Source organism: Rutidosis leptorrhynchoides, chromosome 4, assembly GCF_046630445.1.
Source record: "Rutidosis leptorrhynchoides isolate AG116_Rl617_1_P2 chromosome 4, CSIRO_AGI_Rlap_v1, whole genome shotgun sequence".
In the NCBI taxonomy this organism is placed as follows: Eukaryota; Viridiplantae; Streptophyta; class Magnoliopsida; order Asterales; family Asteraceae; genus Rutidosis; species Rutidosis leptorrhynchoides.
In genome coordinates this window covers 211,250,063-211,322,151 of record NC_092336.1, presented here as the reverse complement: position 1 = coordinate 211,322,151, position 72,089 = coordinate 211,250,063, and positions in this window count along the sequence as shown.

Sequence of the window (72,089 nt, the reverse complement as noted above, 5' to 3'; positions counted from 1 at the left end):
CCTATTGAATTCTATTTATAATAGATTTTTGAATTATTAAAGTGAATTATTAAAGTATGAATTATTAAAGTGAATTATTAAAGTATGAATTATTAAAGTGAATTATTAAAGTATGAATTATTAAATTGAATTATTAAAGTATGAATTATTAAAGTGAATTATTAAAGTATGAATTATTAAAGTGAATTATTAAAGTATGAATTATTAAAGTGAATTATTAAAGTATGAATTATTAAAGTGAATTATTAAAGTATGAATTATTAAAGTAAATTATTAAAGTTAAAGTAAAGTAAAAATAAAGTAAGGGTAAAGTTAAAGTATAGTAAAAGTATAAAAACTATGTATGTATAATACGTGTATAAATATATATAATATTAATTTAAATCGTTATATATATTTAATGAAATAAAATATAAATATCGTTATATTTATTATACTGGTTATGTAATGAGTTGTCAAAAGTGATTCTAGATATTTATAAAAGTTATATACGTTTTAATAATAAAGTTCTTTTTAAACTGAAAACGTTTTTGTACGTTTGAAAATAGATTAATAGAATATTATGGAAACCAATTCTCCACTAGCTTTTGTCTAACTTTCGTAAATGACACTTTTTATTTTTATTTATAAATAGCTTTACAAATTATTCCGAATATCGTTAAGAGGAATAGATTTCTCAAATCATAGTGGACCTCTCAACAGAGACGTGTAATCATAATTCAATGTTTCTGATAATTCAATCATTTAATATATTTTTTTTAATTTCGTCGATAATCATATTGAAACAAATACGTTCATATAAAGCATTATACTTTTAAATACTTTGTTGACATTTTCAATTTATAACATATACACATATACATACATATTCATATATGTTCATTTAATGGTTCGTGAATCATTGGAATTTGGTCGAGGTTTAAATGAATGTATAAACATAGTTTAAAATCCTTGAGATTTAACTTAACAAACATTGCTTATCGTGTCAGAATAATATAAAGATAAAGTTTAAATTTAGTCGGAAATTTCCGGGTCGTCACAGTACCTACCCGTTAAAGAAATTTCGTCCCCGAAATTTGATAGAGGTCGTTATGGCTAACAATGAGAATGTTATTATGACGATTATGAAGTTTTATCATGTCTAAGAAGTATGGATAAAATAATTCGATTACTCAAAGCGTACGAGGGAAGTTATCGTAAATGAAGGAAATAAGATTATAGTGATTCGTCATATCTTTTGACGTCATCACAATTGATCTCCGAATTTAAAAAAAAATCTTTGTAATCTATGTTGGATTTAATGCTTCGGTGATTAAGGAGATTATGATTCTCTTCGAATTAATACGATAATCTATCTTGATTTCTCTGTCGAGTATTTCACTATAAATCCACCTCCTTCGTTTCCTTACAACTCACACCTTCTATTCTTTCTCCCTCAACTCATATTTTAAAGTATTTGTCAATATGCTTCATTCAGTACCGATTCTCGATATACTCCTCACTTTCATATCTGTCGTTCTTCTTTTTCATCTGCCTCCGGAAGAATCTATTTACTTCTACTATACTCTCGGTTTTATAGTGTTTTTAGTTCTTCCGTGTCTTTATATTGCTATATGCATCGATATATACGGTTTATAATTTTTGGGTGGTTGTTGGGTTTTATATCTTCCCTTATATTTCAAAGCCCCTGCTTTTGTCTTCTATAATCATTGACATCCAAGTTAATGCTCCCTTCTATTTGCTGCGATTTATACTCCAATTTCTATTTTGGAGTTTTGTCCTTTCGTTTCTTCTTCTTGCGATTAAGCAACGTTTGTAATGGTTCAGTATTCGCAGATATGAATTTCAGAATGAACATAGTTAATGTTCTAAGAAGGAAATGGTAATGGCACGATCTTGATTTGTTAATTTACCAGAATACCCTGAAAAGACCGAATCATCAAGAAAATATATTCTTGATATTTTTAGAGATTAAATAGAATACAAGAGTCGTGTAACATGGAACATGATGACGACATGGTCGGTGAATCGTCATGTCCCATTAGAAACTCAGCATGACTTACTCTAATATAATCACGTTGATCAAGTGTCATTATATTATACTAACTCATGCTTCAGTTCCCAACACTACTTCAAAACATTCATAATTTAAACTCGAAAGTTTATAGAATATAGAAACTAATAGTTTCTTATATGATGTAACACTGATAGCGCAAAGAGATAAATGACTTCAGATAAGATTAGTTGTGAAAATATCTTCAGAAATATCGCGGATATTTATAATGAAAGATATGATAATATCTTAGAATTTCTAATATTGATGGATGATGATGAAGATTTGTCTGTAAAGGTTTAGAATAAAGAGTAAGGTATTCGTTAATGACTTTAGCAGGCACTGAATTATTTGGATTCTTTGAAGGCAGATTTAGTCTTTGTAATTTGTCCATAGCCTCCTTCATAGTCTGTTCAATCCGTTTTCTAGTTCCAAACCTTCTCTTTTTCTCAGCTTTACCACCTTACTATTCTTTGTCATCAAACTTTTTACTGTTAAGATCGTTTACAGTTTTTGATGCTTCATCAGCATTTCAAGAACTAGTTTGCAGTTCAAAATATTTTTCAGAACTTCACATTCAAAGTATGTAAGTCCAGGAGATAGACGTTTTACGTACACATATAACTGTTGGCGTAGACATGCTGCGAGATTTCAAAATACTGGTTACTGTTTTCCGATGATTCGTATGACAATTCTCGTTACATAATGCGAATGAGTAAATGATGTGATTTCAATAAATATAATGATTTTTCGAAAAGTCAAAGATAATTGAAGTTGTTGGTAAGTTTATTGCTAAGGTGGCGAGATATGAAAGGTCCCCAGTAACGATGACGAAAGGGCAACGTATCTATCGAGGTTATAATAAGACTAGTCCGACTGAAAAGTCGAAGTTGACTTGCTGGAGCTGTGACAAAACTGTCTACTTTGAAAAGGAATTGAAAAGTCATTTTAGCTAATAAAGGCCAAAGGGTCTGACACGGATACGCGTCGAACTATGACTTTGGCTTCGAGAGCTTTTTAGGTACATAAATGTGGGTAATATGTGGTTGGATCATCATCTCGATTGTTCATTGTTTAAAGTGTCTTCGAAAACTTCGGAGAGTTTGAACACAGTTTGTAATCGTTAATATACATAAGATGTTCTAACACGGTTTTGAAGTCAAAGTATAGCTTTGAAAGATGTAGGAATCTAAGAGTGATGTCTTCTGTTAAATCATGACTTGGATTTTGATTTGTCAAAATCAGAATGCGTAATCAAATTTGGGTGAGAATGGTTGTTTTGATTTCTATACAAGAATGTATATTGTTGTGAGGTTTTGGGAGTATAGTTGATGATTTGCTTAATCAGATTCGAAAAATGTAATATATTAATTGTGAATTTATATATCTCTTGGGTATTACCTACCCGTTAAAAAAAATTTCACAATTAATATTTTGTACAACAGAATTTTATTACAGTCTTAATGAAAATATATATGTGCATATTTTCTTCAGATGTAACATAGATTTAATGAGTTAATATTAAATTAAACTCATTTGATTTACGGTTGAAACTAGAACTGAATAATCCCTAAAGACTTTAGAAATTACATAACTTTTACGGAGTATTTATTCAATAAAATTGAAATTATGAATTAATACTTCGTTATTTGTTGGTGTTTGTAACCCTTGCACCATATTCTCTAAAGCCACTACTCGAGCGCGAAGCTCGTTGACTTCTTCTATTACACCGGGGTGATTGTCGGTTCGGACGAGCGGATAAATAAAATCTAGAATTTGATGTAGTATATAATCGTGACGAGATACTCTGAAAATGAGAGAGAAAATGGTGTTTCGGACCGGTTCGCCGGTAAGTGCTTCAGGTTCATCGCTAAGAGGGCAATGTGGTAGATGGAAGGGATCACCTTCTTCTTGTCTCCAATTATTGAGGAGGCTACGAACCTATCCCCAATTCATTCATAATAGATGATGGCTAATTGGTTGATCCATTCCGGTCACACTGCTTTCGGAGCTTGAGTGGGATTTCATATCGGAATTCGAGGGACTTGAACTAATGACGAATTCCATTTCGTTCGATTGAATAAAGAATTTTTCGATATGAAATGATTTTTCGACTATCGGGTGGTATTCTAATTACATAGAATATCTATATATATAGCGCAAAAGATTTCGTAGATTACGGAGGAAATTACGGGATATGTCAGGCAAAGTTTACAGTAACAGATACGCTAAGATATGAATTTTGTCTATACACTATTCATGCAATCAATGCAGTAAGACGTGTCTAGACTAAGAATGATAAGTAGGCAATTTTCGACAAAAATGATAAGCAAAACTTTTGACATGCAGACACGGTCGAAGTCCAGGCTCATTAATGCATCCTAACGACTATCAGTTAGACACACTAATGCAGACCTGGTTCGCTAAGACCACCGCTCTGATACCAACTGAAAGGACCCGTTCATATACATTATAAACGATTCACAATAGTTGATTACATCGCGAGGTATTTTACCTCTATATGATACATTTTACTAACATTGCATTCGTTTTTAAAAGACAAACTTTCTTTACAACGAAAGTTGACGGCATGCACACCATTTCATAATACATCCAACTATAATTGACATAATAATAATCTTGATGAACTCAATGACTCGAATGCAACGTTTTTCAAAATATACCATGAATGACTCCAAGTAATATCCTTAAAATGAGCTAATGCACAGCGGAAGATTTCTTTAATACCTGAGAATAAATATGCTTTAAAGTGTCAACCAAAAGGTTGGTGAGTTCATAGGTTTATCATAACAATCATTTCAATATATTAATAGACTACAAGATTTCCGTTTATAAATATATGTACACTCGCAAGTGTATAAAAGTATTCTATAAGTTGTAGGCACCCGGTAACAAGCCTTAACGTTCATGTTTTACCCTCTGAAGTACACCAGATCAGGTGTGTTTAAAATAACCTCGAAGTACTAAAGCATCCCATAGTCAGGATGGGGTTTGTCAGGCCCAATAGATCTATCTTTAGGATTCGCGCCTACCGTACATAGACAAGTAGTTTAATATTACCAAGCTAAGGGTATATTTCTGGTTTAAACCCACGTAGAATTAGTTTTAGTACTTATGCCTATTTCGTAAAACATTTATAAAAAACAGCGCATGTATTCTCAGTCCCAAAAATATATATAAAAGGGAGCAAATGATACTCACCATACTGTATTTCGTAGTAAAAATACATATAACGTCATTTAACAAGTGCAAGGTTGGCCTCGGATTCACGAACCTATATTAATTATATATATTTATATGTTGGTCAATATTTGTCTAACAATTTTTGGTCAAGTCATAGTGTACCACAATCCTAATGCTCGAGACTAATATGCAAAAGTCAACAAAAGTCAACGTAACCCAAAATGACTTCTAAAATTTATACGTGTTTATTATATAACTTAACTATAGTCATTTTATATGTTTAAATATATTTATTAGATTTTATAATAATAAAAGTCATTTATTAATAAAAATTTATATTAACGTTTATATATGATAAAATATACTTTTATATATCTTAAGTAGTAAAATTTATAAAGTTCACTTAATATCTTAAAACTATAGTGGTAAGTATTATTAATGTAATTATATTACGCGTGGTGAAAAATATCTTTGTATCCCCTATTTATTTGATAAAATAATATTGATCATAATAATAATAAGTAAAAGTTGTATTATTTTGTAATAATAATTATTATTATTCTATAAAAAAATAACAATATTTATATTTACTAAAAATGTTATTATGATAAAATGATAATACTAACATAATAGTAATAATGATATTTTATAATAACAATGATATTTCTATTAAAATAATAACGACGATAGTAATAATAATCATTTTAACAATAATACTAAAATTCAGTTGACTATAACTTCAAATCCGTTCATCGAAACCATTCGATATCTAAATGAAAAGTTCTTAATTTTTCGCTAGCTTTCCAATGACATGCATATCATATACCCTATCTCAGTAGCATATGTATCTAATTCAGGATTCAACAAACCTATCTAAGGACAATATCGAATGTACAAGCATGCATAATCCTATATACTCGAGCACTAGTCAGGGATACACTATTGATATATAAAAGTTAAGTTATGAGTGCTCACGTATCAATATTGAGATTCAATATTGCAGGAAAGTACGTAGACGCAACGGAGATAATAAACACTAGATTGACCTCACGAGCATACCCATGAACCATACCCATCACCTCCATAGCTATAACCCATAATTTCCTTAGCTTCGACTCATTCAAAAAACTATTTTGAAATCACTCGGACATCACTCCGTCGTAATATTTTATGTATACTAATAATATCTTGAAATAATATAGAGCAAATATATATATATATATATATATATATATATATATATATATATATATATATATATATATATATATATATATATATATATATATATATATATATATATATATATAAATCGATTGAGAGAGTTTAGAGAAATATATTTTCAAGTTTCTATGAAATAATGAAACCTATTGAATTCTATTTATAATAGATTTTTGAATTATTAAAGTGAATTATTAAAGTATGAATTATTAAAGTGAATTATTAAAGTATGAATTATTAAAGTAAATTATTAAAGTGAATTATTAAAGTATGAATTATTAAAGTGAATTATTAAAGTATGAATTATTAAAGTGAATTATTAAAGTATGAATTATTAAAGTGAATTATTAAAGTATGAATTATTAAAGTGAATTATTAAAGTATGAATTATTAAAGTGAATTATTAAAGTTAAAGTAAAGTAAAAGTAAAGTAAGGGTAAAGTTAAAGTATAGTAAAAGTATAAAAACTATGTATGTATAATACGTGTATAAATATATATAATATTAATTTAAATCGTTATATATATTTAATGAAATAAAATATAAATATCGTTATATTTATTATACTGGTTAAGTAATGAGTTGTCAAAAGTGATTCTAGATATTTATAAAAGTTATATACGTTTTAATAATAAAGTTCTTTTTAAACTGAAAACGTTTTTGTACGTTTGAAAATAGATTAATAGAATATTATGGAAACCAATTCTCCACTAGCTTTTGTCTAACTTTCGTAAATGACACTTTTTATTTTTATTTATAAATAGCTTTACAAATTATTCTGAATATCGTTAAGAGGAATAGATTTCTCAAATCATAGTGGACCTCTCAACAGAGACTTGTAATCATAATTCAATGTTTCTGATAATTCAATCATTTAATATATTTTTTTTTTAATTTCGTCGATAATCATATTGAAACAAATACGTTCATATAAAGCATTATACTTTTAAATACTTTGTTGACATTTTCAATTTATAACATATACACATATACATACATATTCATATATGTTCATTTAATGGTTCGTGAATCATTGGAATTTGGTCGAGGTTTAAATGAATGTATAAACATAGTTTAAAATCCTTGAGATTTAACTTAACAAACATTGCTTATCGTGTCAGAATAATATAAAGATAAAGTTTAAATTTAGTCGGAAATTTCTGGGTCGTCACAACACGTATACAAGGTTTCGACATATCATATTGACCCATCTATATATTTATCTTGGAACAACCATAGACACTCTATATGCAAATGACGGAGTTAGCTATACAAGGTTGAGGTTGATTCCAAAATATATATATAGTTTGAGTTGTGATCAATACTGAGACCGGTACACGGGTCACGATACGTATTAATTAATTTGAATGTTATATATTAAACTATATATGAACTATTGGACTATTGGACTACTAACTTTGGACAATTAAAATGAATTAAAATATTGATTATAATATATGAAACTAAATAATTCTTCAAGTTTGCCACTTGATTTCATCTTAAACCTCATTTGCATCTTGACGATTGCAATATGCGATTCAAACCTTTCAAAATTCTTGAAAACACCTCGATCGAGAGGATGAACCAGCCGCACTTCATCTACGGAAGAAAAGATTGATGCACCTGAAAACACTCGTAACCTGAGTGAACGTTTATCACGTAGCTGTATTAATTTCTTCGACGTTGTTACTACTGAAAATAACTTTGCAATCCCTTTTCAAAGTAGCCAATTTTGTCACAGCTCCAGCAAGTTAACCTCGACTTTTCATTCAAAACAACCATATTGTAACTTTGATATATATATATACGTGCTTATTTATTGTTACCAGAGAACCTTTTATATTTCACCATACTACCATCAGCGTTTAATCATCTCAAAATGCAATTCTCCTGAAAACACCTCGGTTTGATAACCGATGACCCATATCCGTTAACTTTGAAAATGCTGACGAAGCAGCATGTAGTAAATGGTCTTAATGGCCAAAAGTGATAATAAAAGAATGGAGTGTTGGGAACGCTCGATAGAAAATTTGGTAATGAAAAACAGAATTCAGCTAACCATGAAGGAGACCAAGAACAAATACAAGGACCAAACCCTATATTCAAAGAATCCAGGTAATTCTGGATCCAATGAAATCTTTAGAGAATATCTTACTCCGAAGTCATGTTAAAATCTTGGGGAAAATCTTTCTTCATCAACCTTCGAACTTAGAAATTCCAAAATATCATCATAAATATCTTCGATATTTCTGAGGATATTTTCATAAATATTCTTGTCCGAAATTATCTACCTCTTCGTGTTTTCTGTATTCCATTATATTGGAAACTTCTGTAAAATCTAAGTATAAATTATGAATGAATTGTGGAGAAGTGTTGGGAATTGATGCATGAGTTAGTATAATATAATGCGCTTGGCCAACGTGATTATATTACAGTAAATCATGCTGATTTTCTAATGGAACGTGATGATTCACAGATCATACTCTCATCATGTGCCATGTTACACGACTCTTTCATTCTACTTAATTTCTAAGCATATCACGGAAATATTTCCTTGATATTTCTGTTCCCTCGTAATTCCAACAAATTGTTAATAAATCATGTTATTGCATTTTCTTTCTGATTAGAAGATTTTCTTTAAATTCCATGAATTCCGAAAATCAACCATGACTATGTCAAAAGTTAAGACGAACCTTAATTTTATCATTTCGCTCTTTTGCGATAGCTTCATTCGCACGCTTCACATAATCGAATCGTTTTATCTATATTAATCAATAATGATAAAACTCTATTTATCAACTTATATTCGTCATGAAAAACATTCTTATTGTTAACCATGACGACCTCGATCAAATTTCGGGACGAAATTTCTTTAACGGGTAGGTACTGTCACATCCCGGAAAATTCCGGCTAATTTTGAACCAAACTCAATATACGATTTCATAATTCTGACATGATAAGTAAAGTCTATAATATTGAGTCACGAATTTTTTGAACTGTTTACATGGTCTCAGATAACCTCTGACTATTCCGACGATTCACGAACAATTGTGTGTACATGATTATGTAAATATATATATATATGAAATTAGATAAGTATAAAAGATTATATTATTATTATTGATAATATTATTATTATCAGTAAAATTAATGTTATTATAACTAATAATATTATTAGTACCATTAATAATAAAAATATTTCCTTTTTATCATTATTAAAGTCAATGTTAGATATATTATTAATATAAATAGAAAATACATAAATATGAAAGTTGATATATATAAATTGATATATTATTATTATCATTAGTATTATTGATATTATTAACAATATTAGCATAATTAGTATTATTGTTATAAATAATATTAGTGTTATATATTTCATAATAATTATTATCATTATCATTAGTAATATTATTAGTATTATTATTATATTTACATTTATTAATAAGATTAAATTATAATCTATATATATAATTATATAACAATAAGAGATATACAATTAGGAATATATATACAAATATATAAACACTGATATATACAGATTATAAATATATATATATATATATATATATATATATATATATATATATAAATACGATTAAAAACATAAATGTTGTTTCAAATCACTTTCATCCCTTTAAATGATTTGTTTTCTGTCTCCAATCCAGTACAACTCATAATTCATATTGATCCAAATGTTGTTAGCCATCATTGTCCAATTTCAATATTTTCTTCTTTGATTAGAGATTATGTTGACCCTTTAAGTTTTGTTTGATTCTTCTAAACCCCACTTTTGTATTTTCTTTTTGGATTTGGAATCATGCAAACTGCATTCTATAATCTTTGATTATATATCTACTTATACATACATAGATGCAGGAATATAGATAATCACACATCTCTCTCTTTCTCTTCACACATCTCTCTTTCTCTTCGATAAATCATCACCTCTGTTCTTGAGTGAATTTTATCAAAACCACCATCGTAAATCATACACCACCCTCACCATCTCGATCTCAACCGCCAAACAAACATAACTTCTGTTAGTGTTCGACTTCTATTGTGGCTCGAATCAAACCCAATTACCTTCGAACTTTATAACCATCCTACCATTTATATTGTTGCTGTTGAGTTGATCGAAGTAACCCACCACTTTCCTCAACCCACCTCATTCACGATCACCACCCAACCACCATAACAGCCATCACCTTCTCCCTCGCTACCTCTCTCCCTCTCATCATCTCTCTCTATCACTCTCTATCCTTAAAACCAAACCCATTAAATCACCTTGCTCGACTTATTTTGTTTCTGTTTTAATCACCTCACTTGTTTCTATTATTAAACCGTGAACAACACACCACAAGCCACCAAGGAACTTCATCACCACCCATTTCAAATCTTTGAACCACCATGAGTCACCGTCGGTTGACATCACAACCACAACCAAACCACCCACAAGGCTTGCAAGTCTTCTGCAACTGCAGCTACTGTGTATCCGTTTCGGTTGAATACAAACTCAACTAAACCACCATGGTTTACTGCAAACCGAAAATAAAAGTAGAAATCACGTTATGATTTTTATTTTAAGAAAACAATATATATAAAGATGATGATGATAAAGTAAGGAAACATGAATAAAGCAAACTAGAATGTTTAATTAATTGTTATCGTACTCAAAGAAAAAGAAAGTGGAGGGACCGATACTGGAGAAAACGATGCCCTCAAAATATAAATCGCTGCAGCCCTCGTTCAATTAATTTAACCTATACAAATATTGAATTGGGCCATGACCCTATAATTGATTTTCTAGTGGGCCGTGAGTTTGGAGTTATTGGACCGAGACCCACTAATTTCCAGTTGGGCCGTATTATATTAGGCCTAAACCCAAATATAATCAGTGGATAGGAGGATGAATTGTGACATTATAATGATATCTGATGATATTGTTAAATAAATGATGATGATTAATGATGATTGTGATAAAGAAAGTAATACATGAAATGATAAAATGATGATGTTTGTGGAAGAAGTTAATTGGCGAGTTAAAAAGATTAAACACACGAAATAAAACAGAAAGAAACGGATGGTGTTGAGGTTAAGGGTGTTGTTGTATAGCGAGAGGTCGCGGGTTCAAGCCCTGTCTATGGCATTTATTTTTGGGAAAACCCTTTAAGGTAGTCTTCTTGATTTTAATTATTATTATTATTATTATTATTATTATTATTATTATTATTATTATTATTATTATTATTATTATTATTATTATTATTATTATTATTATTATTATTATTATTATTATTATTATTATTAATATCATATTATTATCATTATCATTATTAATATGTATTAAGTATTATTAACAAAAATATTATTTTCATTATCATTATTATTAAACTTTTCGTTATTATCATTATTATTATTATCATTATGAGTATTACTATTATTAATATTATCATTATTAAAATTTATGATTATTATTATCATTTCTATTAGATGTGTCATTATAACTAAAATTTTCAAAGTTACCATTTTATCAAAACTATCACTTTTATCAAAACTTAACATTATTAGTAAAGATATTATCTTATCCTTTATTAAAATTAACATTTTATATAAATATTATCATTAATAAAATGATTAGTAACATCATTATTATTACTACAAATAAATATTACAGATGTATTAATATAAAGTTTTAATACATAATATGATATTTCTAAACTTCATTATAGGGTATTTATAATAAATGATATATCATATACTTCAAATTTTAATATATACATAAATTGTTAAGTATCTAAAGTATATAAATGAATATAGTAAATAAATTATTAATATAAAAAGTATATTAATAATATAAATGTAAGAACTGGTTAATTGTCATCATGAGTTTTAAGAGAAATACAATTGTTATAGGTTCGTGAATCCGAGACCAACCCTGCATTTGTTCAATATCGTAATATGTATTTTTACTACAAAATACAATATGGTGAGTTTCATTTGCTCCCTTTTTAATTGCTTTTGCAATATATATTTTTGGGCTGAGAATACATGCGCTGCTTTTATAAATGTTTACGAAATAGACACAAGTACTTAAAAATATATTCTACGTTGAGTTGTACCACTGGCATATTTCCCTGTAGCTTGGTAACTACTATTTACATGGGTATTGTAAACGCGAATCCTGTTGATAGATCTATCGGGCCTGACAACCCTAACCGGATTGGAAGACCAGTATTCAACGGTTGCACAGTACTTCGTTTTGTAGACTACACTTGGTACGGTGTAGTGAGATTTCATAATAAAGGGAATATGCGACGTTGATTAAATGTTAAGTATGGTTACCAAGTGCTCAAAAATATTAGATTTTAAAAGTGGAACTATAACTCACTTTCACATATTTTTACTTCGTCAGGAAGTAAGACATGGCCACTGGTTGATTCACAAACCTATAACAATATATACATATATATCAAAGTATGTTCAAAATATATTTACAACACTTTTAATATATTTTGATGTTTTAAGTTTATTAAGTCAGTTGTCCTCGTTAGTAACCTACAACTAGTTATCCACAGTTAGATGTACAGAAATAAATCGATAAATATTATCTTGAATCAATCCACGACCCAGTGTATAAGTATCTCAGTATTGATCACAACTCAAACTATATATATTTTGGAATCAACCTCAACCCTGTATAGCTAACTCCAACATTCACATATAGAGTGTCTATGGTTGTTCCGAAATATATATAGATGTGTCGACATGATAGGTCGAATAATTGTATACGTGTCTATGGTATCTCAAGATTACATAATATACAATACAAGTTGATTAAGTTATGGTTGGAATAGATTTTTTTACCAATTTTCACGTAGCTAAAATGAGAAAAATTATCCAATCTTGTTTTACCCATAACTTCTTCATTTTAAATCCGTTTTGAGTGAATCAAATTGCTATGATTTCATATTGAACTCTATTTTATGAATCTAAACAGAAAAAGTATAGGTTTATTGTTGGAAAAATAAGTTACAAGTCATTTTTGTAAAGGTAGTCATTTCAGTCGAAAGAACGACGTCTAGATGACCATTTTAGAAAACATACTTCCACTTTGAGTTTAACCATAATTTTTGGATATAGTTTCATGTTCATAATAAAAATCATTTTCCCAAAATAACAACTTTTAAATCAAAGTTTATCATAGTTTTTAATTAACTAACCCAAAACAGTCCGCGGTGTTACTACGACGGCGTAAATCCGGTTTTACGGTGTTTTTCGTGTTTCCAGGTTTTAAATCATTAAGTTAGCATATCATATAGATATAGAACATGTGTTTAATTGATTTTAAAATTCAAGTTAGAAGGATTAACTTTTATTTGCGAACAAGTTTAGAATTAACTAAACTATGTTCTAGTGATTACAAGTTTAAACCTTCGAATAAGATAGCTTTATATGTATGAATCGAATGATGTTATGAACATAAATACTACCACAAGTTCCTTGGATAAACCTACTGGAAATGAGAAAAATAGATCTAGCTTCAAAGGATCCTTGGATGGCTTGAAAGTTCTTGAAGCAGAATCATGACACGAAAACAATTTCAAGTAAGATTTCCACTCGAAATAAGATTGTTATAGTTATAGAAATTGAATTAAAGTTTGAATATGATTATTACCTTGTATTAAAAATATAACCTACTGTAAGTAACAAAGGTTTCTTGATCTTGGATGATTACTTGGAATGGATTTAGAAAACTTGGAAGTAAACTTGCAATCTTGGAAGTATTCTTGATTTTATGAAACTAGAACTTTTGGAATTTATGAAGAACACTTAGAACTTGAAGATAGAACTTGAGAGAGATCAAATAGATGAAGAAAATTGAAGAATGAAAGTGTTTGTAGGTGTTTTTGTTCGTTGGTGTATGGATTAGATATAAAGGATATGTAATTTTGTTTTCATGTAAATAAGTCATGAATGATTACTCATATTTTTGTAATTTTATGAGATATTTCATGCTAGTTGCCAAATGATGGTTCCTACATGTGTTAGGTGACTCACATGGGTTGCTAAGAGCTGATCATTGGAGTGTATATACCAATAGTACATACATCTAAAAGCTGTGTATTGTACGAGTACGAATACGAGTGCATACGAGTAGAATTGTTGATGAAACTGAACGAGGATGTAATTGTAAGCATTTTTGTTAAGTAGAAGTATTTTGATAAGTGTCTTGAAGTCTTTCAAAAGTGTATGAATACATACTAAAACACTACATGTATATACATTTTAACTGAGTCGTTAAGTCATCGTTAGTCGTTACATGTAAGTGTTGTTTTGAAACCTTTAGGTTAACGATCTTGTTAAATGTTGTTAACCCAATGTTTATAATATCAAATGAGATTTTAAATTATTATGTTATCATGATATTATCATGTATGAATATCTCTTAATATGATATATATACATTAAATGTCTTTACAACGATAATCGTTACATATATGTCTCGTTTAAAAATCATTAAGTTAGTAGTCTTGTTTTTACATATGTAGTTCATTGTTAATATACTTAATGATACGTTTACTTATCATAGTATCATGTTAACTATATATATATCCATATATATGTCATCATATAGTTTTTACAAGTTTTAACGTTCGTGAATCACCGGTCAACTTGGGTGGTCAATTGTCTATATGAAACATATTTCAATTAATCAAGTCTTAACAAGTTTGATTGCTTAACATGTTGGAAACATTTAATCATGTAAATATCAATCTCAATTAATATATATAAACATGGAAAAGTTCGGGTCACTACAACATGGGCTGCTAAGAGCTGATCATTGGAGTGTATATACCAATAGTACATACATCTAAAAGTTGTGTATTGTACGAGTACGAATACGGGTGCATACGAGTAGAATTGTTGATGAAACTGAACGAGGATGTAATTGTAAGCATTTTTGTTAAGTAGAAGTATTTTGATAAGTGTCTTAAAGTCTTTCAAAAGTGTATGAATACATATTAAAACACTACATGTATATACATTTTAACTGAGTCGTTAAGTCATCGTTAGTCGTTACATGTAAGTGTTGTTTTGAAACCTTTAGGTTAACGATCTTGTTAAATGTTGTTAACCCAATGTTTATAATATCAAATGAGATTTTAAATTATTATATTATCATGATATTATGATGTATGAATATCTCTTAATATGATTTATATACATTAAATGTCGTTACAACGATAATCGTTACATATATGTCTCGTTTCAAAATCATTAAGTTAGTAGTCTTGTTTTTACATATGTAGTTCATTGTTAATATACTTAATGATATATTTACTTATCATAATATCATGTTAACTATATATGTATCCATATATATGTCATCATATAGTTTTTACAAGTTTTAACGTTCGTGAATCACCGGTCAACTTGGGTGGTCAATTGTCTATATGAAACCTATTTCAATTAATCAAGTCTTAACAAGTTTGATTGCTTAACATGTTGGAAATACTTAATCATGTAAATAACAATTTCATTTAATATATATATAAACATGGAAAAGTTCGGGTCACTACAAAGAAAGGGTTCTTCATTTGGTTATTGCAAGCTCAATTCAAGTGTAATTAAATCCTAACCAAAGGCTAGGTGTTGGTGCAAAAGCTTGGGGTATTTCTCCTTGAGGTTTCATCATTTTGAAGCTCCATTCTTCATCATCTTCATCATCTTCTTTTGAACTAACCCTCAACTAGCTTGAGGAGGTATAAACTCTAAACCCACTCTTAGTTTGTAAGTATGTTTCACAACTTGATCCTTATTGGGATTTAACTTTAATTGGTTAAAGATTTACAAGTTTCAAAATGGTTATCTACACGCTTCCGCAAATCTTATTTATTGAATGATTATAAGTATTATGAAACTTGTTAAATCCCAACAATGGTATCTAGAGCCGAAGTTGTTGAAATATTCTTCGAGATGGTTATTAAACCCACTATAATTTTGCATTCTATGAACATGCATGAAGTATAATGTAAAATTTTCGATTTTGGGTGGTTTGTCTTTTGGGCCAAAATCACTTGTGATTCTGCATTCAGTATTGCCAATCACTTGTGATTCTGTATTGCCAATCACTTGTGATTCTGTATTGCTAATCACTTGTGATTCTGTGTTGCCGATCACTTGTGATTCTGTGTTTCCAATCACTTGTGATTTTGTATTGCCTATCACTTATGTAGATAATGTTCACAATCTAAGCCTTGACCTTGTGTTTAGTTGCATGTTTGGTTGATTTAATATTTATTCATTTGGTATGTAATAATATTTATTCATTTGATCATGTAATTTATTTTATATTTGGTATGTAAAATAGATTAGGTTGTATTTTCATTTTTTAGAAAAATGTATTAGGATATATTTTGTAAAAATGAAGATGCAAGATGATGACTTGAAGAACACAAGATGAAGCATTTGGATGCAAGATTAAGTGGAGATTTGAAATTTCCTACTTTGTGTTGTAACCCTTTAATGGTAGCATTTGTTTTCAGCTAAACAAATGCCTACCAAAATGGCTTGATTGTGAACATATTTGTTTTGCATGCATGGTTGTTTATTGTATGATTGTGGATTGTATGTTTGTATGCTACAAGTTAATCACACAAGTTAACAACAAACTAACTAACAATTTAATTGGTTAAATTAGACATTATTAGCTACATGCAAAACGACAATTTAAATGGTTAAATTGAAATGGCAAAAGGAAATTAATAAATGGTTATTAAGAACACTAAAAGGATCACGCATATATAAAATGGTTTATATCAAGTAATTGGCTAAATTACAAGACATGAAAATGGTTTTTCATAAGTACCATACACTAAATGCATGTTGGTATATGGCATAAAAGTTTTCTTAAACTAGATATTATGAAAACTTAAATTCCCTTTAATTAACAAGGCAAACAAGTTAAACGCCATCCTTTTGTGCAACACTTAAAAATATTAGGGAACTCATAATGGGATAAAGGTCACCTAACCGTTATGAGCAAACTAATATGATTGAGGTGAATCTCGCACACTTGTGGGATAAAGGTCACCTAACCACTTGTGTGTTGAATTTACACGTTGGCACAAGTAGGACGACTTGATTTGGGAATCATGAGCTTAGGGTCACCGAAGCATGAGGAACAAATAGGCGTTGATGGGATAAATATGCCATGCAAAAGGATTGCATGATCTCATAACTTAGAAATTGCAAAAGGATTGCAATTGTCATATAATGACTACCTAGCTAAATCAAATGACGGGATAAAGGTCACCTAACCGAAATTTGGTTTACCGTTGGATTCTAAAATTTAATAAATATCAATTGGATTTAAAGGGCATTGATTGTTAAATTAAAATTGATACTTAAACAACTTTGTTAAATTTTGTAGATGGCCGCCAATAACAACAACATTCCCAACGCACCAATCAACTTTAACAACCTATCGTTGAGGTCAATCCTCGAAAAGAAAAAACTCAACCATACGAACTTCATGGATTGGTTCCGCAATCTAAGAATTGTCCTCAAACTAGAGGACAGGGCGTATGTGTTGGAAGACCCCATTCCCGATCAACCGGACGAGGATGATACAGAAGGCATGGCTTATTGGGAGAAATATTGCACTGATTCGTTGCAAGTTTCTTGCCTCATACTAGGGACTATGATACCCGAACTCCAAAAGGATTTTGAGCATCATAGTGCATATGACATGATCACACAGTTGAAGGAGATGTTCCTTCAACAAGCTCGTGTCGAGCGCTTTGAAATGGTCCGAGCGCTTCATGCATGTCGGATGGATGACTCCCAATCCGTTTCATCTTATGTCCTTATGATGAAAAGCCTAATTGATCGAGCAAACCGTCTAAATTGCAACGTGTTTAATGAATTAGCCACGGACCTTATTCTCAACTCATTGTCAAAAAGGTTTGACACATTTGTAATGAATTACAATATGAATGGTTGGGATAAAAGCATTGGAGAATTACATACCATGCTTAAGACGGCAGAAGAAAGCATGGGTAAAAGGGCTTCACCCATGTTTACGATCAATGAAGGTGGGTTCAAAAATAATAACACTTCTAAGCCGAAGGCGGCTAAGAGGAAAGGACCCACCTACCAAGGCAAGGGCAAGGGAAAGGGGAAGATGGTTACCCCAACCAACAACAACAAGAAGCAAAAGGTTGCCGGAAAGGCTAACCCCAAGGAAGATCCGTGCTTTGGTTGAGGTGAAATGGATCACTGGAAACGCAACTGCCCGGTCTACCTAAAGGAGTTGAAAGAAAAGAGGGATGCAGGGCAAACCTCAGGTAATGTATATATGGTATACATTGAGCTTAGTATTACTTCTTCTAATACATGGGTATTAGACACAGGATGTGGAACTCACATTTGCAATTCTATGCAAGGGTTCAAAAGAAGTAAACAAGAAGCGTGAACATCAAGTCTCTACATGGGTAATGGAGCTAAGGTGAACGTAGTAGCTCAAGGAGACTTTATTCTAAAGCCTCCAAGTGGTTTGGAACTTATTTTGAAAAATGTTTTGTATGCACCCGATTTATCGCGAAACATTATTTCTGTATCCCGTTTGAAACAATATGGTTTTAATCTTAATTTCATTAATGATGATATCCATGTTTCTTTAGATTATGTGTTCTATTTTAAGGCTTCACCTTCAAATGGTATTTATGAATTGGTTCATGATGACACATCATACATGTAGCGACCCGACCAAATCATGTTTGACGGCGCCGTCTACGTAGGTCCCATTACATGGTCATAAGTCTTTAAGACAAACTTTGACCGAAAATATGTCGCATTCATTTCATAAGTGTGGATGTTTCAAAGTTTACAAAAGTAGTTTCCATAACTAGTACATAACGATATTTAAAGTACAAATGAAACACGTGCGACACAGTTTAAAGTAGTCAAGAGACGCTCCACATATGCAAGTATACTCGACATCCAAAGCAAGTATCAAAAAGAACGAGTGGAAGCATGTATCACCTAATGTTCAAGGACCTGAAAAAAACATATAAATCTGTCAACGAAAACGTTGGTGAAATCATAGGTTTAAGTAAGTAAGTGAGTAAAGGTAAGTCGAACCACAAGATTTGCATCATTGATAAATAGTAATACATTCTAAAAGTTAATATTCACGAGCACCCAATTATCAAAGCTTAACGTTTCCTTCTTTAGTACCCCATCACAATGGTGTTAGAACATACACCGTTTCCCGAAAATATATTTCATCCGAATAACGGTAGCGAACCGTCCGAATGAGGGTTTGTCAAACCCATATGGCCATATAACATAAGTTCTCTCTTACACCGTCAAGTGTAACTAATGATAACCGAATTGAGGAATTTCGTTCTAAACTCGTATGTAGAATGTTTGTTTTCATGTACTTGTGTTCACTTAGTTAAAAGAAGCGTTTATGTTTTCTCATCCCAAAAGTAAGTTCAAAAGAGTAAAAGGTGGGACTATGATCTCACCTTGAGTGCACGTATGTAAAAGTACTTCGACAAGTAACGTGTGCAAAGAACAATGCTAGTCTTGACCTAAACAAATAGGTTGTATCAATAACGATAGTCACGAATGGTCAAAGATGTTCAATTAGTCTTATGGCTCGTTATGACTCGATTATGTAGCATGTGAATCAAATTGTCAAGTTTCATGCAAGATACAAGTATAGAAATAAGTTAGGGAGGTTGCATAATCATTTGGTTAAGTTTGAAAAAAAGTCAAACTTTGGTCGGTCAAAGTCAACGATAAAGTCAACGTGTTCGGGTCGAGTCCCGAATTATTTTTCTGAGGTTTTTAATCATATATGAGCATGTTAGAATAAGTTACATGTGAATCGGAGGTGCGTAGCATAGCAAACATTATTTGAAAATAGACAAAGTTGGACAGACCACTTTGGCGCGCCGCGCGGGTATATGGCGCGCCACGCCATTACCTGTGCAGAGAAATCTGACAGTTTTTAAGTTTTATGCACGAACCTAACTTCAAACAATCACCATTTATGACCCGCAAACAACCAAAACATGTATCTTATATCATCGGAAAGGTATTTTGACAAGGAAGACAACTAAACACATTTCATCAATCACATTTACTTTTACAACAACCAAAATCACATTCAAAGCTCCTCATTACATGCATTCAAGTTCATAAATGAAATTCGATGATCCGGTAACCAATTTGCATGAACGATATGCCGTTTCGAAGGTGATCAAGCATACAATACAACCTAACACTTACAAATAACATTTCATGTCATTCAAAGCATCAAAAGTCCATTTCAAGTTCATCAAACCCTAACCCAAATCCACCAAAACCAATAATCAAGTTTATGGAGTTTTCTCAAGCAACCTACACATCAAATTGAAGCTAGTGATACTAGGAACACATTTAATACATGCATTTTTAACATTTAACAACATTCAAGCAACCAAATCACCAAATCAAACACACCAAAGTTCATACTCAAGCTAGTTACTTCAAATAATGAAATCGAGCATATAAATCATATATTCATGTTAGACTTGAGCCATAGACACTAATTAACAACTTTATAATTTAAAAACATCAAGAACACAAAATCTAGTGATTTTAGAAAGTTACCCAAACTTGATGAAGTCGGTATGGAATCGAAGAGGAAGTTGCAAGGAATCCAAATATGTAATTTGTTTTGTAAAACACCCACTAGCTTGGATTTGGATGATGAATCTTTGTGATGAAGTTTGAGAGAATATGTGAAAGTAGTAAAAGAAAAAGGAAAAGAAAAGGAATTAATGAATGGATGAGAGTGAAGCGTTGACTAGTTGACCTAGTCACCTCTTTGCTCTCTTGGCAACAATGGTCCCTCTAGTTTCATTCGGGTGCGTGAATTACCTAACGAGATAATTTAAAACGCGTATTAACGGGAGATGTTATATTTACATAACGAAATTTAAAATAGTATAACGGAAAAGTAAACGAAAAAAGGCGGGATGTTACAATACAATAGCTCAATGTTCCATGCAAACACCAAGAAACTCAAAAGGGATTTGAGTGATTCCTACTTATGGCATTGCCGCCTTGGTCACATAAACAAGAATTGAATGCATACACTTCAAAAGAATGGCCTTTTGAAATCAAATGAACTAGACTCATTTGATGTATGTGAAACTTGTTTACAAGGCAAAATGACTAAAGCACCTTTCAAAGGGACCTATGAAAGGATAAAAGACTTATTGGGATTAATACATTCGGATGTATGTGGACCCTTTAAGCCTGTAACTAGGAATGGTGAAAGATACTTCGTTACTTTCATTGATGACTTTAGTCATTTCAGATATGTCTACTTATTAAGACACAAGGACGAAACTTTTGAAGCATTCAAGGAATATCAAAACGAAGTACAAAATCAACTCAATAAGACAATCAAGGTACTTCGTACCGAGAGAGGAGGTGAATACCTAAGCGATGCTTTCCAAGATCATCTTAAAAGTTGTGAGATTATCTCGCAACTCACTCCTCCTGGAACACCCCAACTTAATGGAGTTTTCGAAAGGAGGAACCGAACCCTAATGGATATGGTTCGATCTATGATGGCTAGAAGCTCGTTACCTCTATTATTTTGGGGTTATTGTCTATGCTCCGCGGCTCGTATTCTAAATATGGCCCCAACCAAGAAAGTGGAACGAACTCCTCATGAGATGTGGTTTGGAAAACCTCCATCTCTATCATACTTAAAGGTATGGGGATGTGAAGCTTATCCTCAGCGTTACCTCCCTAATAAGTTGAATGCTCGATCCACGAAGTGTATCTTCATAGGATATCCCAAGGATGATATGGGATACTATTTCTATGATCTATCCGAGCAAAATGTATTTGTTGCTCGGAAGGCGGAATTCCTTGAAACTAAGTTCCTAATGGAAGTAAATAGTGAAAGGAAGATAGATCTTGAAGAGGTTCAAGATCAAGTAGATGATACACAATTGGCTGACACTAGCACTCAACATGAAAATGTTGAGAGTGATCAAATGGATGATCAAAATACACAAGACGTTCGCAGATCTGGTAGGATTAGTAATCCTCTTGAGAGATATGGGTTTCTCATGGATAGTTGCTATGTGGTTGATTTGGAGGAACCAACAAACTACCAAGATGCCTTATCAAGGATTGATAAGGATAAATGGCAGGAAGCCATGAACGCTGAGATGCAATCCATGTATGACAACCAAGTTTGGAAACTTATTGAACAACCTACTGGCTCAAGGCTAGTTGATTGTAAATGGCTTTTCAAAATGAAAACCGACATACATGGAAAATTGGATACATATAAAGCTAGACTTGTAGCAAAAGGTTTCACTCAAACTCAAGGGGTTGACTTTGATGAAACTTTTTCGTCTGTGGCAATGCTAACGTCTATTAGGATATTACTTGCCATTACTGCTTATTATGATCATGAAATATAGCAAATGGATGTCAAGACCGCTTTCCTAAATGGACATCTTAGGGAAGATGTCTATATGGTTTAACCTGAAGGTTTTGTCGATCCAAAATATCCCAAAAAGGTATGCAAGTTAAAGAAGTCAATCTACGGATTGAAACAAGCATCTAGAATGTGGAATCATCATTTTAATGAGAAGGCCAAGAAATTTGGTGTAATGACCCGGAATTTTCTGACCAAATTATACTTATGAGATTAATATTTACATAAATTAAACCATACCAACATGATAAGCAATCCAAATTGTTGAGACTTGTGTTTTTGAAAAGAGTTATACAAAACGTTTGATCGTCCAATATGACCGATGATATCACGAACTATATAACATACGATAATAATACGTTTGTGTATATATATGTATTTATATATATTTAACATGATCTAAGGATGGTTTAACATCTCATTGTGTACTAATGACAAAGAGTTATAAGTATATTTTGAAACCACTAACTTAAGTTTTCAAAACGATAACTATACGTAACATTCTTTGATATATATACTTATAATATATAATGTTTATACATGTATCGTATATATAATGTATTTAATCACTTTTAAGGACTTAAATACATAAAACAATATAAGTATATTCACAAAAGATAGCTATATTTGAATTCTCGTTCCGTTTCCTCAAGATTTCTATACGTATATCTAGGCTATATGTATCCGTATCATACTCAGCTTCTATACGTATTTACTATTAGTATATACACATCAAATCAACATCCTAATCAATATTATTACTGCCCTAGATATGAGGTAACTAGAATTTGTCAAGTAGTATGAATTATTAGTAAGAAAACAAAATTAGGAATCCTTTTCTTTCTTTATAAACTAAAAACGTTTTTATAAATGAACACCATTTCTTCACTCCATTTTCTCATAACTACACCCTAATTTCTCTCTCAAAATACTCCTAACTTCATACTTGATCATCTCCAAGCATTTTCCCCATCATTTAGCTTCAATTACAAGCCTTAAACACCATAAGAAAACTCTTTCAAGAACATATCAAAATAACCACCCATTTGAAGAAGTTTACTTCCAACATTTTGATCTAACTCCACCACTCTTTGATTCCAAGATTATTTCTTATCTTTTGCAGTAACTTTGTCCAAGTAACTTGAGGTAGTAACCTTGTTCATAATCTTATTCAATTCATATTCATATAGCTATCTTATTTTGTGGTATAAAATTTTAACAACAAGAACATAGTTTGAATGATTTCAAAGTTGTTTGCAAACTAAATAGATCCTTCTAACTTGACTTTTAAAACACTTCAAGACTAGTAATATATCATAATGATATGCTAACCTAACAATATATAACTTGGTTTTACAAAGAACATCTTAAAAACTGAATCTACGTCGTCGGAGTGCAACCGGGGGCTGTTTTGGGTTGGATAATTAAAAACCATCTTGAACTTTGAATTGGAAGTTCATGTTCTGGAAAAATGATATTTCTTATGAATATGTTAACACATAAAAATTTCATGGTTTAACTCAAAGTGTAAGTATTTTTAGAAAAATGATCATTAAATGTTGTTTTTATGATGGAAAATGATCACTTTCATAAGTTTCATCAAAGTTTGACCTATAACCTATGATTTTGAATACAAATTAAGGTATTTTCAGTTCATATTCTTAAAATTTGACTCGATCCAAGGAAGTGGCAAGTTAAACCAACAAAAACGGAGTTGTAATGAAGAAACTACGACTAAAACAAGATTGGGTATCCGAAGCTAGTTTAGCTACGAAAATATTTGGAGAAAAAGTAAATTAATCATATCTTTTCTAATTAATATGATATTTTATATATAATTACTTATGATTTGATTTTATATATTTCAGGACCACCCGTAAACAACACGAGAAGATTAATCATAAGACCTCATGATTGTACGCAACACGTCATTTGACAACACGGTACTTTATGTACGCAACACGTCATTTGACAACATGGTACCATGGGTCGAGATTAATTCTGATCAATACGAATACGATGGGGTCTTTACTTATTTTATTTAAGCAACTAATTGTGGACCACTAACATCGGACTGCTAACTACGGACTAAGAAAATATTAAAAGTATTAAAAGTATATATATATGTAACGATTACTTAAAAAGAAAATATGTTGATATATTAAATATATGGTTAGGTTCGTGATATCTATCGGAGACCAAGTCGAATTAAATACCTTCAAGGCAAAAGTAAGTTTCATTTGCTCCCTTTTTTAATTGCTTTTGCAGTATATATTTTTGGGCTGAGAATACATGCGCTGCTTTTATAAATGTTTACAAAATAGACACAAGTACTTAAAAATATATTCTACATTGAGTTGTACTACTGGCATATTTCCCTGTAGCTTGGTAACTACTATTTACATGGGTATTGTAAACGTGAATCCTGTTGATAGATCTATTGGGTATGACAACCCCAACTGGACTGGACGAACAGTATTCAACGGTTGCACAGTACTTCATTTTGGTGACTACACTTGGTACGGTGTAGTGAGATTTCATAATAAAGGGAATATGCGACGTTGATTAAATGTTAAGTATGGTTACCAAGTGCTCAACCACTTAGAATGCTTTACATACACTTGCGAGTGTACTATGTTTATGATTATGAAATCTTGTGGTCTATTAACATATTGAAATGATTGTTATGATAAACCTATGAACTCACCAACCTTTTGGTTGACACTTTAAAGCATGTTTATTCTCAGGTACGAATTAAGTCTTCCGCTGTGCATTTGCTCAATATAAGGACATTACTTGGAGCCGATCATCGCAATGGGGCCAAATGTTGATGACTTCGTCCAGGTGGATTAGGACGGGTCCTTTCAGTTGGTATCAGAGCGGTGGTCGTAGCGAACCAGGTCTTGCATTAGTGTGTCTAACTAGTAGTTGTTAGGATGCATTAATGAGTCTGGACTTCGACCGTGTCTACATGTCAAAAGTTTTGCTTATCATTTCTAGTCGGAAATCATCTGCTTATCATCCTTAGGAAATCACCTGCTTATCATTCATAAGTCTAGACACGTTTTACTACATTTACTGCATTGATAGTGTATAGACGAATTCTTATCTTAGCATATCTGTTATTGCGAACTTTGACTGATATCTTTTCAAAGATTCTCCGTAATTTACGGGATTTTGGTATTATATATACATATGTAAATTATGTATTGAAGAGTACCAAATCTAACTCCTATAATCTATTCCATACCAAAAATTCATTTTCCCCATTATACAAGATGGATTCCGCATCTAGTTTGAATTCTTCAGATTCCGACAGTTATGCCGATATGGATTTCCATTCGGGCTCTGAAAGCAGCGTCACCGGAATGGATCAGCCAATTTCCCATCATCTATTCTGGATGAAATGGGGATGGGTTCGTAATATACTAAATCACTGGAGACAAGAAGAAGGTGATCCATTCCATCCACCAAATTGCCCTCTTGGCGATGAACCTGAAGCACTTACCGGCGAACCTATTCGAAACACCATTTTCTCTCTCATTTCTAGAGTATCTCGTTACGATTATATACTATCCCATATTACAAATCTTGTTCATTCACTCGCTCCAACCGCCAATCATCTCGGTGTACTAGCAGAAGTTAACGAACTTCGCGCTCGCGTGACGGCTTTGGAGAACATGGTGCGAAGGTTGCAAACACCAGCAGTAGCACCAGCAGCATAATCAGCACCACCATCAATAACATCAACAATACCATCATCACCACTAACAAACAATATCCGCATCACACGTCTCAACATCATAATCTGTCCCACAAACATCAACATCATACGCACCATAGATACCAAGGAGTACCAACAATAATGAACGATGAAGTATTGATCCATAACTTCATTGATATTCTGCGAAGAATATGTGGTCTCAAAAAGTTTTAGAGATTTCTTATTCTAGCTCAAACCGAAAAGCAAATGAGATTAATATCATATTAACTCATTAAATTCATGATTTCATCTGAAGAAAATATATATGTATATATGTTTTCATAAAGATTGTAATTAAAAGTTCTTTTGTACAAAATATTAATGGTGAAATTTTTTTTTTTAACGGTTAGGTAATACCCGAGGAATAATTAGATTTCATCTTAATAAGTTACATTGTACATTCGTCGAAGCTGATTCAATAGTCATTTACTATCCTACTTACAACCACCGATATACGTATCTGTTCACCGCAGAATAACCATTTTCATTCAATTTCATATTTGGATTTTGACTTCCCAGAATCCAACAAGTGGCATATGAAGAAAACATATGACAAAATATAATCTGTTAGAAACAAACAAATTAACTATGAAAAATGTTGTTAAGAATCCACGCTAACTGTTCCAACTAACTGTTCCTAGCTAACTGATTACATTTTATTTATCGCAGTTTATTTATCGCAATTTAATTATCGCACTTTTATTTATCGTAATTTAATTTCTGTAATTATTTTACGCACTTTAAATATCGGGACACGTATATAATGTTTTGACATATCATATCAACGCATCTATATATATTATTTGGAATCACCATAGACACTCTATATACAGTAATGATCGAGTTCTCTATACAGGGTTGAGGTTGATTCTACAATAATATATATAGTTTGAGTTGTGATCGAGTCTGAGACGTATACAGGTCACGACACGTATTAATTAATTCGTATATTATATATTAAACTATATATGAATTATTGGACTGTTACTGTGGACTATCGACTGTGGACTAATGACATTGGACAATTAAAATGAATTAAAATATTGATTATAACATATGAAACTAAACATTTCTTCAAGATTTCCACTTGATTTCATCTTAAACCTCATTGTATCTCGACGATTACAATCAGCGTTCAAATCTATCATGATTCTTAAAAACACCTGAATCGAGAGGATAAACCAACTGCACTTCATCTACGGAAGAAAAGATTGATGCATATAGTTATGCACCTGAAAAACCCTCGGAAACAGAGTAAACGTTTGACACGTATCTGTTCTAGTTCCTTTGACATTGTTATTACCGAAGATCGTTTTGCAATCCCTTTCCAAAGTAGCTAATTTTGTCACAGCTCCAGCAAGTCAACTCCGACTTTTCATCTGAAACAACTTTATTATAACCGCGATATATATGCGTACTCTTTATTGTTACTGGGGAACCTTTTATATTCCACAATATTACCATCAGCGATTAATCATTCTAAAAACACAATTCTCCTGAAACTACCTCGGTTTGATAACCGATGACCCAGATCAGTTAACTTTGAAAATGCTGACGAAGCAGCATGTTGTAGATGATCTTAATGGCCAAAAGTTTGATGATAAAGAAAGGAGTGTTAGGAACGCTCGATAGAAAATTTAGTATCGAAAAGCGGATTATGTGAAACTATGAAGAAAGCCGTGGACAAATCACAAAGAATAAGTTTTCCTTCAAAGAATCCAAATGATTCTGTGCCTGCTGAAATCGTTAGCAAACATCTTATTTCTCATTCTAAACCTTCACAGACAAATCTTCTTCATCATCCATTGATATTAGAAATTCTAAGATATTCTCGTATGTTCTATTATAAATATCCTCCATATTTCTGGCGATATTTTCACAACTATTCTTATCTGAGATCATTTATCTCTCCGTAATATCTGCAACATAAAAGAAACTGTGTTAGTTTCTAAATTCTGAAACCTTCGAGTTTAAAATATGAATGTTTTGAAGTAGTGTTGGGAACTGAAGCATGGATTAGTATAATATAATGACACTTGATCAACATCATTATATTACAGTAAGTCATGCTGAGTTTCTAATGAAGCATGATGATTCACAGTACCGTCATCATGTGCCATTTACACGACTCTTACATTCTATCTAATCTCTAAACATATCAAGAGAATATTTTTCTGGATGACTCGGTCTTCTCCAGAGTATTCTGGTAATTTAACAAATCAAAATCGTTCTATTACCATTTTCTTCTTAGAGCATTAGCTATGTTCATTCTGAATTTCATATCTACGAATTACGGACCATTACTCGCTTGACTCGAAGTCGGGAAGAGAAAACGAAAGCATGAAGCTCCGAAAAATAATGAAGAATATAAACTTCGATAATAACCCCGAAATTACAAACCGTGTATATCGATACAGATAGCAATATAGAGGCACGGGAGAATTAGAAACACTATAAACACAAGAGTGTAGTAGAAGTAAATAGATTCTTCTGTGGTAGATGAAAAAGAAGAATGACAGATATAAAAGTTAGGAGTATATCAAGAATCAGGACTGGATGGAGCATATTGATGAATGCTTTAAAGTAAGAATCAAGGGAGAAAGAATAGAAGGTGTGAGTCGTGGAAAATAAGGAAACGAAGGGTTGAATTTATAGTGAAATATCCGACAGAGCAATCGAAACAGATTATTGCATATAATCAAAGAAGATCCTGATTTCCTTAATCACCAAAGAACCAAATCTTATTACGTAAGATTCTCTTTCAATCCCTTAAATCCCGAAAATCAATCATAACTACGTCATCAGTTAAGACGAATATATTTTACGCATCTCACTCTTTTACGATAGTCTCATTTATATTCTTCGCATAATCGAATCATTTTATCTACATTACTCAATGATGATAAAACTCCATTATCACCTTATATTTGTCATGAAAACCTTCTTATTGTTATCCATAACAACCTCTATCAAATTTCGGGGACGAAATTTTTTTAACGGGTAGGTACTGTAATGACCCGGAATTTTCTGACCAAATTATACTTATGAGATTAATATTTACATAAATTAAACCATACCAACATGATAAGCAATCCAAATTGTTCAGACTTGTATTTTTGAAAAGAGTTTTACACAACGTTTGACCGTCCAATATGACCGATGATATCACGAACTATATAACATACGATAATAATACGTTTGTGTATATATATGTATTTATATATATTTAACATGATCTGAGGATGGTTTAACATCTCATTGTGTACTAATGACAATGAGTTATAAGTATATTTTGAAACTACTAACTTAAGTTTTCAAAACGATAACTATACGTAACATTCTTTGATATATATACTTATAATCTATAATGCTTATACATGTATCGTATATATTTTGTATTTAATCACTTTTAAGGACTTAAATACATAAAACAATATAAGTATATTCACAAAAGATAGCTATATTTGAATTCTCATTCCGTTTCCTCAAGATTTCTATACGTATATCTAGGCTATATGTACCCGTATCATACTCAGCTTCTATACGTATTTACTATTAGTATATACACATCAAATCAACATCCTAATCAATATTATTACTGCCCTAGATATGAGGTAACTAGAATTTGTCAAGTAGTATGAATTATTAGTAAGAAAACAAAATTAGGAATCCTTTTCTTTCTTTATAAACTAAAAACGTTTTTATAAATGAACACAATTTCTTCACTCCATTTTCTCATAACTACACCCTCATTTCTCTCTCAAAATACTCCTAACTTCATACTTGATCATCTCCAAGCATTTTCCCCATCATTTAGCTTCAATTACAAGCCTTAAACACCATAAGAAAACTCTTTCAAGAACATATCAAAATAACCACCCATTTGAAGAAGTTTACTTCCAACCTTTTGATCTAACTCCACCACTCTTTCATTCCAAGATTATTTCTTATCTTTTGCAGTAACTTTGTCCAAGTAACTTGAGGTAGTAACCTTGTTCATAATCTTATTCAATTCATATTCATATAGCTATCTTATTTTGTGGTATAAAATTTTAACAACAAGAACATAGTTTGAATGATTTCAAACTTGTTCGCAAACTAAATAGATCCTTCTAACTTGACTTTTAAAACACTTCAAGACCTGTAATATATAATAATAATATGCTAACCTAACAAGATATAACTTGGTTTTACAAAGAACATCTTAAAAACTGAATCTACGTCGTCGGAGTGCAACCGGGGGCTGTTTTGGGTTGGATAATTAAAAACCATCTTGAACTTTGAATTGGAAGTTCATGTTCTGGAAAAATGATATTTCTTATGAATATGTTAACACATAAAAATTTCATGGTTTAACTCAAAGTGTAAGTATTTTTAGAAAAATGATCATTAAATGTTGTTTTTATGATGGAAAATGATCACTTTCATAAGTTTCGCCAAAGTTTGACCTATAACCTATGATTTCGAATACAAATTAAGGTATTTTCAGTTCATATTCTTAAAATTTGACTCGATCCAAGGAAGTGTCAAGTTGAACCAACAAAAACGGAGTTGTAATGAAGAAACTACGACTAAAACAAGATTGGGTATCCGAAGCTAGTTTAGCTACGAAAATATTTGGAGAAAAAGTAAATTAATCATATCTTTTCTAATTAATATGATATTTTATATATAATTACTTATGATTTGATTTTATATATTTCAGGACCAACCGTAAACAACACGAGAAGATTAATCAAAAGACCTCATGATTGTACGCAACACGTCATTTGACAACACGGTACTTTATGTACGCAACACGTCATTTGACAACATGGTACCATGGATCGAGATTAATTCTGATCAATACGAATACGACGGGGTCTTTATTTATTTTATTTAAGCAACTAATTGTGGACCACTAACATCGGACTGCTAACTACGGACTAAGAAAATATTAAAAGTATTAAAAGTATATATATATGTAACGATTACTTAAAAAGAAAATATGTTGATATACTATATATATGGTTAGGTTCGTGATATCTATCGGAGACCAAGTCGAATTAAATACCTTCAAGGCAAAAGTGAGTTTCATTTGCTCCCTTTTTTAATTGCTTTTGCAGTATATATTTTTGGGCTGAGAATACATGCGCTGCTTTTATAAATGTTTACAAAATAGACACAAGTACTTAAAAATATATTCTACGGTGAGTTGTACTACTGGAATATTTCCCTGTAGCTTGGTAACTACTATTTACATGGGTATTGTAAACGCGAATCCTGTTGATAGATCTATCAGGCCTGACTACCCCAATCGGACTGGACGACCAGTATTCAACGGTTGCACAGTACTTCGTTTTGGTGACTACACTTGGTACGGTGTAGTGAGATTTCATAATAAAGGGAATATGCGACGTTGATTAAATGTTAAGTATGGTTACCAAGTGCTCAACCACTTAGAATGCTTTACATACACTTGCGAGTGTATTATGTTTATGATTATGAAATCTTGTGGTCTATTAACATATTGAAATGATTGTTATGATAAACCTATGAACTCACCAACCTTTTGGTTGACACTTTAAAGCATTTTTATTCTCAGGTACGAATTAAGTCTTCCGCTGTGCATTTGCTCAATATAAGGACATTACTTGGAGCCGATCATCGCAATGGGACCAAATGTTGATGACTTCGTCCAGGTGGATTAGGACGGGTCCTTTCATTTGCCTTCATTAAAAATGATGATGAAGCTTGTGTATACAAGAAAGCTAGTGGGAGCACTATCATGTTCCTTGTACTATATGTGGATGATATATTGTTATTTGGAAATGATATTCCAGCAATGGAAGGTGTTAAAACTTGGCTAAGTAAATGCTTCTCCATTAAGGATGTTGGAGAAGCACAATATGTTTTGGGGATTGGGATCTACAGGGATAGATCCAAGAAACTGATAGGTTTGAATCAAAGTGCATACATTGAAAAGATCTTGAAAAGGTTCAAGATGGAGAACTCTAAGAAAGGTTTGGTACCTATTCAAAAGGGAACACTTCTCAGTTCATCTCAGTGCCCCACCACGAAATATGAATAGGAGAGAATGAAGAAAGTCCCGTACGCATCTGCTATTGGGTCAATCATGTTTGCAATGATATGCACTAGACCGGATGTGTCATGCGCTCTTAGCTTGACAAGTAGATACCAGAATAATCCAGGAAACAGCCATTGGATTGCTGTCAAAAGTATATTGAAATACCTTAGAAGGACTAAGAATATGTTTCTAATATATAGGTCTGGTGAGGAGGATCTCACTGTAAAAGGTTACGTGGATGCGAGTTTCCAAACTGATCGAGAAGATTCTCGATCACAATCCGGTTATTTCTTCACACTAAATGGAGGTGCGGTCTCTTGGAAGAGTTTAAAACAGGATGTTGTTGCTTTATCCACTACAGAGTCAGAGTACATCGCCGCATCATTGGCAGCTCAGGAAGCTGCATGGATGAAGAAATTCATCGACGACTTAGGAGTAGTCCCTTTCATTCAGGACCCTCTTGAGATCTTTTGTGACAACGAGGGTGCGATTGCACAAATCAAGGAACCTCGTGCTCACCAAAAGACCCGTCACATTGAGCGGAGATTCAACTACATAAGGGATGAAGTTGAAAAGGGAAATACATGTATTCGCAAAGTTCACACAGATCTTAATATAGCGGATCCACTCACGAAGCTCTTACATGGTACAAAACATCAAGGACATGTTAGTGCATTAGGGCTTCGATATTCTAGTGATTGGTCATGATCTGTTTTAAGTAATGTTTCGAAATGAAATTGTTCAAACTCATTAACATAACTATGGTATTAATTTATTTTTAGTTATGTTCCTATTTTGCATATTTCATCCATGAATAAGCAATTATTCTAAATTCCGTAGTTGATCACATTTGTGGGAACAAGTGTGAGGTTTAGACTATTATGAACTCGGATTGGTATACATTCACAGGATGAATGTGGTGCAAGGTTGCAACCAAGATTCATAGATATTTGTGGGATACAAATATTGGAAGACCCGCCTTCAAGAGTTACTAAATGGAGCCTTTGTGGTTGATCACATGTAATCTTGAGTAAAGGCGAATATCGTTGTATCCTCTGACCTGAGATACATATTGGGTTCGGATATTTACCAAGTATTGTGCCTTGATTCTTTCCTTCACTATTCTAAAATATGGTAGTTCATAAGGAAGAGCTCAGGTGTAATGCAAGGTATATATATTTAGGACGTATGTAGTCAAGATGGAATTTGTCCCTCTTACTCGTTAAGAGTCAGATGTCTAAGGCCTGATAAAATTAAATCTAGAAGAGAGTGATCACTCTGTGTCTCTTGGATTTAACATGACATCTAGGATGAAAGGATATAATGAAAAGATTTACCTATTCATATTCGAGATGGGAACTCAAAAGGAATGATGTTATTGAATGGCACAAAGTCATAACATATTGGGGGTGATGGACGGTAGTTAGGTGGTATCCATCACTTGCATTAATTTCTTATGTTTCTCGTACAAGTGGGAGATTGATGGTATTTCATATGCCCGAGAGACATATTATATTAATGTGGCTAATGTGTTATGATCCAAGTTGGGTCATACCCAATAACAAGCTTACCAACACTTTATATGTATTTATTTTAACGGTTGGATTGTTAAATAAATACGCGACACTTGAACTTTAGAAAATCGGTTTTCTAAATTATAATCACTTGAGATAAATTATTTGGATAATTTATATATGATGTGGATTTAATTATTTATAGGTTTAAATAATTATGTTATGTTATATTTTATAAAATGGTTTATAAAATTATTGTAAGTAACAAATACATGTTTATTTTATACAAGTTTTATAAAATTATTACAAGTTTTATAAAATCATTCTTGTTATAAAATAATGGATGGTGGGCAGATTTTGGAGCCCCAAGAAAGTCTATCCCATGCTTATTCTTGCTGCTTTCCATAACACAATTCCACATATACATGTCCTTTGACTAGTAGCAATACACACATGCAATTGTACATCAAAAATTCTGCACAAAACTCTCCTAAAACCCAGCTGAATTTCATGGCCTTTTAGGAGGAAGAAAGGGTTCTTCATTTGGTTATTGCAAGCTCAATTCAAGTGTAATTAAATCCTAACCAAAGGCTAGGTGTATGGTGCAAAAGCTTGAGGTATTTCTCCTTGAGGTTTCATCATTTTGAAGCTCCATTTTTCATCATCTTCATCATCTTCTTTTGAACTAACCCTCATTAGTGATTAAATATGAAAAACAATAAATAGAATAAATAAATTACTATGATACATATATATTATTACAAGTCTATATATGATTTCTATTAATAATTATTAATATATGGTGATATATAATATTTAATAAATGATATTATATAATATAGTGTAAAGTTAATATATTATTTGTAATTACAAGTTAAAATATAAATGATATATAAATATTATTATTATTACTTTCATTATTATTGCTAAATGTTAATAATGATATTAATACTTGTATTATTGATATTATTAATTCTGATATGAGATATAAATGTATATGTAAGGACTAGATATGTATAAGTCATTATATTATATTTATTGCTATTATTACTATCCTTAATAATATCAATATTATTATAACTAATTTTATTAGTATCATTAATAATAGAATTATTATCATTATTATTATTAAACTTATTATTGATATCAATATTATTACTCTTATAAATTATTGTTATTAATAGTATTATTAATAATATTAGATGTTAAAATTTATATAAATAATGTTATTATTATGATTCATTATATATTTAAAATACAAATATATACATATTTACTATATAATTACAAGATGCGGATTCATCTATAAATACATATACAAATATATACAAGTATAAAAATACGGTATATACAAATAAATATGAGATAAATACGTAATTCAGTTTCATGTCGTTGTTATATCTGTGTAATCTGTCTGCTTGATTGATAAATATGTCTATATCTAAGATCACAAAGTACTGCAAATTATTCGGTTCAGTTTATGTCTTTATCTGATTCTTATTTTCTGTATTTTCTTTCTCCCGTCTTCTACTTCTACTGAATATCCTTGTCGACACAATCTTGCTACAAAATAATTTCGATCAAGTCTCGTTGCTGTAGTAATCGTTCTATTTCACTTATACTCTATGAAATTATTGATGTACTTCAATCAGATAACAAGAACAGAAAAGATATAACACAATCGATATCCCTGTACGCCACTTCTCCACTTTTCTCTCCCTCTCTTAATTCCTTATAACTGAAGAACCATTAGATCACCACCCATGTTCACCATAACCATCACCGCCACCATCTTCATCATAAAACCATACACCTCTTTATTTTCGTTTTCCTATGTTAACCATTAAGCAACAACAACAAACCCACTTTCCACCTTCTTCCTGGATTAACTGTCACCAAAACCATACAACACCATAAACCACCAACTGCCACCCATTAAACAACAGCTATACCTGCTCCAGACTTCTGTTCTTTCTGTTTCAACCGACAACAACAAACTCGAAGAAAACCTGCAACTTGCTACATAAAATCACGATTATAACAAAGGTAATGATAATTATGATTCTGCGATGGGGATAGAGAGAATATTGATGATATTAATTTCAGTTTTAAACTGCTTATGAGAGGTTTTATTCTTTCTCTCTTTCCGGATATGGTCGACAAATGTTCTAAACAGATAAACATTTGATTTATTTTATTCGCTGCTTGTCTTTTGCTTTTAACCTTTGGCCAAACTCGTTATATTCCGTGCACCCTAAATAAATTGAAACTAAATGGGTCGTAATTAGATTAATTGTTGGACTTATGTTTGGTTTATTTGGGCCATACACAAGTTGATATGTTTGGGCTTGTTAGTGGGCTGACCTGTTCTGTTCAGTGAGACCACCACGATCAAAAAAACGATTGTTTTCTACAAGTACATGACGAGCTGCTACTGCTATTACTTTACCTCTGCTACTAAAGATAAACAAGGATGAAGACGTTGTTAAACAGTGAACAAACGGAAAAGATGATGCTTCGTGATGATAATGATAATGATGATGGTAGTTAATAACGAGTGATGATGATTGAAAGGACCCGTCCTAATTCATCTGGACGAAGTCTTCAACAGTTGGTCCCATTGCGAGGTTCTGACCTCTATATGCCATGAACGACTCCATGTAATATGAGAAAATGCACAGCAGAAGATTTCTTTCATACCTGAGAATAAACATGCTTTAAAGTGTCAACCAAAAGGTTGGTGAGTTCATAAGTTTATCATAAAGCAATAAAATTCATCATTTTGATAGACCACAAGATTTAAATGATGCATGGTACAAATGGGCCCGAATCCTATACCCACCTGTAATGTACATGCGATATCTTTTAAATACAGTACACATTTCTCGTGTACGAAATCCATTTTTCATAAATCTTAGTAATCGTACACATATCTCGTGCACAAAAATAACATACACATAACCTGTGTATAAAATCATTCTCTCGATACATAACATTCACTTCAATTAGTGGCAATTATCATGTCCACATAATTCAATGGTGGCAATTATCATGTCTACATATTTTAATGGTGGCAATTATCATGTCCACATAATTCAACAATAATACGCAGAACTTCTGTCTGCATAATAATTCATTCGAGGAATGTTTTTCTTGTGTCTATCTCGTCAAACATTTATAAAAGTATTTCATGTATTCGCAGTTCAAAAATGTATTTCAAAGGCATTTAATAAAGCAGTTGTAAAAACAGCGCATGTATTCTCAGTCCCAAAAATGTAAAGAGTAAAAGGGAGCAAAATGAAACTCACCATACTGTATTTTGTAGTAAAAATACATATGACTATATTGAACAATGCAGGGTTTGTCTCGGATTCACGAACCTATATCATTAGTATATATATTAACACATAATAGTAATCAAACAATTTTACATATATATAGTTATTTATTAGTTATATCATTTTTATATTAATAACCTATATGTTTCATATATTTAAAATAAATAAAAATATTAATTTTGTTATGTTATATTTATTTAATACATTTTTGTATATATATATATATATATGTATATATATATATATATATATATATATATATATATATATATATATCCTTTGTTTGTTAAAATTATATTAATACTAAACTAATATTAGAAATGATAAAAAAAATAATAGAGTTAAAAAATAATACTTTTAATATTAATGGTAAAATAATAACTTTAAAAAAAATACTAATAAAAATGATAAATTTGAAAATAATGATACTCTTAGTGATAATGATAATAATAATAATAATAATAATAATAATAATTTTGATAAAAAATAATAATTTCCTAATAATGTTAGTTAGTAATAATAATAATAATAATAATAATAATAATAATAATAATAATAATAATAATAATAATAATAATAATAATAATAATAATAATAATAATAATATGAAGTAATAAGTAAACTACCTCCAAGGAGTAGTCCTAAAGAAATGCCCAAGTCCGGGTTTGAACCCGCGACGTCCCGCTAACCCAATAACTCCCTTAAACCATTCCGTTGTCCATTCTCTTTCTGATTTAATCTAGGAATTTAATTTAATTAATCCGTTTTTCTGTTTCCTCTTTCTTCTTTTAACCTTCTACGGTACACTAGCTCATAAATTGCCTTCATCAATTGCAGTGTAATCGAATACAGAGGTTGAGTCTGTAGCCCAAGAATATAACTAGAACATGGCCCCATTAATTTAACTTATTTAAGCCCAATGATTAATAGTAGCGGTCCAAATCAGGTTTTCAAACCCAACAATGTTTCAAGTCCGAGCCCTATTAACTAGAAAGGATATAACCGAACCATTTATAGTAAACAATTCATTTCACATCTGTAGTGTTGATACCCATCGAACGGCTGAAACAATAAAGTTATAAGCATACTCTTATCATTATTTCATCATCAACAATATCAACCTACTTTATTTATTATTGAGTTATAATCTTATGTGTTAATATACGACCCATTCATAGTACATCAGCACATTTCGTTACCCCTAGTATCGACCACAAAACTTAAGAGTGTCCCACATGCACGATATACATACTTAAATGCATTTTATATAAATATAAATCTTTAATAAAGCCTAGTGGATTCGATTTTTGGCCAAGAAAGCAGCACCCTTTAAATTTTTTTTTTATGCAAGTTGCATTTGATGCTAATGAGATTTGGAGTAGTATTCAGCTAGCTTAAAAAAATATAGGCAAGTGGCCTAACATTCCACTAATTCGGTATCCCTTTTTTCCTTAAGAAATCGGCTGGATTTAAAACAAATTAGGTAGGGTAACCATGATGTGTGAGTGGGTTCTTTTTGTCAAAGTTTTAAAGAACATAAATTATTGAACGCATCGTAGGTCCACACGTTAAACTTTAGAAATTTTTGGTTGTCTAGTTTAAAGCATTAAATCTCACCTTATATTTAATATCCTCATTTTGTTTCAATATAAAACGAAACAGAAGGAAGCGATAGCAATCTCAGTTGCATAGGGTGATGATTTGGATATGTTTGGAGGTGCGTATAGTTGCAGCAGCAGCATCAATTAATAAGCTTCATAAATGGATGATTGTGTGGTTATTTAATCAGTGAATGCAAATGGAATCGAATGGTGTAGTAGCTGGTGACTATGTATCATGGTGGTTTGGTTCGGGTTTTGACTAATCAAGAATCAAGATGAATAGGAAGTAGTAGCGGGTTTATTTAAGAATTTCGATGGTGATGGTCATGTGGGTGAGGAGATGATAGTCGTGAAGGTGATTGATGTGTGCTCATCCAAAACAGAAAAGAAGGAATAATAACGCAAATGGGTGTGCGTGTGGTTGTAGCTGCAAATCAGGAAGAAGAAGAATGATGTTGCTGGTTTAATCAATGGAATGGTAGTAGTTTACATGTTTGTTCGTGGTATTGTTTGTTAAATAGAAATAGCCTAGTTCAACTGTAGCAGAAACAATTCGATGTTTAATGTTGTTCAAGTGTTGGTTTAATGGAGGTGATAGGGAATTCAAAGATGGTTGTGAGGTTATTTTAATGATGATGTTTGTTGTATTTTCTTTGAGTTTTGTTTTCATTCATCATTTACATGGATGGTTAGCTGTATAAAAGATGGAAATCAATAATATAAGCAGTAGTATGATTTCATCGGTTTTGTTTGGTATAGACAAATTGAACTTTGATTTGTTTGATAGTTTGATTTCTCGACACCATATATTCTGTCAGACTAATAATATAAATAAATTCTAATCGACTCCAACTGGTTTTTGTTTGTTATTGATCATAAGGAATCAATTTGTACTGGATGGTTGCCAACAAATCAAATTATGATTCAGTTGAAAAACGATTGAAAGTAGAAATATGTAGTGACCCGAACTTTTTCATGTTTTTATATATTAATTGAGATTGATATTTACATGATTAAATGTTTCCAACATGTTAAGCAATCAAACTTGTTAAGACTTGATTAATTGAAATATGTTTCATATAGACAATTGACCACCCAAGTTGATCGGTGATTCACGAACGTTAAAACTTGTAAAAACTATATGATGACATATATATGGATATATATATATATAGTTAACATGATACTATGATAAGAAAACATATCATAAAGTATATTAACAATGAACTACATATGTAAAAACAAGACTACTAACTTAATGATTTTGAAACGAGACATATATGTAACGATTATCGTTGTAACGACATTTAATGTATATATATCATATTAAGAGATATTCGTACATCATAATATCATGATAATATAATAATTTAAAATCTCTTTTGATATTATAAACATTGGGTTAACAACATTTAACAAGATCGTTAACCTAAAGGTTTCAAAACAACATTTACATGTAACGACTAACGATGACTTAACGACTCAGTTAAAATGTATATACATGTAGTGTTTTAATATGTATTCATACACTTTTGAAAGACTTCAAGACACTTATCAAAATAATTCTACTTAACAAAAATGCTTACAATTACATCCTCGTTCAGTTTCATCAACAATTCTACTCGTATGCACCCGTATTCGTACTCGTACAATACACAGCTTTTAGATGTATGTACTATTGGTATATACACTCCAATTATCAGCTCTTAGCAGCCCATGTGAGTCACCTAACACATGTGGGAACCATCATTTGGCAACTAGCATGAAATATCTCATAAAATTACAAAAATATGAGTAATCATTCATGACTTATTTACATGAAAACAAAATTACATATCCTTTATATCTAATCCATACACCAACGACCAAAAACACCTACAAACACTTTCATTCTTCAATTTTCTTCATCTAATTGATCTCTCTCAAGTTCTATCTTCATGTTCTAAGTGTTCTTCATAAATTCCAAAAGTTCTAGTTTCATAAAATCAAGAATACTTTCAAGTTTGCTAGCTCACTTCCAATCTTGTAAGGTGATCATCCAACCTCAAGAAATCTTTATTTCTTATATTAGGTTATCATTCTAATACAAGGTAATAATCATATTCAAACTTTGGTTCAATTTCTATAACTATAACAATCTTATTTCAAGTGATGATCTTACTTGAACTTGTTTTCGTGTCATGATTCTGCTTCAAGAACTTCGAGCCATCCAAGGATCCATTGAAGCTAGATCCATTTTTCTCTTTTCCAGTAGCTTTATCCAAGGAAATTAAGGTAGTAATGATGTTCATAACATCATTCGATTCATACATATAAAGCTATCTTATTCGAAGGTTTAAACTTGTAATCACTAGAACATAGTTTAGTTAATTCTAAACTTGTTCACAAACAAAAGTTAATCCTTCTAACTTGACTTTTAAAATCAACTAAACACATGTTCTATATCTATATGATATGCTAACTTAATGATTTAAAACCTGGAAACACGAAAAACACCGTAAAACCGGATTTACGCCGTCGTAGTAACACCGCGGGCTGTTTTGGGTTAGTTAATTAAAAACTATGATAAACTTTGATTTAAAAGTTGTTATTCTGAGAAAATGATTTTTATTATGAACATGAAACTATATCCAAAAATTATGGTTAAACTCAAAGTGGAAGTATGTTTTCTAAAATGGTCATCTAGACGTCGTTCTTTCGACTGAAATGACTACCCTTACAAAAACGACTTGTAACTTATTTTTCCGACTATAAACCTATACTTTTTCTGTTTAGATTCATAAAATAGAGTTCAATATGAAACCATAGTAATTGGATTCACTCAAAACGGATTTAAAATGAAGAAGTTATGGGTAAAACAAGATTGGATAATTTTTCTCATTTTAGCTACGTGAAAATTGGTAACAAATCTATTCCAACCATAACTTAATCAACTTGTATTGTATATTATGTAATCTTGAGATACCATAGACACGTATACAATGTTTCGACCTATCATGTCGACACATCTATATATATTTCGGAACAACCATAGACACTCTATATGTGAATGTTGGAGTTAGCTATACAGGGTTGAGGTTGATTCCAAAATATATATAGTTTGAGTTGTGATCAATACTGAGATACGTATACACTGGGTCGTGGATTGATTCAAGATAATATTTATCAATTTATTTCTGTACATCTAACTGTGGACAACTAGTTATAGGTTACTAACGAGGACAGCTGACTTAATAAACTTAAAACATCAAAATATATTAAAAGTGTTGTAAATATATTTTGAACATAATTTAATATATATGTATATATTGTTATAGGTTCGTGAATCAACAGTGGCCAAGTCTTACTTCCCGACGAAGTAAAAATCTGTGAAAGTGAGTTATAGTCCCACTTTTAAAATCTAATATTTTTGGGATGAGAATACATGCAGGTTTTATAAATGATTTACAAAATAGACACAAGTACGTGAAACTACATTCTATGGTTGAATTATCGAAATCGAATATGCCCCTTTTTATTAAGTCTGGTAATCTAAGAATTAGGGAACAGACACCCTAATTGACGCGAATCCTAAAGATAGATCTATTGGGCTTAACAAACCCCATCCAAAGTACCAGATGCTTTAGTACTTTGAAATTTATATCATATCCGAAGGGTGTCCCGGAATGATGGGGGTATTCTTATATATGCATATTGTTAATGTCGGTTACCAGGTGTTCACCATATGAATGATTTTTATCTCTATGTATGGGATGTGTATTGAAATATGAAATCTTGTGGTCTATTATTATGATTTGATATATATAGGTTAAACCTATAACTCACCAACATTTTTGTTGACGTTTTAAGCATGTTTATTCTCCGGTGATTATTAAGAGCTTCCGCTGTCGCATACTTAAATAAGGACGAGATTTGGAGTCCATGCTTGTATGATATTATGTAAAAACTGCATTCAAGAAACTTATTTTGTTGTAACATATTTGTATTGTAAACCATTATGTAATGGTCGTGTGTAAACAGGATATTTTAGATTATCATTATTTGATAATCTACGTAAAGCTTTTTAAACCTTTATTGATGAAATAAAGTTTATGATTTGTTTTAAAATGAATGCAGTCTTTGAAAAACGTCTCATATAGAGGTCAAAACCTCGCAACGAAATCAATTAATATGGAACGTTTTTAATCAATAAGAACGGGACATTTCAGTTGGTATCCGAGCGTTGGTCTTAGAGAACCAGAAAATTTGCATTAGTGTGTCTTATCGAGTTTGTTAGGATGCATTAGTGAGTCTGGACTTCGACCGTGTTTTCTTTAAAAATGATTGCTTAACATTTTTGTTGGAAACTATATATTTTTAACATATGAATATTATGTGATATATTAATCTCTTAACGTGTTTGATATTATGTGATAGATGTCTACCTCTAGAACAAGTCCCATTGACTCACCTAATAATAATGAAGAGTCAAATGTAAATTGGAATGATTCGTGGACTGATTCACAAGTTCCCGAAGAGGAACCGGAAGAAGAGTCGGAACCGGAAGAAGAATCGGAACCGGAAGAAGAATCGAAACCGGATGAAGAAATAGAACCGGTGGGGGAAATAATAAAATGGTTAAGTAAAAGAAAATCCTCAACCAACCGACCAAAGTTAATTATGGTCAATGGTGTTTCCGCCAAGGAAGCAAAATATTGGGAGGATTACCAATTCTCCGATGAATTGGATTCCGACGAGAATTCCGATGATGTTATAGAAATTACCCCAACTGAATTTAAAAAGGCAAAAGAAAATAATAAGGGAAAGGACATAAAAATAGAGAAATCTAATTCCAACCCCGATGAACTTTATATGTATCGTCAACCCCCGAAGTCCTTAAGTTGTAACAATGACCCGGGAACCTCTAAACCACCAGGTTTTTCTAAACCAATGTGGATAACGACGGCTCGTATTAGGGGAACATCATATATCCCTAGAAACTTGGCAAAACGAACCAAAACCGAAGAAGAAGAAACGAGCGAGTCGGAATAAGATAGTTGTATTCGTGTGGTGTAATATATGTAATATAGTGTTCTTATGCTTTATGATATATGTAAAAATTGCTTGTATTAATAAGTATTTTTTTATGAATCTAACTCTTGTCTATTTTACAGTTTAAAAACACAAAATGGATAGACAACCCAATATTTTAAGAGACCTACCCGGAGACATGATTGATGAAATCTTGTCTAGAGTCGGCCAGAATTCTTCGGCACAACTATTTAAGGCGAGATCAGTTTGTAAGACATTCGAAGAACGTTCCAAGAATGTCTTGGTTTATAAGAGACTTTCGTTTGAAAGATGGGGGATATCACATTGGGAAACCCATAAGTTACGATGTGTTTACTTTGACGCATATATTGCGGGGAACCCAAATGCTATTTTACGCAACGGGTTAAGAAATTATTTTGACTCAATATATCCGAATATTGGACTTCGTGATTTAGAAAAAGCGGCTAACATGCAACATAAAGAAGCATGTTATGCTTACGGATTAGTAATGTTCACTTCTCACCAAAGTGAGAACAAGAACATCGGGCTACAACTATTAAACAAAACGTTTCCACAAGTGACGGAGTCGGTAATTGGGGTAAGAAATGAGGTTTTTAGATTATTACGGGACTGTTGGACATTACGTAACCCTCGTCCCTTTGATGACGTTACAACACGCTGTCTTATCAACGGCCATAACGGTTATGTTGCACAAGACCAAGGATGGGAAGTAGTCCTAGTAAAACCAGAATGCATGACTTGTTTCTGGACGTATGAATTACGTGTCTTTATTGCCTTTGCTGAACGACTTGTGTACTAGCTAGAATTGTCTTCACAACTATCTTGTATCAAAGTTATTGTGTGCTATATTTCATGCTTTATGTAAAATAAGCGGTATTGTAAGTTTGTAAAATATTGTATAAAAGTTTGAACGCGAAATATTATTATAATCAGTTTTTCATATAGAATTGTAGTAGTTGAATTGTATATTAGCTACTAAGTATGAACTTAACGGGTAGGTACTACCCGAATTTAAACTTATAAAACGCTAATATGAAGAAAAAGCTTTTATAAATGAGTTCATATTATGCTACGAAATACTATTAACTACTCTTAATATTCTGTATGATTAACTTGTTCCATTTAACTATTTTGAAGGAAATGGCACCGACTACTCGACACACCGTGAATATGAATGAAGAGGAATTCCGTACTTTTCTAGCTTCAAACATAGCCGCAGTACAGGCTGCGCTACATACCAACAATAACCTTGGATCTAGCAGTACAGGAAATCGTGTAGGATGCACCTACAAAGAATTCACTGCCTGCAAACCTTTGGAATTTGATGGAACCGAAGGACCGATCGGATTGAAACGGTGGACCGAGAAGGTTGAATCGGTGTTTGCCATAAGTAAGTGTACTGAAGAGGACAAAGTGAAGTACGCTACGCATACCTTCACAGGTTCTGCGTTAACATGGTGGAATACCTATCTAGAGCAAGTGGGACAAGATGATGCGTACGCACTACCGTGGTCAGCATTCAAGCACTTGATGAACGAGAAGTACCGTCCCAGAACCGAGGTCAATAAGCTCAAGACAGAACTTAGAGGGTTACGAACCCAAGGATTTGATATTACCACGTACGAAAGACGATTCACAGAATTGTGCCTATTGTGTCCGGGAGCATTCGAAGATGAGGAAGAGAAGATCGACGCGTTTGTGAAAGGATTACCGGAAAGAATCCAAGAAGATATAAGTTCACACGAGCCCGCCTCCATACAACAGGCATGTAGAATGGCTCACAAACTAGTGAACCAGATTGAAGAAAGAATTAAAGAACAGACTGCTGAAGAGGCCAATGTGAAGCAAGTCAAAAGAAAGTGGGAGGAAAATGGTGATAAGAATCACCAATACAACAACAACAGCAATTACAACAATAATCGCAGCAATTATCCCAACAATCGCAACATCAATCGCAACTACAACAAACGGCCCAACAACAACAACAACAACAACAACAGCAACTACAACAATCATCCCAACAACAATAATAACTGCAATAACAACAACAATCAGAAGCAGCTATGCCAAAGGTGTGAAAAGTATCACTCGGGGTTCTGCACCAAATTTTGCAACAAGTGTAAAAGAAATGGTCATAGCACGGCGAAGTGTGAGGTCTACGGACCAGGGGTTAATAGAACGAAAGGAACAAATGGTGTCGGAATGAGTAATGGCGGAGCAAGTAGTGTCGGAGCAAGTTATGCCAATGTAGTTTGTTATAAATGTGGAAAACCGGGCCACATTATTAGAAATTGCCCGAACCAGGAGAACACGAATGGACAAGGCCGCGGAAGAGTTTTCAATATTAATGCGGCAGAGGCACAAGAAAACCCGGAGCTTGTTACGGGTACGTTTCTTATTGACAATAAATCTGCTTACGTTTTATTTGATTCGGGTGCGGATAGAAGCTATATGAGTAGAGATTTTTGTGCTAAATTAAGTTGTCCATTGACGCCATTGGATAGTAAATTTTTACTCGAATTAGCAAATGGTAAATTAATTTCAGCAGATAATATATGTCGGAATCGAGAAATTAAACTGGTTAGCGAAACATTTAAGATTGATTTGATACCAGTAGAGTTAGGGAGTTTTGATGTGATAATCGGTATGGACTGGTTGAAAGAAGTGAAAGCGGAGATCGTTTGTTACAAAAATGCAATTCGCATTATACGAGAAAAAGGAAAACCCTTAATGGTGTACGGAGAAAAGGGCAACACGAAGCTACATCTTATTAGTAATTTGAAGGCACAAAAACTAATAAGAAAAGGTTGCTATGCTGTTCTAGCACACGTCGAGAAAGTACAAACTGAAGAAAAGAGCATCAATGATGTTCCCATTGCAAAAGAATTTCCCGATGTATTTCCGAAAGAATTACCGGGATTACCCCCACAACGATCCGTTGAATTTCAAATAGATCTTGTACCAAGAGCTGCACCAATAGCTCATGCTCCTTACAGACTCACACCCAACGAGATGAAAGAACTGCAAAGCCAATTACAAGAACTTTTAGAGCGTGGTTTCATTCGACCAAGCACATCACCGTGGGGAGCTCCTGTTTTGTTTGTCAAGAAGAAAGATGGTACATTCAGGTTGTGTATCGACTACCGAGAGTTGAACAAACTTACCATCAAGAACCGCTACCCACTACCGAGAATCGACGACTTATTTGATCAACTACAAGGCTCGTCTGTTTATTCAAAGATTGACTTACGTTCCGGGTATCATCAAATGCGGGTGAAAGAAGATGATATTCCAAAGACTGCTTTCAGAACACGTTACGGTCATTACGAGTTTATGGTCATGCCGATTGGTTTAACTAATGCACCAGCTGTGTTCATGGACCTTATGAACCGAGTGTGTGGACCATACCTTGACAAGTTTGTCATTGTTTTCATTGATGACATACTTATTTACTCAAAGAATGACCAAGAACACGGTGAACACTTGAGAAAGGTGTTAGAAGTATTGAGGAAGGAAGAATTGTACGCTAAGTTTTTAAAGTGTGCATTTTGGTTGGAAGAAGTTCAATTCCTCGGTCACATAGTGAACAAAGATGGTATTAAGGTGGATCCGGCAAAGATAGAAACTGTTGAAAAGTGGAAAACCCCGAAAACTCCGAAACACATACGCCAGTTTTTAGGACTAGCTGGTTACTACAGAAGGTTCATCCAAGACTTTTCCAGAATAGCAAAACCCTTGACTGCATTAACGCATAAAGGGAAGAAATTTGAATGGAATGATGAACAAGAGAAAGCGTTTCAGTTATTGAAGAAAAAGCTAACTACGGCACCTATATTGTCATTGCCTGAAGGGAATGATGATTTTGTGATTTATTGTGATGCATCAAAGCAAGGTCTCGGTTGTGTATTAATGCAACGAACGAAGGTGATTGCTTATGCGTCTAGACAATTGAAGATTCACGAACAAAATTATACGACTCATGATTTGGAATTAGGCGCGGTTGTTTTTGCATTAAAGACTTGGAGGCACTACTTATATGGGGTCAAAAGTATTATATATACCGACCACAAAAGTCTTCAACACATATTTAATCAGAAACAACTGAATATGAGGTAGCGTAGGTGGATTGAATTATTGAATGATTACGACTTTGAGATTCGTTACCACCCGGGGAAGGCAAATGTGGTAGCCGATGCCTTGATCAGGAAGGACAGAGAACCCATTCGAGTAAAATCTATGAATATAATGATTCATAATAACATTACTACTCAAATAAAGGAGGCGCAACAAGGAGTTTTAAAAGAGCGAAATTTAAAGGATGAAATACCCAAAGGATCGGAGAAGCATCTTAATATTCGGGAAGACGGAACCCGGTATAGGGCTGAAAGGATTTGGGTACCAAAATTTGGAGATATGAGAGAAATGGTACTTAGAGAAGCTCATAAAACCAGATACTCAATACATCCTGGAACGGGGAAGATGTACAAGGATCTCAAGAAACATTTTTGGTGGCCGGGTATGAAAGCCGATGTTGCTAAATACGTAGGAGAATGTTTGACGTGTTCTAAGGTCAAAGCTGAGCATCCGAAACCATCAGGTCTACTTCAACAACCCGAAATTCCGGAATGGAAATGGGAAAACATTACCATGGATTTCATCACTAAATTGCCAAGGACTGCAAGTGGTTTTGATACTATTTGGGTAATAGTTGATCGTCTCACCAAATCAGCACACTTCCTGCCAATAAGAGAAGATGACAAGATGGAGAAGTTAGCACGACTGTATTTGAAGGAAGTCGTCTCCAGACATGGAATACCAATCTCTATTATCTCTGATAGGGATGGCAGATTTATTTCAAGATTCTGGCAGACATTACAGCAAGCATTAGGAACTTGTCTAGACATGAGTACTGCCTATCATCCACAAACTGATGGGCAGAGCGAAAGGACGATACAAACGCTTGAAGACATGCTACGAGCATGTGTTATTGATTTCGGAAACAGTTGGGATCGACATCTACCGTTAGCAGAATTTTCCTACAACAACAGCTACCATTCAAGCATTGAGATGGCGCCGTTTGAAGCACTTTATGGTAGAAAGTGCAGGTCTCCGATTTGTTGGAGTGAAGTGGGGGATAGACAGATTACGGGTCCGGAGATTATACAAGAAACTACCGAGAAGATCATCCAAATTCAACAACGGTTGAAAACCGCCCAAAGTCGACAAAAGAGCTACGCTGACATTAAAAGAAAAGATATACAATTTGAAATTGGAGAGATGGTCATGCTTAAAGTTGCACCTTGTAAAGGCGTTGTTCGATTTGGTAAACGAGGGAAATTAAATCCAAGGTATATTGGACCATTCAAGATTATTGATCGTGTCGGACCAGTAGCTTACCGACTAGAGTTACCTCAACAACTCGCGGCTGTACATAACACTTTCCACGTCTCGAATTTAAAGAAATGTTTTGCTAAAGAAGATCTCACTATTCCGTTAGATGAAATCCAAATCAACGAAAAACTTCAATTCATCGAAGAACCCGTCGAAATAATGGATCGTGAGGTTAAAAGACTTAAGCAAAACAAGATACCAATTGTTAAGGTATGATGGAATGCTCGTAGAGGACCCGAGTTCACCTGGGAGCGTGAAGATCAGATGAAGAAGAAATACCCACATCTATTTCCAGAAGATTCGTCAACACCTTCAACAGCTTAAAATTTCGGGACGAAATTTATTTAACGGGTAGGTACTGTAGTGACCCGAACTTTTTCATGTTTATATATATTAATTGAGATTGATATTTACATGATTAAATGTTTCCAACATGTTAAGCAATCAAACTTGTTAAGACTTGATTAATTGAAATATGTTTCATATAGACAATTGACCACCCAAGTTGATCGGTGATTCACGAACGTTAAAACTTGTAAAAACTATATGATGACATATATATGGATATATATATATATAGTTAACATGATACTATGATAAGAAAACATATCATAAAGTATATTAACAATGAACTACATATGTAAAAACAAGACTACTAACTTAATGATTTTGAAACGAGACATATATGTAACGATTATCATTGTAACGACATTTAATGTATATATATCATATTAAGAGATATTAGTACATCATAATATCATGATAATATAATAATTTAAAATCTCTTTTGATATTATAAACATTGGGTTAACAACATTTAACAAGATCGTTAACCTAAAGGTTTCAAAACAACATTTACATGTAACGACTAACGATGACTTAACGACTCAGTTAAAATGTATATACATGTAGTGTTTTAATATGTATTCATACACTTTTGAAAGACTTCAAGACACTTATCAAAATACTTCTACTTAACAAAAATTCTTACAATTACATCCTCGTTCAGTTTCATCAACAATTCTACTCGTATGCACCCGTATTCGTACTCGTACCATACACAGCTTTTAGATGTATGTACTATTGGTATATACACTCCAATGATCAGCTCTTAGCAGCCCATGTGAGTCACCTAACACATGTGGGAACCATCATTTGGCAACTAGCATGAAATATCTCATAAAATTACAAAAATATGAGTAATCATTCATGACTTATTTACATGAAAACAAAATTACATATCCTTTATATCTAATCCATACACCAACGACCAAAAACACCTACAAACACTTTCATTCTTCAATTTTCTTCATCTAATTGATCTCTCTCAAGTTCTATCTTCATGTTCTAAGTGTTCTTCATAAATTCCAAAAGTTCTAGTTTCATAAAATCAAGAATACTTTCAAGTTTGCTAGCTCACTTCCAATCTTGTAAGGTGATCATCCAACCTTAAGAAATCTTTGTTTCTTACAGTAGGTTATCATTCTAATACAAGGTAATAATCATATTCAAACTTTGGTTCAATTTCTATAACTATAACAATCTTATTTCAAGTGATGATCTTACTTGAACTTGTTTTCGTGTCATGATTCTGCTTCAAGAACTTCGAGCCATCCAAGGATCCATTGAAGCTAGATCCATTTTTCTCTTTTCCAGTAGGTTTATCCAAGGAAATTAAGGTAGTAATGATGTTCATAACATCCTTCGATTCATACATATAAAGCTATCTTATTCGAAGGTTTAAACTTGTAATCACTAGAACATAGTTTAGTTAATTCTAAACTTGTTCGCAAACAAAAGTTAATCCTTCTAACTTGACTTTTAAAATCAACTAAACACATGTTCTATATCTATATGATATGCTAACTTAATGATTTAAAACCTGGAAACACGAAAAACATCGTAAAACCGGATTTACGCCGTCGTAGTAACACCGCGGGCTGTTTTGGGTTAGTTAATTAAAAACTATGATAAACTTTGATTTAAAAGTTGTTATTCTGAGAAAATGATTTTTATTATGAACATGAAACTATATCCAAAAATTATGGTTAAACTCAAAGTGGAAGTATGTTTTCTAAAATGGTCATCTAGACGTCGTTCTTTCGACTGAAATGACTACCCTTACAAAAACGACTTGTAACTTATTTTTCTGACTATAAACCTATACTTTTTCTGTTTAGATTCATAAAATAGAGTTCAATATGAAACCATAGCAATTTGATTCACTCAAAACGGATTTAAAATGAAGAAGTTATGGGTAAAACAAGATTGGATAATTTTTCTCATTTTAGCTACGTGAAAATTGGTAACAAATCTATTCCAACCATAACTTAATCAACTTGTATTGTATATTATGTAATCTTGAGATACCATAGACACGTATACAATGTTTCGACCTATCATGTCGACACATCTATATATATTTCGGAACAACCATAGACACTCTATATGTGAATGTTGGAGTTAGCTATACAGGGTTGAGGTTGATTCCAAAATATATATAGTTTGAGTTGTGATCAATACTGAGATACGTATACACTGGGTCGTGGATTGATTCAAGATAATATTTATCGATTTATTTCTGTACATCTAACTGTGGACAACTAGTTATAGGTTACTAACGAGGACAGCTGACTTAATAAACTTAAAACATCAAAATATATTAAAAGTGTTGTAAATATATTTTGAACATACTTTAATATATATGTATATATTGTTATAGGTTCGTGAATCAACAGTGGCCAAGTCTTACTTCCCGACGAAGTAAAAATCTGTGAAAGTGAGTTATAGTCCCACTTTTAAAATCTAATATTTTTGGGATGAGAATACATGCAGGTTTTATAAATGATTTACAAAATAGACACAAGTACGTGAAACTACATTCTATGGTTGAATTATCGAAATCGAATATGCCCCTTTTTATTAAGTCTGGTAATCTAAGAATTAGGGAACAGACACCCTAATTGACGCGAATCCTAAAGATAGATCTATTGGGCTTAACAAACCCCATCCAAAGTACCGGATGCTTTAGTACTTCGAAATTTATATCATATCCGAAGGGTGTCCCGGAATGATGGGGGTATTCTTATATATGCATCTTGTTAATGTCGGTTACCAGGTGTTCACCATATGAATGATTTTTATCTCTATGTATGGGATGTGTATTGAAATATGAAATCTTGTGGTCTATTATTATGATTTGATATATATAGGTTAAACCTATAACTCACCAACATTTTTGTTGACGTTTTAAGCATGTTTATTCTCAGGTGATTATTAAGAGCTTCCGCTGTCGCATACTTAAATAAGGACGAGATTTGGAGTCCATGCTTGTATGATATTGTGTAAAAACTGCATTCAAGAAACTTATTTTGTTGTAACATATTTGTATTGTAAACCATTATGTAATGGTCGTGTGTAAACAGGATATTTTAGATTATCATTATTTGATAATCTACGTAAAGCTTTTTAAACCTTTATTGATGAAATAAAGGTTATGGTTTGTTTTAAAATGAATGCAGTCTTTGAAAAACGTCTCATATAGAGGTCAAAACCTCGCAACGAAATCAATTAATATGGAACGTTTTTAATCAATAAGAACGGGACATTTCAAAATACATATGCAAATTCATTCATTTATATAAATCCGTATATATATATATATAAATATATATATATATATATAAATATATAAATATATATATATATATATATATATATATATATATATATATATATATATATATATATATATATATATATATATATGTGTGTGTGTGTGTGTGTGTGTGTGTGTGTATACTTGTATTTCATATATGCATATGTAATTACATATATATCTGCATTTGCATCCTTATATATCATTATATATGTATATATATTTATTTGTGTATTAGTTATATAAAGAAGTAAAAATAAAATTCATTATATACATACTAGCATTTCATATTAATTTTATTAATAATAGTGAAACTAATAGTAATAATAATAGAAGTAATAATGATAATAATGTTAATAATTACTAATTAAAATTATATTTATAATAATCTAACTTACTAATAATAATAATAATAATAATAATAATAATAACATTAATAATAATATCAAAATAAAAATAATGAAAAACGTAATAAATACAATAATTTGAAATAAAGATAATAATAATAATAATAATACACTAATACTTGATAATGATATTACTAATAATAACTTGAATAACAACAATATATACATTTCTAATTATATTTCAAATTATTATATATTCATATATTCAAATATATATGTATTTAATTACAAATAGTGGTTCGTGAATCGTCGTGAGCAATCAAGGTTTATTGAATGTAAGAAAACAGTTCAAAAATTTTGAGATTCAACATTACAGACTTTGCTTATCATGTCAGAAACATTCAAAGATTAAGTTTAAATTTGGTCAGAAATTTCCGGGTCGTCACAATGATGAGGGTGACGGAGTAACGATAATGAAGATGATGTTTTGAAATAGATTATGTAAGATAGAGATGATAAAGATTAAGATCGTATGATGATGATGATTGTGAGGTCGTATGATGGTGAAGATAGAAGATAAATAGTCAATAAGAGTTACAAATATAAATGTCGAGTAATAAATCAGAAAAAACACCATGGATTGGATGGTAAAGGGGTGTTTGTGTGATCAAAAAGTCGCGGGTTCAAGTCCCGTCTCGAGCAGTTTAATTTTTTTAATGCTACAAATGTATAAATTAATATTAATATTATTATTATTATTATTATTATTATTATTATTATTATTATTATTGTTATTATTATTATTATTATTATTATTATTATTATTATTATTATTATTATTATTATTATTATTATTATTATTATTATTGTCATTGCTATTATTATTACTAGTAGTGTTAAAATTATTAATATTATTATCATATGTAAAAGTGTTAAAATCATTATCATTATTATTATAAGTATTAGTATTATTATTAGTAGTATTATTATCATTATAGTTATTAATATAAATATTAGTATCATTATTATTATTAGTAAAATCATTATTTTTATAATTATTATTATTAGTATTCATTATTATTAAAATTAACATTTTTATTTAAAAGTATCATTATTACTAAAGTTATCATTTTTATTATTAATATTAGAAGTATCATTTTTGTGACGACCCGGAAATTTTCGACCAAATTTAAACTTAATCTTTATATGTTTTCAACACGATAAGCAAAGTCTGTAATGTTGAGTCTAGAAAATTTTGAAACGATGTTCATATATTCAATTGACCTTCGACTGCTCTCGACGATTCACGAACAATTAATTGTAAATAGATATGTGTGTATGTATATATAAATAAATAATAATTCGAAATATAATTTGAAGTATTATATGTTACTATTAAAAATTAATAAAATAAAGATAGGATATTATAATAATTATTATTAAAAATATATTTCTATATATAAATAAAGTATATTAAAAATAAACATTAAATGATTGTAATACTCGTTTGATGTTCCAATTGATATTAAGTAAGTTAAATTCAAACTTATGTAATTTTAAAATAAACGGTGATACGAAATTGTGTTCTATAAATTTTAGACTTATTAAAAATATAATTAGGAACTATTTATTTAATTTTAAAATTTTTATATTGTACTTAGGGGTTGGGAGTAAATAATTAATGTAATTTTTATTAAATAATTTACGATCGAATTTTATACCATAATGACTAAAATAAATAAAAATAGTTAATATAAAATTTTGGGATTTTTTTTTTCGGAAGACTTTTATCCACACCTGATTAACAACGGCGCGCGATATAGCACTCTGTAAAAACTATTGGCAGAAATATCTAACAAGTGGGGATGCTAGAACATTTTTTTTAACCCTTTTAGTTATGTGATATATTATTAGGTTATTATTATTCTTATATTATATATTATATGTAGTTACCAATATTAGTGAATGTGTATTAAATAATATAATATGATAATGATACTAATCATTCATAGAAATGGCCGACCATAATTTTAATGGATTATCCCACTTCATCTTTTTATATCATCAATCAATTAGTATTTATGTTTTAATATTAATATTAATATTAATAATTATATAAAAAAATTTAAATAGTAACAATATTAATAATTAACCTAATAGATGATGACAACTACTTGAAGAATCTGGACTTTTTTTCTACAATGGTGTGTACAATTGTGAATTCATAAGTCAAAGTTTGGGTAAACGCTAGAACTCAATAATTTTCATCTTCACCCATACACATATATTCTTTTTAATGCTACTGCTATTAGTGCACTCTTTCTACCTATCAAGAACCACCAATTAACCCTACCATATATTCCATCTTTCTTTCTTTTGTCCGATTCCCTTTATCATTTTCTTGTTACCATCTTGTTTAACTTACTAATATAATATACATCGTGGCGATGGCTTTCCTGTATCCAAATAAATGCACGTTTATTTTTTTTACTATATTATAATTTGTATTATTGGTTCTTTTTAGAAAGTTGTATAGTTATGTACCTACATATAATCATAGAGATAGAGATTGGAAATTATTTTCATCACTTCTTTTTTGATTTTTTACAACGATCACCAACAAACCTCACTACCACCGCCATCCTACAGTCAACCGGCGACCACCACTGCAACCCTTGGCCACCACTATCCGACTACCTTACAACCACAATCATCTTCATCAATTACCCCATCGAACCACCATCATTTTTTTCATTAACCGTATCGATGTCTTAATCCATCACCACACATGACAACCATCATGGTGGCTATGTAACCAAGCACTACTATTGTTATTTCTGTTATGATTCCATCTTAGCCGTAAGCCCGTAAACCGCTATTCATCTCTCCATCTTCTTTCTTGATTTCTCGTTCGTGAACCTATAATAAAACCATTGTGAACAAACGTCAAACTACAGCAAACCACCATTGCTACCACTCGTCTTTTTGCTTCCGTTCCTGGTTCAAATCAAACCACCATCGGAGACCACACCCACTGTTGTCGCTAATAAAAACCCATTTAAAAAGACGGTGTATAGTGTATGTTTGTTGATGTTGTTAACCGATGAAGAGGATGATATTGATGATGATAACGATATGCACGATGATAATGAATCAAGATATAGTATGATGATAAGAATATGTCGATGATGAAATGATCATGAAAGAATGGTGTTCGTGATTTTATGTGAATGATGATAGAGGGATCGAAAATGATGATGATGGAAAAGTGATACGATTTGATATGGATACCGTGAGGTGGTGAGGAAGAGGATATGTATTATGATATTGATTATATTATGATTATGATACATGAGATGATTGTATGATGATGAAGAACAATTATGTTTTAAGTTATGATGAATAGTTCTAGGTTAGGTTATGAGGGAAGAAGATGAGACAGAAAGCTTTGGGTTAAATAGAAAAAGAATTCAAGTTCAAACAAATATAATAGAGCAGAGGGATGGTTTGGAATGTTTGTGTTATACGAAAGGTCACAGGTTCGAAACTAGGCATAGGCGCCTGCATGTATTTTTTTTTAAAAACTGGCTGTTGTCAAAGTTTGAGATGTTGGGCCGTGATTAGATACTTGGGCCATAATTGTTAACTTGGGCCGTGATTAGATACTTGAGCCGTAATTGTTAACTTGGGCCGTTTATGGTTGGGCTAAACAAATGGGAACAATAAAACTCCGTTAATGCTGATGATGGAATAATGGAAAATGATGATAGATGATGTTAGTGAAGAAGGAAGACAGATAAATAGTTAAATAAACTTAACCTGTGAATTTGATCAGAAAAAGAAACAACAGAAGAATGGTTTAAGGGTGTGGTTGCTAAGCAAGAGGTCATAGGTTCGAGTCCGGGCAATGACAGTTTAATTTTTTTTTTAAGCTTGTTTCCTTTAAAGGTAGTTTTATTATTATTTTTATTATATTATAAATATTATTAATATTATTATTATTATTTATATTATTATTATTGTTGTTATTAGTATACTCCTGATATAAAAGATATATAAATTAGAAATATTAAGATAAAAGTAATTATAGTTATATTTAATGATTATGAATATTATAAGTATGATGAAGATTAGGTTAAGATTATAAATGCATATAATATTATCATTAGTAGTAAGATTGTTATTATTATTATTATTATTATTATTATTATTATTATTATTATTATTATTATTATTACTATTAATATTATTATTATTATTATTATTATTATTATTATTATTATTATTATTATTATTATTATTATTATTATTATTATTATTATTATTATCATTATTATTAAGTATTATTATCAAAATTATTATTTTTATTATCATTATTATTAAACTTATCATTTTTATTAAAAATTACTATTATTATTATATGTATCATTATTTTACAATTATTATTATTATTTTTACTAACAATATTTTTATTATCATTATTTTGATTACCATTAATAATATTATTATTATCATGATTATTATTATTGTAATTATTTTTATTATTAAAAATTATTACTATTATTATTATTATCATTATAAGCTAATACAATTTTTTATTAATATTAATTTACCAAATAACAATTAGTTACATAAAATCATATTTAATACATATAACATATAATTTATTAAAATAACAAATATATCATTAATAATATAAAACTTCGTTCGATTTTAATTATATGTGTTAATATAGATATAAATGATATAGGTTCGTGAATCCGAGACCAACCTTACACTTGTTCAATGAAGTCATATGTATTTTTACTACAAAATACATTAGGTGAGTTTCATTTGCTCCCTTTTTAAATGCTTTTGCAATATATATTTTTGGGACTGAGAATACATGCGCTACTTTTATAAATGCTTTACGAAATAGACACAAGTGATCGAAACTACATTCTATGGTTGGATTATTAAACCGAATATGCCCCTTTATAGTCTGGTAATCTAAGAATTAGGGAACAGACACCCTAATTGACGCGAATCCTAAAGATAGATCTATCGGGCCCAACGAGCCTCATCCAAAGTACCGGATGCTTTAGTACTTTGAAATTTATATCATGTCCGAAGGAGGATCCCGGAATGATGGGAATATTCTTATATGCATATTGTGAATGTCGGTTACCAGGTGTTCAATCCATATGAATGATATTTTTGTCTCTATGCATGGGACGTATATTTATGAGAAATGGAAATATGAAATCTTGTGGTCTATTAAAATTATGAAATGATTGTTTATGATAAACTAATGAACTACCAACCTTTTGGTTGACACTTTAAAGCATGTTTATTCTCAGGTATGAAAGAAATCTTCCGCTGTGCATTTGCTCATTTTAGAGATATTACTTGGAGTCATTCATGGCATATTTCAAAAGACGTTGCATTCGAGTCGTTGAGTTCATCAAGATTATTATTAAGTCAATTATAGTTAGATATATTATGAAATGGTATGCATGCCGTCAATTTTCATTGTAATGAAAGATTGTCTTTTCAAAAACGAATGCAATGTTTGTAAAATGTATCATATAGAGGTCAGGTACCTCGCGATGTAATCAACTGTTGTGAATCGTTTATAATCGATATGGACTTTGTCCGGATGGATTAGGACGGGTCACTTCAATTGGTATCAGAGCGGTGGTCTTAGCGAACCAGGTCTTGCATTAGTATGTCTAACTGATAGTCATTAAGATGCATTAGTGAGTCTGGAATTCGACCGTGTCTTCATGTCAAAAGTTTTGCTTATCATTCGTGTCGAAAATTACCTGCTTATCATGCTTAGGGAATCCTTTGCTTATCATTCTTAGTCTATACACATCTTACTGCATTGATTGCATGAATAGTATATAGACAAAATTCATATCTTAGCGTATCTGTTATTGTTACCTTTGCCTGACAGCTTTCGTAGATTCCTCCGTAACTTATGGGATTTTAGTATTATATATGCATATGTAAATTATGTATTGCAGGGTACTAATCTACATCCTATAATCTATTTCTTATCGAAAATCATTCATCTGATCGTACGAGATGAATCACTCAACCAGATCGAATTCCTCAGATTCCGACAGCTATTCCAATATGGAGTTTCACCTAAGCTCCGAAAGCAGTGTCACCAGAATGAATCAACCAATCATACATCCCCAATTCATCTGATGGGTTCATTGTCAACTTAATCGATGGAGACGCGCAGACGGCGATCCCTTCCACTAACCGAATTCACCTCTTGATGAAGAACCTGAAGCACTTACCGGTGAACCTGTTCGTAACACCATTTTCACCCTCATTTCCCGAATATCTCGCCACGACTATATCATAACTCAGATTCTAAACCTTATTCATCCGCCTCGTCTGACCCACAATCATCCCGGAATAATAGAAGAAGTCAACGAACTTCGCGCTCGAATAATCAATTTGGAAAATGTGGTGCAAAACCTACCAGCTTCAGCAACAGCACCGGCAACACCAGTACCACCAACAACCCAAGTTTCAACATCACACGCCTCAACATCTCAATCTGTACCTCGAGTATAATCATCGTTCTACATCATTTATTTTCGTTCGACATGGCGATCATGTAATCTCTAATGTTTTAGAGATTATATATTCTTGTTCTAACGGTAAACCAAATGAGTTTAATATCATATTAACTCATTAAATCCATGATTACATCTGAAGAAAATATATATGTATATATGTTTTCATAAAGATTGTAATTAAAAATTCTTTTGTACAAACTGTTAATGGTGAAAACATTTTAACGGGTAGGTAATACCCAAAGAATATTTAGATTTCACATTAATAAGTTACACTGTACATTCTTCGAATCTGATTCAACAATCATTTACTATCCTATTTATAACCACCGATATACAAATCCGTTCACCACAAAATAACCAGTTTCATTCAATTTCATATTTGAATTCTGACCTATCAGAATCCAACAAGTGGCATAATGAAGAAAATATTGGACAAAATAAAATTTGTTAGAAACAAACAAGTTAACTATGAGAAATATTGTTAAGAATCCACGCTAACAAAATCCTAGCTAACTGTTCCTAGCTAACTGTTAATTTTGTATCGCAATTTAATTATCGTAATTTATTTTATTGCAATTTTAATTCTCGCAATTTTATTTAACTTCATTTAATTTTTGTTATTTACTTTACGCATTTAATTTATCGTCATTTAATTTCTGTTATTTATTTTACACACTTTAAATATCGGGACACGTATACAAGGTTTTGACATATCATATCGACGCATCTATATATATTATTTGGAATCACCATAGACACTCTATGTGCAGTAATGATCGAGTTCTCTATACAGGGTTGAGGTTGTTTCTCAAATAATATATATACTTTGAGTTGTGATCGAGTCTGAGACATGTACACGGGTCACGATATTCATTAATTAATTTGAATATTATATATTAAATTATATATGAATTATTGGACTGTCAACTGTGGACTATCGAGTGAGGACTAATAACATTGGACAATTAAAATAAATTAAAATATTGATTATAACATATGAAACTAAACAGCTCTTCAAGTTTGCCACTTGATTTCATCTTAAACCTCATTTGTATCTTGACGATCTCAAACTACATTCAAACCTTTCATGATTCTTAAAAACACCTCAATCAAGAGGATGAACCAACCGCACTTCATCTACGGAAGAAAAGATTGATGCATATAGTTATGCATCTGAAAAACTCTCGAAAACTGAGTAAACGTTTAACACGTAGTTGTGCTAACTCCTTTAGTGTTATTATTACCCAAAATAACTTTGCAGTTCTTTTTAAAAATACCCAATTTTGTCACAGCTTCAACAAGACAACTTCGACTTTTCATTCAAAATAACCTTATTATAACCTTGATATATATGCATGCTCATTTATTGTTACCACAGAACCTTTTATATTCCACCATATTACCATCAGCATTTAATCATCTAAAAACACAATTCTCCTGAAACCAGCTCGGATTGATAACCGATGATTCAGATATGGCTGCATTAAATGCAGACGAAATAGTAAATTTGTAGATGGCCTAAATGGCCAAGAGTTTGATGATACAGAATGGAGTGTTGGGAACACTCGATAGGAAAATTTGGTACTGAAAAACTGATTGAGCTAACCATGAAGGAGACCAAGGAAAAATATAAGGACCAAACCCTATATTCAAAGAATCCAGGCAATTCTAGATCCGATGAAATCCTTAGAGAATATCTTACTCCGAAGTCATGTTAAAATCTTGCGGAAAATTTTTCTTCATCAACCTTCGTACTTAGAAATTCCAAAATATCATCATAAATATCTTCGATATTTCTGAAGATATTTTCATAAATATTCTTGTCCGAAATTATCTACCTCTTCGTGTTTTCTGTATTCCATTATATTGGAAACTTCAGTAAAATCTAAGTGTAAATTATGAATGAATTGTGGAGAAGTGTTGGAATTGAAGCATGGGTTAGTATAATATAATGACGCCCGGCCAACGTGATTATATTAAAGTAAGTCATGCTGAGTTTCTAATAAAACGTGATGATGGTTCACAGTAGATCCTACCATCATCATGTGACATGTTGAAATGTCCCGTTCTTATTGATTAAAAACGTTCCATATTAATTGATTTCGTTGCGAGGTTTTGACCTCTATATGAGACGTTTTTCCAAAGACTGCATTCATTTTTAAAACAAACCATAACCTTTATTTCATCAATAAAGGTTTAAAAAGCTTTATGTAGATTATCAAATAATGATAATCTAAAATATCCTGTTTACACACGACCATTACATAATGGTTTACAATACAAATATGTTACATCGAAATACGTTTCTTAAATGCAGTTTTTATACAATATCATACAAGCATGGACTCCAAATCTTGTCCTTATTTTAGTATGCAACAGCGGAAGCTCTTAGTATTCACCTGAGAATAAACATGCTTTAAAAGTCAACAAAAATGTTGGTGAGTTATAGGTTTAACCTATATATATCAAATCGTAACAATAGACCACAAGATTTCATATTTCAATACACATCCCATACATAGAGATAAAAATCATTCATATGGTGAACACCTGGTAACCGACATTAACAAGATGCATATATAAGAATATCCCCATCATTCCGGGACACCCTTCGGATATGATATAAATTTCGAAGTACTAAAGCATCCGGTACTTTGGATGGGGTTTGTTAGGCCCAATAGATCTATCTTTAGGATTCGCGTCAATTAGGGTGTCTGTTCCCTAATTCTTAGATTGCCAGAATTAATAAAAAGGGGCATATTCGATTTCGATAATTCAACAATAGAATGTAGTTTCACGTACTTGTGTCTATTTTGTAAATCATTTATAAAACCTGCATGTATTCTCATCCCAAAAATATTAGATTTTAAAAGTGGGACTATAACTCACTTTCACAGATTTTTACTTCGTCGGGAAGTAAGACTTGGCCACTGGTCGATTCACGAACCTATAACAAATATGTACATATATATCAAAGTATGATCAAAATATAATTACAACCATTTTTTATGTTTTAAAGATTTGAGTGTATTAAGTCAGCTGTCCTCGTTAGTAACCTACAACTAGTTGTCCACAGTTAGATGTACAGAAATAAATCGATATATATTATCTTGAATCAATCCACGACCCAGTGTATACATGTCTCAGGCTAGATCACAACTCAAAGTATATATATTTTTGGAATCAACCTCAACCCTGTATAGCTAACTCCCACATTACTGCATATAGAGTGTCTATGGTTGTTCCAAATAATATATACACATGGGTCGATATGATATGTCAAAACATTTGCATACGTGTCTATGGTATCCCAAGATTACATAATATATTAGAATATATGTATAATACAATATAAGTTATCTAGGATATGATTAATATAGATTTATTACCAATTTTCACGTTGCTACAACAAGAAAAATTATCCAATCTTGTTTTACCTATAACTTCTTCATTTTAAATTCGTTTTGAGTGAATCAAATTGCTATGGTTTCATATTGAACTCTATTTTATGAATCTAAACAGAAAAAGTATAGGTTTATAGTCGGAAATATAAGTTACAAGTCGTTTTTGTAAAGGTAGTCATTTCAGTCGAAAGAACGACGTCTAAATGACCGTTTTAGAAAACATACTTCCACTTTGAGTTTAACCATGATTTATGGATATAGTTTAATGTTCATAAGAAAAATCATTTTCCCAGAAGAACAACTTTTAAATCAAAGTTTATCAAAGTTTTTAATTAACTAACCCAAAACAGCCCGCGGTGTTACTACGACGGCGTATGTCCGGTTTTACAGTGTTCTTCGTGTTTCCAGGTTTTAAATCATTAAGTTAGCATATCATATAGATATAGAACATATGTTTAGTTGATTTTAAAAGTCAAGTTAGAAGGATTAACTTTTATTTGCGAACAAGTTTAGAATTAACTAAACTATGTTCTAGTGATTACAAGTTTAAACCTTCGAATAAGATAGCTTTATATGTATGAATCGAATGATGTTATGAAAATAATTACTACCTCAAGTTCCTTGGATAAACCTACTGGAAATGAGAAAAATGGATCTAGCTTCAAAGGGTCCTTGGATGGCTTGAAAGTTCTTGAAGCAGAATTATGACACGAAAACAATTTCAAGTAAGATTTTCACTCGAAATAAGATTGTTATAGTTATAGAAATTGAGTTAAAGTTTGAATATCATTATTACCTTGTATTAAAAATATTACCTACTGTAAATAACAAAGGTTTCTTGATCTTGGATGATTACTTGGAATGGATTTAGAAAACTTGGAAGTAAACTTGCAATCTTGGAAGTATTCTTGATTTAATGAAACTAGAACTTTTGGAATTTATGAAGAACACTTAGAACTTGAAGATAGAACTTGAGAGAGATCAATTAGATGAATAAAATTGAAGAATGAAAGTGTTTGTAGGTGTTTTTGGTCATTGGTGTATGGATTAGATATAAAGGATATGTAATTTTGTTTTCATGTAAATAAGTCATGAATGATTACTCATATTTTTGTAATTTTATGAGATATTTCATGCTAGTTTCCAAATGATGGTTCCCACATGTGTTAGGTGACTCACATGGGCTGCTAAGAGCTGATCATTGGAGTGTATATACCAATAGTACATACATCTAAAAGCTGTGTATTGTACGAGTACAATTACGGGTGCATACGAGTAGAATTGTTGATGAAACTGAACGAGGATGTAATTGTAAGCATTTTTATTAAGTAGAAGTATTTTGATAAGTGTCTTGAAGTCTTTCAAAAGTGTATGAATACATATTAAAACACTACATGTATATACATTTTAACTGAGTCGTTAAGTCATCGTTAGTCGTTACATGTAAATGTTGATTTGAAACCTTTAAGTTAATGATCTTATTAAATGTTGTTAACCCAATGTTTATTATATCTAATGAGATGTTAAATTATTATATTATCATGATATTATGATATATTAATATATCTTAATATGATATATATACAGTTAAATGTTATTACAACGATAATCGTTACATATATGTCTCGTTTCGAAATCATTAAGTTAGTAGTCTTGTTTTTACATATGTAGTTCATTGTTAATACACTTAATGACATGTTTAATTATCATTTATCATGATTAAACATAGTGTATCAATATCTTAATATGATACATATGCATTTAGTAGACGTTATCATAACGATAATCGTTATATATATAATTTTGAGTTTCTTAACTTAGTAATCTCATTTCTTATGTATATCACACATTGTGAAAGGACCCGTTCATATACATTATAAACGATTCACAATAGTTGATTACATTGCGAGGTATTTGACCTCTATATGATACATTTTACAAACATTGCATTCGTTTTTAAAAGACAAACTTTCTTTACATTGAAAATTGACAGGCATGCATACCATTTCATAATATCCACTATCCAACTATAAATTGATTTAATAATAATCTTTGATGAACTCAATGACTCGAATGCAACGTTCTTCGAAATATGCTATGAAAGACTCCAAGTAATATCTTTAAAATGAGCAAATGCACAGCAGAAGATTTCTTTAACACCTGAGAATAAACATGCTTTAAAGTGTCAACCAAAAGGTTGGTGAGTTCATTAGTTTATCATGATCATTTATTTCCATCATTTTAATAGACCACAAGAATTTCATTTCCAGTTCTCATAAATATACGTTCCATGCATAGAGACAAAAATAATCATTCATATGGTGAACACCTGGTAACCGACATTAACTAGATACATATAAGAATATCCCCTATCATTCCGGGATCCTCCTTCGGAAATGATATAAATTTCGAAGTACTAAAGCATCCGGTACTTTGGATGGGGTTTGTTAGGCCCAATAGATCTATCTTTAGGATTCGCCTCAATTAGGGTGTCTGTTCCCTAATTCTTAGATTACCAGACTTTAATAAAAAGGGGCATATTCGATTTCGATAATTCAACCATAGAATGTAGTTTCAATTACTTGTGTCTATTTCGTCAAACATTTATAAAAGCGCATGTATTCTCAGTCCCAAAAATATAAAGGGTAAAAAAGGCAAATGAAACTCACCATACTGTATTTTGTAGTAAAACTACATATAACGTCATTGAACAAGTGCAAGGTTGGCCTCGGATTCACGAACCTAAATTAATTATATATAATTATGTGTTGATCAATATTTATCTAACAAATTAGGTCAAGTCATAGTGTACCACAATTCTAATGCTCGAGACTAATATGCAAAAGTCAACAAAAGTAAATTTGACTCAAAATAATTTCCAAAAATCTATACATGATTAGTATATAGTTTAAATATCGTCGTTTTATATTTTTAAGTATTTTTAAAAGATTTATTAGAGTAATAATATAATTTATTTATTAATAAATAAAATTTTATATTAAATTTATGTAATAAAATATACTTTTATATATATTAAGTAATAAAATTTATAGAGTTCATTTAATATCATAAAGATAATATGATAGGTATTATTAAAGTAAGTTATTACACGTAGTAAAATATGTTTGTATCACATATTTATTTGATAAAATAATATCTATAATGATAGTAAGTAAAAGTTGTATTATTTTGTAATAATAATTATTATTATAAAAATATCAATATTTATAATTACTAAGATGACATTATGATAAAACGATAATTCTAATTATGATAACTTTAATATTTATGATAATTTTTAATATTATCTTTAAAATAATAATTCTATTTAAAATAATAATAATAATGATATTTTATAGTAACAATGACATTTCTATTAAAATGATAATTTTTGTTAAACTGATAGTTTTAATACTAACGATACTTTTAATAATAATAGTAATGATAAAAATAATAAGAACGATAATTTTATCTAAATCAATATCTTATAATATTTTAATTTCATCATGATACTCTTACTCATTATTTCCTAATCGTTTCATTTAATAGCTTTTAATCGTCTTTTATATCGTGTTCATAATAATGATAATAATAGTAATCAAAATAATTAGGTGTTACAAATATTTGTTTTAATTACACTAATATTAATAATGATAGTTACTATAACATTATTAACGATAATACGAATAATTATCTTAATGATAATATAGTAATAATAATAATAACAATAACAATAACCATTTTTAAATAATGATATATATATTAATAATGAAAATAATAATAATAATAATAATAATAATAATAATAATAATAATAATAATAATAATAATAATAATAATAATAATTGGATAATAATAATAATACTAATTATAACTTTAACGATAATAACGATAGTAATAATAAAAAAATAGCAATTTTTAATGATAAATCCCTTTTATTGATAAAGTTAATAATAATGATAATAATAAGATAAAACTAGAACGACGATAAAAACGACGATAATAATAATCATTTTTAATAAAAATATCGAAAATTCAATTGATTATAACTTCTAATCCGTTCATCGAAACCATTCGATATCTAAAGGAAAAGTTCTTAATTTTTCGCTAGCTTTCCAAGGACATGCATATCTTATACCTTATCTCAACCGCAAGTGTAACTAATTCAATATTCAACCTAACCTGTCTAAGGGCAATATCAAAAGTACAAGCATGCATAATCCTAAATACTCGAGCACTAGTCGGGGATACACTATTAGTATGTAAAAGTTAAATTATGAGTACTCACGTATCAATATTGAGATTCAATATTGCAGGAAAGGTACGTTGACGCAACGGAAATGATAAACACTATATTGACCTCACGAGCATACCCATGAACCATACTCAATCACCTCCATAGCTATAACCCATAATTTCCTTAATCATATCCTACTCGAAAAACAATTTCGAAATCACTCGGACAGCACTCCGTCGTAATATTTTATGTATACTAATAATATCTTAAAATAATACGGAGTAAATATATATATGTAAATCGATTGAGAGAGTTTAGAGAAAAATATTTTCAAGTTTCTATGAAATAATGAAACCTATTGAATTCTATTTATAATAGATTTTTGAATTATTAAAGTGAATTATTAAAGTATGAATTATTAAAGTGAATTATTAAAGTATGAATTATTAAAGTGAATTATTAAAGTATGAATTATTAAAGTGAATTATTAAAGTATGAATTATTAAAGTGAATTATTAAAGTATGAATTATTAAAGTTAAAGTAAAGTAAAAATAAAGTAAAGGTAAAGTTTAAGTATAGTAAAAGTATAAAACTATGTACGTATAATACGCGTATAAATATATATAATATTAATTTAAATCGTTATATATATTTAATAAAATAAAATATAAATATCGTTATCTTTATCATACTAGTTAAGTAATGAGTTATCAAAAGTGGTTCTAGATATTTATAAAAGTTATATACGTTTTAATAATAAAGTTCTTTTTAAACTAAAAACGTTTTTGTACGTTTGAAACTAAATAGATCAATCGAGTCTTTATGAGATTCAATCGTCCACTATCCTTTGTCTAGTTCTCAATGATTGACAATTTGTTCTTATTTATAAATCACTTTACCATTTTCTGAATATTGTTAAAATGGAAAGATTTCTCAAATCAACGTGGGCCTTTCAACAGAGACTTGTAATCATAATTCAATATATCTGATAATTCAATCATTTGATCTTATCTTCTAATTCCATTGATAAATATTTTGAAACAGATGCAATCATATAAAGTATTTAATCTAATATTTTGTTTACGTTTCAAGTTATAATATATATACACATATACATATATAATCATATTCGTTTAATAGTTCGTGAATCGTTGGAACTTGGTCGAGGTTGAATGAATGTATGAACATAGTTTAAAATTCTTGCAATTTAACTTAACAAATATTGCTTATCGTGTCGAAAATATATAAAGATTAAAGTTTAAATTTGGTTGGAAATTTCCGGGTTATCACAGTACCTACCCGTTAAAGAAATTTCGTCCCGAAATTTGAGTGGAAAGGTCGTGAATGATAATAAGTATTTTTCATGATGCAAACGGGCTGAAAATTAGAGTTTTATCATCAGCGAATAATTTAGATAAACAATCCATTTATATGAAGAGTACGAATGAAGCTAACATAGAAGAGTGAAATGAGTAAGTGTAGATTCATCTTATCATTTGACGTAGATATGATTGATTCCCAGATTTCAAGGGATTTGAAGAAAATCTTCTTAATAAGATTTGACTCTCCGGTAATCAAGGGAATTAGGATCCGCTTTAAATGCGATCGTCCATTTTAATTGTTCTGTAGGAGATTTTCTTATAAATTCACCTTCTTCATTTCCTTACAATTCATACCTTCTGTTGATGCATTTTATGCAACTCCTTAGACATCTACCCACGTCCATTGTAGGTACAACAGTTTACAGGCCACCATGATTGCTCGTTATTATCCTATCCGTGTTTGTATGTGGTTACAGGAACTGCAGGAACGAGATTTAGATGTTTGACTATGTTAGACTTAGTCAGACGTACGAGTGAAGCCTCACTAGTACGGCTGACAGGCTCATACGCACGGTTGATGCTGAGCTAAGTCACAATTACAACCTAAATGAGAAGACACGAGTGAGTGATCACCCGTACGGCTGATGAAGCCAACTCGTACGTGTGATGAATGAATCGTATGGGTGAGTCAACAGCAGGGGTATATAAAGTCTTATATTCTTCATTTTAGGTTAAGCCTCTCATTTGTTACACACACTCAGATCTAGTGAGCTCCTCCGATTCTCTCTCAGTCTAAATCACCCAGGTGGTGAATAATAGCTCTAGGTGTTAATCTAATCACACTTGATTTAGTTGTGGTTTGACTAAATTAATCAAAAAAAAACTTAACCTATTCACTAGAGGGTTTGATTCACTTATTTCGCCATTGTGTGAGTTAAATCTGTTGATTTCTAAGTTCCTAGTCATGTTTCATCACCTTCTATTTGAAATGTCCCGTTCTTATTGATTAAAAACGTTCCATATTAATTGATTTCGTTGCGAGGTTTTGACCTCTATATGAGACGTTTTTCAAAGACTGCATTCATTTTTAAAACAAACCATAACCTTTATTTCATAAATAAAGGTTTAAAAAGCTTTACGTAGATTATCAAATAATGATAATCTAAAATATCCTGTTTACACACGACCATTACATAATGGTTTACAATACAAATATGTTACATCGAAATCAGTTTCTTGAATGCAGTTTTTACACAATATCATACAAACATGGACTCCAAATCTTGTCCTTATTTTAGTATGCAACAGCGGAAGCTCTTAATATTCACCTGAGAATAATCATGCTTTAAACGTCAACAAAAATGTTGGTGAGTTATAGGTTTAACCTATATATATCAAATCGTAACAATAGACCACAAGATTTCATATTTCAATACACATCCCATACATAGAGATAAAAATCATTCATATGGTGAACACCTGGTAACCGACAATAACAAGATGCATATATAAGAATATCCCCATCATTCCGGGACACCCTTCGGATATGATATAAATTTCGAAGTACTAAAGCATCCGGTACTTTGGATGGGGTTTGTTAGGACCAATAGATCTATCTTTAGGATTCGCGTCAATTAGGGTGTCTGTTCCCAAATTCTTAGATTACCAGACTTAATAAAAAGGGGCATATTCGATTTTGATAATTCAACCATAGAATGTAATTTCACGTACTTGTGTTTATTTTGTAAATCATTTATAAAACCTGCATGTATTCTCATCCCAAAAATATTAGATTTTAAAAGTGGGACTATAACTCACTTTCACAGATTTTTACTTCGTCGGGAAGTAAGACTTGGCCACTGTTGATTCACGAACCTATAACAATATATACATATATATTAAAGTATGTTCAAAATATATTTACAACACTTTTAATATATTTTGATGTTTTAAGTTTATTAAGTCAGCTGTCCTCGTTAGTAACCTATAACTAGTTGTCCACAGTTAGATGTACAGAAATAAATCGATAAATATTATCTTGAATCAATCCACGACCCAGTGTATACGTATCTCAGTATTGATCACAACTCAAACTATATATATTTTGGAATCAACCTCAACCCTGTATAGCTAACTCCAACATTCACATATAGAGTGTCTATGGTTGTTCCGAAGTATATATAGATGTGTCGACATGATAGGTCGAAACATTGTATACGTGTCTATGGTATCTCAAGATTACATAATATACAATACAAGTTGATTAAGTTATGGTTGGAATAGATTTGTTACCAATTTTCACGTAGCTAAAATGAGAAAAATTATCCAATCTTGTTTTACCCATAACTTCTTCATTTTAAATCCGTTTTGAGTGAATCAAATTGCTATGATTTCATATTGAACTCTATTTTATGAATCTAAACAGAAAAAGTATAGGTTTATAGTCGGAAAAATAAGTTACAAGTCGTTTTTGTAAAGGTAGTCATTTCAGTCGAAAGAACGACGTCTAGATGACCATTTTAGAAAACATACTTCCACTTTGAGTTTAACCATAATTTTTGGATATAGTTTCATGTTCATAATAAAAATCATTTTCTCAGAATAACAACTTTTAAATCAAAGTTTATCATTGTTTTTAATTAACTAACCCAAAACAGCCCGCGGTGTTACTACGACGGCGTAAATCCGGTTTTACGGTGTTTTTCGTGTTTCCAGGTTTTAAATCATTAAGTTAACATATCATATAGATATAGAACATGTGTTTAGTTGATTTTAAAAGTCTAGTTAGAAGGATTAACTTTTGTTTGCGAA